At 45.7% G+C, this 70,269-nt stretch overlaps 3 protein-coding genes across 8 annotated transcripts in view; all 3 read right to left on the minus strand.

Annotated features, from left to right (window-relative positions):
- The window catches only part of LOC102014255 (3-ketoacyl-CoA thiolase B, peroxisomal-like), a 12,264-nt gene extending 10,958 nt beyond the window's left edge, over nt 1–1,306 (minus strand). The window contains exons 1-2 of the mRNA XM_005383729.2: nt 1,093–1,306; nt 822–915 (exon numbers count right to left, since the gene is read on the minus strand). Coding sequence (XP_005383786.1) covers nt 822–915; nt 1,093–1,263 — 265 coding nt within the window. The 5' untranslated portion in view covers nt 1,264–1,306. The remainder of the gene's footprint in view (nt 1–821; nt 916–1,092) is intronic.
- Nucleotides 1,307–12,746: 11,440 nt separating this feature from the next.
- Slc22a14 (solute carrier family 22, member 14) lies at nt 12,747–27,020 on the minus strand. Of its 5 annotated transcripts, none has more exons than XM_005383731.1 (9): nt 26,943–27,020; nt 22,911–23,408; nt 22,154–22,257; nt 21,822–21,976; nt 20,632–20,800; nt 17,510–17,630; nt 17,156–17,253; nt 14,723–14,917; nt 12,747–13,142 (listed from the first exon to the last, which is right to left on the minus strand). In XM_005383731.1, the coding sequence occupies exons 2-9, from the start codon at nt 23,304–23,306 to the stop codon at nt 12,956–12,958; spliced, it is 1,425 nt and encodes a 474-aa protein (XP_005383788.1). In that variant the 5' UTR covers nt 23,307–23,408; nt 26,943–27,020; the 3' UTR covers nt 12,747–12,955. The 5 variants fall into 5 exon arrangements, with proteins under 5 accessions (XP_005383788.1, XP_013369088.1, XP_005383791.1 ...); XM_013513634.1 differs by lacking the exon at nt 26,943–27,020 and adding an exon at nt 25,461–26,112; XM_005383734.1 differs by lacking the exon at nt 14,723–14,917.
- Nucleotides 27,021–30,754: 3,734 nt separating this feature from the next.
- Slc22a13 (solute carrier family 22 (organic anion/urate transporter), member 13) lies at nt 30,755–43,187 on the minus strand. Of its 2 annotated transcripts, none has more exons than XM_005383735.1 (10): nt 42,770–43,187; nt 34,251–34,354; nt 33,869–34,023; nt 33,484–33,652; nt 33,146–33,266; nt 32,964–33,058; nt 32,527–32,741; nt 32,240–32,348; nt 31,533–31,748; nt 30,755–31,289 (listed from the first exon to the last, which is right to left on the minus strand). In XM_005383735.1, exons 1-10 carry the CDS (start codon nt 43,145–43,147, stop codon nt 31,196–31,198), a joined length of 1,656 nt encoding a protein of 551 aa, XP_005383792.1. In that variant the 5' UTR covers nt 43,148–43,187; the 3' UTR covers nt 30,755–31,195. The 2 variants fall into 2 exon arrangements, with proteins under 2 accessions (XP_005383792.1, XP_013369089.1); XM_013513635.1 differs by having other exon boundaries at nt 30,755–31,292.
- Between the last annotated feature and the right edge of the window lie 27,082 nt (nt 43,188–70,269).

Here is a 70,269-nt window from a genome sequence, read left to right on the forward strand (position 1 = left end):
CCACAGACTCACTTGAGCCACTGGTATGTCAGTGTCTGGAACAAGGGAGCCTGCCACCTAACAGCTTGTTCTGTTACGCAGGAGCCCTAGTGCTGGAGGGTCCCAAGACAGTTTGCCCATGTGCCCTGCTCTTCAAATCAGTAGCTTGCCCTTCAAGGTAGGGCCTTAGACAATTTCAGGCAAAGAGGAATGTATGTGGAGCTCCAATGTAACAGAACTGGTTCTATGGAGGATGGAAATGAGATTCTGAAAATACATACTTTGCAAATGTTCTCTTCAAAGCCTGCCCTGACTCCAGAGAGAAGGGACTGTTATTTCCCACCCAGTAGTTGCATCCACTGGATGTAACCGTGCCTTATGTTATGTTGTTATATTTCAATAGTAGAGGTGTAGGGATGGGAACAGTGTTGGACTGAAAGTCAGGGCCTGGGTTCAAGTCCTAGCTGTTAGGGTACTTTCCCTGGGTCTCGATTTTTCAGTCTTTGAGGGTTGTTCTGATGGTGTTATGTTCCTATCGTGGCATAGGTAGGATGGTAGGGATCCTTGGTCTCCTGCCTCCTACAGTCTTGAAACCCTTGTAGGTATGGGCATTCCTGCTTTCCATCATATTTGACAAGCAGTATGTGCCTGTAGAGGGAACACAACGCGTCTGGTGTTGGGGTTAATTACACTGGTTCTCAGAAGATCACATTCAAAACGGTGGAGTCCATCACAGTAAAAACTGGGGGTCAGTTTCCCTCAGTGAAAACGGGAGTCAGGATGTGTGGAAGGAAGACCTGGACGGACGTGAAGATCGGGAAGGCCCAGCTCAGCGCGCTTACCCACGGAGATGTCTCCCAGCTGTTCCGGACTCAGCTTCACGTCCTGGAGAACAGCACTCAAGACGGCTGACAGAAGCTCATCGGGGGTGGTGTCCTGCAGGGGACCCGCAGCTGCGGTGAACCCCGCTCGCACATCTCCACCCCAAAGCGACAATGCGACTACAGAGCGGGTGCCGATCGCCTCAGATCCCGGGGGAACGAGCAAATGGCCGGAACCCAGCCCGCACAGGGACACCTTCTCATGCCCAGAGCTCTCCCCGAGGGGCCTCACCTTGAAGCCGCCGCGGCCAGCTCGGCCGATGGCCGTGCGTCGTCCGTGCACCACCACCACGTCCGCCGCTGCAGCCTGCGGGAAGCCGCCGAGGCACTGCGCAGCCTGCAGCGCGGGGCCGGACTCGGGCCGGCCGGTAAGGTGGCCCAGCACAACTTGCAGCCTCCACATGGTGCGGCTGTCTTTGTGGACCAATCTTGGGTCCGGGACCAGACCTGGGGAGGTTAAAAAGGGTCTCCAGCGGAAGCGCTGAATGGCCATACAAGGGTCCCGCCCCCCCGGCTGAAGCCAATCAGGAGGAGATATGTAAAGGACACGCCCCTTCAGCAGCTCCGCCCTCCAAATCCCCCTCATCACGTCTTTCCCCCAAGCCCCGCCCACCCAGGCGTTCCAGGCTCAGTCAGGGGTTGCCAGCCTGAAGCACCGCCCCGGAATGCTGTTTGGAGACTTTGCACCGTTCTCAGCCTTCGGAGCTAAGCTGGAGACAGGACTCTAAAAGTGGTGTTGATTTCTCTAAATGAACCCGGCACAACCGGGAACGGCTGCTCCAAAGTCCTGTCCACCGCAGCTGTCAAACTGAAGCCAGGGCCACCAGGATCCTTGCCCACCGATTCCTGCAGTGGACGGAGTAGGAGATCAGACTCCTGATTCCTGTTTCCCTTCCTAATGGGTTAGGCAGTGCCTGCCTTCCCAGCATCCACCCCGAGGATCTAAATACATTTTCATGATCCTCAATCCTTCTCCCATCTACTAGTGCTGTCCCAGGAATTCTTTTCACTTAAGCCATTTGGGATCCATGGATGCACAGAGAACAGATTTTACAAAGGTGCCACACTGAGACAAGCTCTCTAATTGGAGAAAGAACATCTCATCTTTCTTATACTAATTTTACACTCCTTTGGGAAGGATAGATTAGACCCCCGCATACACTTCCTACCCCGTGGGAGGGCTGTCCACCGAGGCAGGGGACCGTGAATGTCATTCACAGGTGAATAATAGATATCTGCTCAATGAATGAACGAACTAGGTCTGGCCTGTGTCCCCAAACCTAAAGAGCAAGGCCAAGTGTCCCCTGCCTGCCAATGACAGGGCCATGTGATTATCTGAGATCTGGGAGAGTAGTGTTAGGTTTATGGCAGACACCAAAGCACAGGGTGCCCTGCAAATCCCAATCCTATGGAGTAGGCAGGGCCACCATGTGCTCAGACTTCCGAACACAACGTGCCATTTGACATTGCCACCTCAGAGCGCATGGATGTCTCTCCCCTGTTCTCCTCCTGGCAGGATTGTGTACTCCATGGATAGCCAGGAGGGAAGATCTGCTGCCTTCTACCTTGTCCCCTCCCCATCTGGTGCCTTCTACCTTGTCTCCCCCTAAGGCAGGGCCATATGAACCCTGTAATCCCCAATGGAAGGAATGTGATTTCATCAAAAAGCAAGCTTGTGGTTTCCTACAACTCCTGAAGCAGGGTTGTAGGACACCCTGACCTCGACCCTCAAGTGTGTGTAGATTGGGTTTCAACATCCAACCAACTGGAGAGAGAACAAGGGTTGAAAAAAAAAAACAAATAAACCTAGGGCTGGGGATATAGCTCAGTGGCATAAGTGCCTGCCTGGCAAGCGCAAGGTCCTGAGTTTGATTACCGGTATTAAAAAAAAAAAAAAAGAGAACAGGGGCTGGACCCCCTACTATTATGAGATTATTGTATCTGCCTGGGCTAGTGATCTGCATTATGTCTTTGTTGTGTGTGGAGTCCTAGTTCTTAGATATTCTTCAAGAAGATTTGTGAGATCCCTGGAAAGAAATTCAGTTAAAAGTTGTGGGTTTAGCAAACCAGTTCATTGGTAAACAAGCAGAATATAACTTTCAGCAAGTACATCTTAAAGGACAGTACACTTCTAAGCAGGAAAAGCGGGCAATACTACTTTGGCACGGGGGCCTCGTTGCCATCTCACATCCCCTTCCTCCTCTTCAGAGGGCAGATAGGGAAGTGAAGTGAATGTTACCAGGATATTCAACCTTGAGTCTGATTCTCTAATGGGCCCCTGTGAAGTTAAGATTGGTTCTCAATTTAGCTAGTGGATTAGCAAAGCACACTTTGCTAATCAGGGGTACGCCTGTGTAGGGCATGGGCGAGTGACTTTGAGGTCGATATCTGTTTCCTGACCCCTCTCTTTCAGCTGTGTTCTATTTCCCTGCTGTCCTGAACTAAGCAGATTTGCTCCACCGTGTCTTTCCACCATGATGTTTCTGCCTTGGGGCCAGCCAATCATGGACTGAATCCTTTGAAATCGTGAGCCAAATTAACCCTCTTCTCCATTGGGCTGTAGATGTCAGGTATTATGTTCTAGCAATGAAAAGCTGATCAATACAGCCTCCCTCTCATTGCATCTTTGACTCCTCCCAGTCTTTGCCCTCACCTCCAGTAGTGACAAGTCCAAAAGAGCCAGCCTGAGCAGCCAGGGCTGCTTTCCATTTCTCCTTATGTGGGCACACCTCATGCTGTCAGGGCTGGGATGGCAGCCTGTTTTCTGGCATATCCATCAAAACTGGGCTCTGGGGCAAGGTCACCAGGGTGATGTCAGCAGGAAACTTCCTCTCAGGGCCACCCACACAGAACTAACTTGATTACCTTCTTTGCTGACCAACAGTGACCACAGAAGAACATCTTGCCTCAAAAGTTGTGGGGATGTGACCACATGCCATTTTGCTCACCCAGACATGTATAAACATACACACCACACACACACACACACACACACACACACACACACACACACATACAGAAGCACCTGAATATAGGTGTAGCTCTCAGGATCATGTGGGTGGGAAAGTCCCACCATCCAGGGACCCTGATAGTCTTTCCAGAAAATAAAGGAGCATCTTGATTCTTTTTTCTCTTTCCCCTAATCATTGAAATCAAACGCTGGAGAGTCTCCCATCTGTCAGCATTTATACCTTCAATGAAGTGCAGTTGGAGGAGGAGGAAGCCCACTTGGACTTGCACAGCAGGTTTTTCTCTCTCCTCAGGCAGTCTTCAGATTCCCCTAAGCTGTCCATCAGTGAGAAAATGTCATGGTCCTAGGTCTTCACCCCAGGTAGATTCCAGGACCTAAATCCAATAGAAAGTGGGTCCCTTTTCTGCTTTGCCTTTGGCCAGGATGGAACAAGGTGTTTTCCTTCCACGTCTTGGGAAGGAATGGAACCCATCCTCTGCACGATCGTGATGCAGTCCTTAAATACTATGCATCTGGTCCTCTTTGATATTGGCCATTTAAAGTAATTTGGAGAATGTTTTATGTACTTTGTGAGAATTTCAAAGACATCAGAAGAATGTCCATGTTTATGATTTGTCTTCATGCATCATAGGTTTATAATAAAGTCCATTCTATTTTGAGAGAGAGAGAGAGAGAGAGAGAGAGAGAGAGAGAGAGAGAGAGAGAGAGAGAGAGAGAGAGAGAGTGTAAGGGCTTTGGATGAGTAAGGTAGAATATGACTTTCCCAGGTAAGGGAGGCTGGCCAGTTGGGGGCTTGAGGTGGGCCTGGCAAGGGTTTCCAGAGAGCAGTTCTCCATCTTAGTGGTGCAGGCTTCAGCAGGGCACCAGGAAGAACCAGGAGCACTGTCCTCAGCTCCTCCTTCTTGCCCTTAGGCTGGGACTTCTCTGGATTGTGCTATGCCCTGGGTTCTGGCTTTTCCAGTGGCCATGGGGTGCTCTTCTAAATTCTGAGAGGTCTGGAGGACCCTGCTGCAGTCACACACCCCTTGAGGACTCAGCTATGTCCCTGATGTCTGTGCATATCTGTGCCAATCCAATGTTTCTGGTATATTTTAAGGAAATTGTTGATTTTTCCCTGTTTACTCTTGAAAATTTGAAAGCTACAAACAAAATCCCCCACCCATAATTCTAACCTTAGAAATAAATATCCAAGGACACTTAAGAGTGCTCGTTTATCAGTGACTGCTGGGTTTTGCACCATTGCTGCAGTTGGCACCCTGCCCTGGCTCCTGGGTCACTTGACTGCTGTGGGCTTCCATTCCTGGTTACTGGCTCTCAGTGATGTCTAGAGAGATTATATACTCAGGAAAGCCCTAAAGAAAGGTTTTTCTCTTCAGCATGCCCTGGGGGAGCACAGGCACAGTGTGATCCTGGAGGTACATTTGGTGCTGTCCATGGTTAGAGCACAGTGCTAGGTGTGCATCCATAGGGAAGATTCACTGCTGGCATTATCAAGGCAAAGGAGGAAACTTTGGAAGGGGAGCCATGTGTAAAACTGAGGCCAAATGAGGTGTGATTGCTGAAGAAATTAGTGCAATTAAAAAGAAACCAAATATTTTGAAATGGGCAAGGAAGTGTCTTGAAACGCACTTCTGGAGTCAACAAGACATTCCCTGTCCCCATGCAATCTCAAGGGTGCAAAAAAGGTAAGTCTTTCATTTGAGAAGAAAGTTCCTAGTCCCCAGGAAGTGTAGGGAATTGTTTCCCAAGGATTCATTCATCATGATCAGACGTCCAGTCTCTCAGAGACCATTGTAGCCACCATCTAAGGGGATCAAGCTACTGCCTGACCTGGTGGCAGACCTTAGCATTGCCCACATGGTACTGATTTTTCAGGCATGAAGAATGTAAGATTTGTAGAGTTATGGAGGCTTCTACTCAGATTTCAAAGGAAGTGCTGGGAGACCAGGCATTGTGTTACAAGATCATAGTCCTGTTGGGAGCCCCTGAAAGTGTAATGCTGTGGGAGTGGAGCAGAAGCTGTAGTGGACACCCTAGGAAGTTGGAGATACCAGAATGGGAAATATTTGTGGAGGAAAGCTTCAGACAGTGAGAAAGCCAACTTAAAAAAATGTCATTTGGGTTGCATCCAGCAAGGCCATGGGATGGGGCTGTCCCAGCCCTTTGGAGCTTCCATCTCACTACCATGTGACCTAGATGCTAGACATGGAACTACAAGGCTTAATGTTGGTTTTACTGGGATTGTTCTTGCTGTGGTGTGATTCCTTTCTATTCCCCTATCCTTTCCTGGGAATGTTTTTGTGTACCATTGTGCATGTACTTGCTTCTTGATTTTTATAGGGACTCACAAGTAAGAGTTTTCCTTGAGTCTCAGAGGAAGCTTTGGACTTGGATTTTTGAGCAATACTGAAACTATTGTCATTGAGGAAGAAGGGATTAGTGTAATTTTTGGTGTAGGCAGGATAGTCATATCATGTTAAGTGGAATTATGGCCTTGTTATGTATTTATTTTGGAAATTAAGCATGGTTTAAAGAGATGTTATTAATTGACAATCTTGATTGTCAACTTGACAAAGTTGAAAGACTCTTGGAGGGCTAGTTGGAATATGAGAGAATGAATCTTAATGGGTTAATCTGTTGAAAGCTAATAGCTGAATTATTTATAGGGAGGCAATGCCTAGTAGGAAGGATGGAGTCATACGGTTGTGACCTTGGGGGCTACAGATAGTTTCTGGGCCCTTCCTCTCAGGGTCTTTCCAACCTGTTCTGTTTCCCTTCCACCATGAGTTGAGCAACTTTACTCACTTTGCCCTTCTGCCATGATTTCTCTGCTTTGGAATGAAGCCTCTGAAACTGTGAACCAAAATAAACCTCTTCTCTTTTAAATTTTGGGTGTCAGATACTTTGTCTCAGCAATGGGACAATGCTGACCTCTGCACAATGTGATCTAGCAATTGAAAACAAGGATTGAAAAGATATATGTACATCCATGTTTACAGAAACCTTATTCGTAATAGTCAAAATGTGAAGACAGTTCAGTAAATATCCACTTATGAATAAATAAACAAACTGTCATGGATAAGGTGAGATTAAAAATATAGTGATTATTTAAATTAAAAATTATTACTTTTTAAAGTCACACTTCCGTTAATCCCTTTGCTTGGAACACACTTATCCCATTCCATTTTTTGAAGCAGTTCTGGAAGTTCTCTTTTGCAGGTATGGTTGGTTGCCCTGTCACGGCTTACTTGATGTCCTGAATCAATTCAAAATGTTTATTTTTGATGATCATTTTGACCTTGGAAGAGAGCCATAAGTCACATGGTGGCATGTCTGGTGAATAAGGTAGATGAAGATGCACTATAATGTTTTTCCAAGCCTGCCTCTCTTTGGAATGGCACACAGCAATAGTGTTCACCATGTTTTTCAATCGTATCCTGTAAGGACACTCATAAAAGGCAATTTATAAAGCTGCTTCAGAAAGTGGCAAGGATGATAGGATAAGAGTGTATCTTAGCACTAAGGAGGCTGAAGCAGGAGGATTGCTCTGAGTTCGAGGCTAGCCTGCACTACATAAGGAGTTCAAGGTTAGTCTGAATTACATAATGAGATCCTGTCTCAAAAAAAAGGAAGGACACTGAAACATCAATAAACCTTATGCTTAGTTAAATAAGTCATTCACAAATGGACGAATATTGTATGGTTCCATTTACATGAGGAATTTAGAGTAGTCAAATACAAAGAGACATAACATAGAATGGTGATTGGGAGCAGGGAGGGAGGAATGGGGAGTTACTGTTCAATGAATAAAGTTTCAGTTTTTCACAATGAAAAGAGTTCTGGAGATTAGTTGTATAACAGTGTGAATATACACAACATTCCTGAACCATACCCTTAAAAATTGTTGAAGCAGTACATTTTAGGTATATTTTCCATGATATATTTTCCACAAAGAAACATTCTTCGGACAACTGGAGAAATTTGGGAATTAGATGATAGCAATGAATTATCATTAATTTATCTAGATATGATAATGGCACAGTGGTTATATAGGAAACTTTCTGAAGCTGTCAGTGAACAATTCCACGTTATATTGATATAAAATGACTTATTCTGGGACTTCCTTTTAGGTGCTGTAGTGGATTAATGGTCAACTTGTAACACCCAGTTGAACTGAATCAGCATGGTGCTGGGTTTGGATGGCCCACCTGAGGATTGTTGCCAAGAGCATAAAAACAGAGCTGGAGGAGAAGATTGTGCGCTGCTGATTCTTCTGGAGGAGCTTGTTGCTGGTTTTCCTGATATGAGCTGATATGAAGCTGATTTTCCTGAAACGAAGCTGATTTTCCTGATATGAACTCGACTGTTCTCATTGTCAGAGGAGCTTGGGTCCTCGCTGCCACTGAGGATAGCTGTCGTTCTCTCAGGGGAGCTCTGATCCTTACTTTGAGTGTCACTTCCTGGATCCAGTGTAGATCCTTTATCATGCTGGCACACATCCTTCAACCCATTGGTGCAGACTTTCTAGCTCCCACCACTGATCTTTTGGCCTTCCCGGTGGAGATCCTTGATACAGACTTATATATATGACATTGTTGTAGGATCTAGGTCTCATGTTGGGCTTGTGGAGGACATTGCTATGGGCTCTAAGTCTTCAGCTGGACTCATGTAGAACATTGCCATGCGTGTCAGGCTCTCAGCTTGATTCTTTGGTTCTCTATTCTTTGGTGTGGAGAGATCTCCTGCACTCTTTTGCATTTGACTCTTTGGGTGAATGTTATAAAATAATCCTACAAATTGTGTCCTATATTAAATTGTTTCCCTTGCAAACCCTTACTACAACAGATCCCTAATCAAATTAGGAAAGAAAAATTTTCAGGGGTATGTGAAATAAATGTGATTATATTATTATCAGTTGTTAAACTGAAGGTTCTCTTAATTTTTATGTAAAACTTTTTTCATAGTGTATCAGTCACTTTCTTTTCACTGGGACAAAATATTTGTCCCATAATTTAAAAGAGGAGAGGTTTATTCTGTCTCGTGGTTCCAGAGTGTTCAGTCTGTAGTCAATTAGCTTCAAGGAGAAATAGACATGGTGGAAAGGCATGGGGGTGGGGGGACCAGCTCAACCCACAGCAGCCAGAAAGCAGAGAGAAAAGAGCCAGACTAAGAGATATACCCTCCAAAAGCAGGCCCATAGTGACCCACCTTCTCCAGCTTGGCCCAATCCCTAACAGCACGTTCAGCTATTAACTCATAAGCTGATAACAATAATGCTCCAGTGATCGAATCACCTCCCAAAAGCCACACTTCTGAACACATGAGACCGTTAGGGTAATTTTAGATCTAAACCATAACACATAATTAAAAGAAGTAATAATTTGAGAAGTAAAAGTACTGTTACTACTCCATTTGGATAAATGGTTCTCTTGCTGAATGTCCTAAGGCAAGTATTTTATTTTTTTATTTTGTATTTTTTCAGTGTTAGGGATGAAACCCAGGGCCTTTTGCATGCTAGCGAAATGATGCATCACTGAGATATATCTCCAACCCTGTTAAATCTTTTAAAATCATTAACTATAAAGGAATGAAACAGAAAAATAATCTTTTATTACCTAGGAGAGAGGTAAGTAGGGGAGAGGAAAGCACATTTAATAATATATTCTCAGACACCTGAAAATTTCACCTGTGACAACTGGCTGATTTTAAAAAATAATTGATTTTGAGGCTTGAAAAAAGTGCCCCATAAATATTTTCTTTCACTCCACTGTTTTCTCTAACTCACAGAGACCCTCAGAAATGTAGGGGTTGAGGTCAAGGACCAGACCAGCTGACTATGGGTAAAGGGAGAGCTACCACAGTGGATTTGCAATCATGTTTGGTGCCTCACATGAGGCCAGTGGGGAGGTTGGCTCCTCAGCCAACCAGGGAGGCAGGAATGAATATCCTTCCTCACAAAATCACATGCAGACTTTTTGGTGTACAGAGAAATCTGTGTGGGATTAGAAAGTGGTGAACAGCGAACAGCTGAAGGATCCCTGTTCAAACTGGGCTGGAGTGACTCCGAATTCCACAAGGTGGATTTAGGAGTCACAGAGCAGATCACAGATAAGGTCGTTGGGTTGGCAGGTGAGAGAAGAGGGAGCTCACATCACTTCAAGGGAACATTGTCCACTGGAGCTGCTGTTTGCTGAGTGATATGGGACAAATGTTCTAAAAGTTCTGACACTGTGGAGTAAACACACTTTTCACTATTCCTTCCCTCTGCTATACACAGTGAAACATCCTGGGCATTATTTACAACTTATTAGGGATTCTTGGGCCTGTGTGATGACATATTGCTCGCTGTTCTTCGGTTATCTTTTTTCTTCACAGACTTCAGAGTATAGAAGAGAAGGTAGCGGCCCAGAAACTAATAAATACGAAGGATAAAAGGGGTCTATGCCTCAAGATACTGACCTTCCAGGGTTATATCAGCAGGTTCCCCTGACCCTCTGATTTGCCATGGGGTTTGGAGCACATGTGGCACCAGTGGGAGATCAGAGAGCAGGAAGAGGATGAAGTTAGCGTATTTAGCTCTTCCCTTGTGGTTTGCTGAGCACTGACTAATCCTCTCTATCCAAGCAATGATAGAGACTCTCTTGGCCTTTGCCTATTTTAGTTTTGCTTTTTTCGTTTTTTTACTTCACTCACTGTACTGTTCATTTCTAGGTTTTATGGATACCATTTTTTTTTGTTTGTTTGTTTGTTTTTGGGTTTTGGTTTTTCTCCGGTACCGGGAACCGAACTCACGACCTTGCGCTTGCCAGGCAGGCGCTTTGCTGCTGAGCTAAATCCTCAGCCCCTGGATACCATTTTTGAATTTTGTGTTTTAGTTGTATTACTTCATCTCTGAACATTTTAAATATATAAAGAGTCATTTTCAGGGAATTCTATCACTGCTAATTCATTGATGGAAACCCCTTCACTTGTTGCTTCTGTTATGTCCTTTCCTTTCCTCATATGCTCAGTAATTTTTCCTTACAAGTTCATTTTCACCAAAGATCATGTTACTTAGGACATTCTGTGAGTTTAAGTCATGCATTGTTGTGGGAACCTTGCTAGGAACTGGTTTAGTACTTGTTACTGCCAAGACCTTAGCAGGGTTCTTGGGTTTTTAAATATTTGTTGCTGGACTTGGTGCTTGCTATTCTAGGGCTGAATTTTCTACCCACTTTTGGGATGCCTAGCCCAGTCCTGAGCTGCTTAACAATTATCAGTACAGTCCTTCATAAGAAGCTTATGCCCTTTGGTACACTGTGAGTAGCATCCTATGTAAGAGTATAACTTAGACAAGGAGCTGGGTCCCAAACTTAGGCTAAGGCCAAGGAAGTGGAAGAAATATAAGAGCAGCTCAAAGATGCTGATAAGATAAGCATATCACAGAGTGAGTGGGCAGGAACCAAGGAAACAAGAGCCCCAGAATTCACAGGCATCTGTGGGGACCATCACAAATCAATTACCCCTTTGCACATTGGAAGACTCTACTGTATCATAAAAATATCAATTTATGGGAGAAAGAATTAACAGTAATTCTTTCACATGCTTTTGGTATTTGTGATAGTTATATGATTGTCGACCTGAGTGAAAATACAACTAACTTGGATCAGGATAGCTCTGAATATGGAAGACCCACCCTAGGGAGGATTGTTACCAGAATGGTATAAAAGTGAAATGGTGAAAGAAGGGTTGTTTCTGTCTGTTTGGAGGAGCTCCAGTCTTCACCTTAACCTTGGGCACCGTCTCCTGGCTTCCAGAGCTGACTCTTCAGCCTCCAGCACAGATTCTTCAGGCTTCCATTACAGACCCTTTGGCCTCCTGATACAGATTCACATGGGACACTGTGATGGGCTCCAGGCCTTCAATTAGATCCTTTGGATCTCCAGTATGGAGATAGACCTTTTGTACCCGTCCACACCTGATCCTGTGGGTAGCCATTATAAGCCAATCTTGTAAATTAGTATGTTTGTATATCTTGCATTAAATCTGTTTCTCTAGTAAGCACTGACTGATCCAGTATAACATTTAGCATTACATTAATACACCTGTGTGATAAGAATGTGAGATCAGAGTACTGTTCTGGCTGTATGAAAACTGACAGAGTTTTCTGTCCTCTTCTCAGAAGCTCCTAGGATTTAGACAGAAACTTTTCCCTTCAAGCTCATGATATTTCAACACACTTGGAGAGAGTGGAGAGGATAAGGCAGGCTCTGACATCAGGAACTCCTCATCGATGGAGAGAGGAGCCTGACACTGGAGTTTTTCAATCTCGTTATGGATGGAGTCTTGGCTCTGTTTGGAGAAACCCGATCCTGGATGGGAAAAGACTTGTCTAGGGCAGCAGGGACTGTAAGCTGGAGTGTGGAGACTTATTCTCCAGGCAATGGAGGTCAGAGGCCAACAAGGCAGGAGCCATGAGGAAAGCATCTCCTAGGATGAGGACTGATAAGGTTAACCCTTGAGCTCATGCTTATTTAGAAGCATGAAAAGAAAACAGTGAACAAGTCTGTGCAGTGAGACAAATGAGAGAAGGTCTCCTGTTTCTTTACATCTCACTCTGCCCTGCCTGGTGCTTGAAGTGGGGCTTTGAAATCTGTCGTTGGCCTGTGCTTGAACTAAGACCCCATGTGGTGTCAGATGTCTGGGGTAGAGAGTGTGGTGGATGGCAAGGTACAGTCTGGCCCTTGCTTACTTCTGGCCTTCAGAGACACTGCCTACCCTATCCCTACCCATTCAGAGAGCTCCTCACTCTCTGTAAGAATTTAGCCAGAGACATTGAGGAATCTTGGGAGCCTCTCTGACTCCCTTCTTCCAGGCCAGGGCCTCTGGGTTCTCCTGACACTTCCAACATTGATCAAACCATCTTAAGAGCAACATGATACCTTTATTAGAATAAATCACAGCCTAGCATTGCAAGAGGAATCATTTTTGTATCTTGAGGATTTGCTTCAGAGCAAATTGACTGGACCCTGCCAAGACAGGGCCTGGAATTTATAAACGTATCCAGTCACTCAACTCTAACACACACTGGTCTGGGGGCCTGGTCCTCAAGGAGCCTGTCTGTGAACTTTCTTAGCTGTGGACTCTACAAGGCAGTGTTAGTGGAAATGTCTTCCTCCAATCTTGAAATTTGGGCATTGAGTATTGTGTTTTTTGCTGCTTCTTCAGACACATCATCATATGTTGAATCTTCAGCCATTGCCATGTCCATGACATCACTGTTTCTTTTTCTGGAGGTGTCTTCAGAATTCTGGGCCATCTCTCTCTGCAGGCTGAGAAAAGTCATCATTGGAGCTGCACTCCCAAGAGATGAGCTCTTTTGCTCCTATAGGTTCCCAGCCAAGCTTCACCATTGGCCTGAAAGGGACATTCATCTCTAGGAGCAGGCAGGCTTTATCTCCCAACTCCAACCAAATCCTTCTGTTTTCTTTAGAATACATTCCAACACCTTCATCACTGGCACTTACTCAGTACTTGCTGCAGCTGACCCTATGCCAACCACTTTATGTGGGTTTAACACTCTCAAAAATCCTATGGGGAAGAAGGCTGGATTACATGGCTTTATTTCTTTGTGCCTAATTTTCCTCATCTGTAAAATGGGAATAGTGAGAAGCCTTATTTTGCATTTACTTGGTTTGAGGACAAAGAAGAGGTATGTATAGAACAGGCTTGATATATGGTAAACTCAAAAAATGTTGCCTGTAGTTATTACTGCTATTGCATGTTGCAAATGAAGAAACTAGTCTTCAGAGGTATTAGGTCCTCACAGTGCATGCACTAAGAAATGGTAGCACAAAAATAGAAATCTACAAATCTAGCCTCTCTGACTCTAGCATGTGTGTTCTTCCCCACTATGTATTCAATCTGCACTGCCCCTGCACTGTACTTCCACTCTCATAATGGGACAAATTCCTATTCATCCTTCAAAGCCTTACTCAAATGTCACTTCCTCTATGACTTTTCCCAACTTCCCAAACCAAAGTTCTTCCATCCTTTGGCTGCTACAGCCACTGTACAACACATTGTCAGAGGCCGTAGTGATAACTGCATGTCTGTCTCCCCATAAACTATGGCTAGCTCAAAGGTGGGGACCTGTGGCCTCTCATAGCCTACTATAGGTGGTTTCACTGAGGTTGAAGAAGGGCAAGGAGGAAGAGAGCAGAAATGAGGCAGAGGAAAGCCAGAGGCAGCAATCCTTACAGCACAGAGCACAGAACACTGTAGAACCTTGGGCCACCATGGCCTAAATTGGTGCTCAGGTCCTCTCAAGTCCAGGGAGAAAATGACAGGGTTTCCTGGCCCAGTTCCCAGAAAGCATGGTTTTGCTAATCATGAAAAATCTTCTCCAGGGGACACTTAGGAGATCAGAGGCTACAAGTGCCAATGGAGGTGTTGGATGGAGCCCAGTTCCCAAATGGGGTCTTTGCCTGTAGGGACTAGAATGTCAAAGTCAATAATGAAGTCTGAGTCCTTTATAAAGAAATAGAAGTTGAGACAGGAAATGAGAGGTACTCAGAGAGGTACTCAGTTCCCTTTACCTAGGAGGGGAGAAGACAGAGGACTTCTGAAGTACCTCTGGAGGAAATCTCCAAGGGTAGCACTCCAACCCAGGAGATGGGGCAGGGAGGAGAAAGAACCTGGCCCAGGCTGGAGCAGGAGAGCCAGGAGGGTGGGAGTAGGCAAAGACTGGTTGGATCAGGGGAGTATCAGCATCCAGAAGAGCTGGGGCAACTGCTGTGGACACAGGGTGGCCCTCATGTCAGAAACCCTTATGGAAGAGAGGCAGGGATGGACAGTGCCTGACATATTGTCAACATCAAAAGATTGAGATCAGGGGGCATCACACACCCACCTAGCTTTTGAGAATTGCTCCAGACTGTCTGAGAGGGGCTGATCTTCTGGCAGCAGGAAGGAGAAGTATAAGGCCATACAGGATAAGATGCAGCAAAGAACCATGGGCCGGAGGGACACGACCTGGTGGATGATCATCTCAGATGACATGGCTCCACCTGATGAGGCCAGAATTGCCAGCCCCAGGCCTGTAGCCCTGAAAGTAGAGGTGAGAGCTGGTCTGGAAGGCTTCTCAGGCAGAGGCCTGGAAGGCCCTGGTGAGAAGCTACCTGAAACCCCAAGCCCTCTACTCGCTGCCTTGTCCTAGCTCATTGTGTGACCTGGAAGAATTTAGTTCTTCATTGATTCGAAGTAGGAGGTAGTAATTTTTCTGGACCTTCTTCCTGGGTGTCAGGAGTGGAAGAAGTAAGAACCATGCAGTACTGTGTGGGGAGATGACATAGCCATTGATGCGGGGTGAGTAGGAAGATGTGGCCATAGCTGCCATCAACAAGGACCCCCGTGGGGAAGGAACTGAGGCTCAGGGTGGCCCATGGATTCTCGGCAGCGAGGGAGGGAAGGAACTGGCTTCAGACTGCCCTGGTCCATTCCCAGCTTTACGTCTTGCTATGTGAAATCTTGAATAAGTGCCTTTACAACTTTGATTTCATTGCCTGAAATAGGATTAATGATCATATTTGAGAGATTTTTTTGGTGAGGCTTAAGGGAGGTAATCCAGGAAAACTGCTCAGCACAGTGCTTGTCACCAGGTGGAAGCTCAATCGTAGCCGCTGCATTAATCCTGTGATTGTTCCATCTCTCCCTACGGCCCCTGGACCCATGGCCTCCTCAACCACCAGACCCCATACCTGAGGACAGTGGGGAGGAGCTCAGCAGTGTAGATGAACAGGACAGTGGCAGTGGCAGCCATGCTGGACTCTCCAAGCTCGAGCATCAACATCGCGGCGGATTTCAACCCTTTATCTAGACAACAGAGGCCCCTGAGTCTGGGGCCATCCTGTCTTTGGGGCTCATCAGCCCTTTCTCAATCGCTTGCAGAAAGCATCCGGGCCACTTAGTCAGCTGGCCCACAGACTCAGGCATTCAGTAAGAGGAGGCCCAACCAGGCTGGCATTTTGTACCTTTGTAGTGGGAGCCTTGGCTGGGGAGGTGGGTTTGGCCCATTGGGTCTCCTGCTAAGTGGCCCAAAGGCCTCTCGGGCTACTGTCCACCATGCTGAGCTGAGTTCCCACATGCCTGATCTGTGCAAGATGAACTGGGTAAGGGGTGTTTAATCCCAGGGGTCTGCACTGCAGGGACTGGTCTAGACTCTTCAGGATACCTGCCTCTGGGCAGCTGGATGCACAACCTGAAGGATAAACACAGACTCAGGAGGGACTGGGACTGCAGCTCTTGCTTACTGTCTGCCAAGGTTGGCAACTCCTCTGTTATCAGTCCCCTGCCTCAGCCCATCACTGAAAGAACCAGTTCCATAACCTGATGTGTGTTCATTGCCTAGGGCTCTTGAATTGCTGGGGATATTTCCAGCACTTGCCTTCTTCCTTTCTGAGTGCTGAGCCTCAGGAGCTGGGTACTGAGGGCTCAGGAAGGAGAGGCCTCTGAGCAAGAACTAGTCCTGTGGTTGGGCTCAACGTTTCACTCACCCAGTTTTCAGTGAATATACTATATTCAAAGTCCCAGATAACAACAGAGACTCCAGCCGGGCTGCAGAGAGAGGGGCCAGGGCAGTAGCTAGAGGAATATTTCACCTGTGACTACCAGATCTACTTCTGATGTGGGTTGGAACCAGGGAAAGAAGCCTGCCTTCCTTCCTACACAAAGATGATTGCCCTGGACAGCACGATCTCTTCTCTCAGACCTCTCAGTGGGTGAGGGAGTATGTCCTGTGGGGCTCTTTCAGGGTGTACAAGGGGTCAACTTCAAGGTGCCTAATTCAGGGTCCAGCCCAGGGCACTGGGGAGGTTTCCAAGGAGGTAGGGAGGCTGGTAGCAAGGTGGACTGTACCTTGGAAGACCAAAAGGAGGCCACATATGATGGTGGTTTGGGTGAGAGTCAAAATCAGGCTCCACTTCCTCCCTTTGCACTCAAGGACTACGATGCAGCACAGCCGAATGGGTACCTTCATGATGCTAGAACTGGCCTCCCTGATGTGAAGGTTCATTCCAAAGTCTCTCATTTTAAAGATCAGTATAAAATAGATGTAATTGACAGTAAACCTGCAATGAAGTCAGGACACACACACACACACACACACACACACACACACATACACAGAGCCAGGAATAAGACAGAGACAAAGAAGAGAGGGGTGGGGACCAGGGAGAGAAGCGTAGGGACCTGTGTGATGTGTTCCTAGGTTTTGCTCCTCTTGTAGCCTGCCTACTCCCCCATTTCCTCTCAAATTCGTGGCCTGCCCACAGCCCTGGATACTCACCAGACACAGCCTGTCATCAAGAACAGCTTGCGGAGGTGCCTATTGTTATAAAAATCTAGGACAGATGCCTCAGTTGTCATATTTCCAGGCAGCTGCAACTAGAGCACAAGCAGGACTAGTGAGAGGAGAGGCTGAGTCCAGCTTGCTCCTTGCCCCACTGGACCTGTAAAACCAGCCCACTCCCAAAGGGCTAGGTCTCCCGCCTGGTCCTGGCAGGGCTTGATTTTGCTGTGATCACTGTCCTTGAGCAATGGGCCGAGCTACCCCATGGCTGAGGTCCAACCAGAAGGATAACGGAAGAGGCTTCCCCATGACCCATAGTCCTGGTCCCTTTCCTGGCCTGAAGCCTCTTACCTTATTCAGCACGTTGCAAGGAATGATCCTCTTGTTCACACTGGCTGCATAGCACAGCACCTGTTTGGCTTCTTCCACCTTCCTTTTCGTCATCAGCCACCGTGGGGACTCTGGGAGATTCCTGTGTGCCCCAACCCTCTCATTTCACTATTCTGGGATCCCCCAGAGAGCCATGTTTGTCCTGTCCCAACCTCAGTTGTGCCCATCCTGCTCTAGCATAAGGTGACTCATGGGCCTTGAGTCCAATTTTGAGATGCCTTCTGTCCCCGGCAAGCAACCCATTCCCTGTCCAAGCCACACACAGCCCCCATGGTTGCTTGGTAACACTGGCCACTTGCTGCCTCTGCCCTGCAGCCTCCTTTACCCTCACTCACCTCTAAGAGAACCCTGCTTTCCTACCTTAGGGGTTGGCCTCACCTGCCTGAACACACCCAGGGCACATACTCCGTGACCATATGCACTGTGAAGATCTCTTTCCTAGGGTTGGGGTTTCTCCTGAACAGTGTAGGTCAGAAGCCTGGGTCTTACCTAGGGCCCAGGACCCTGCCTGGGAGCTTGGAGAGGTGAGTAAAACGCTCATTCCCTCATTTCTTCCTCTAAGTATCATTGCCTTTGACCTCAAAATAAATTCCCCTCTCAGCTTTTCGAGTCTCCTCAGGTTATCAGAATTCATGCACGTATATAGCATCTTGTTTAACCTTTGCCTATCCCTAGACCTCATGTGATAATCCTGTATTATTCCAAGCCTCAGGGGTTAAGGACATGGCTAAGGTCATAGAGGGTGTGCTGGTATAATGTGGCCCCTGCTCAGGCACCCTACAAAACTGTGCCATGACTCCCTGCAGATTTCTTGCACCATTTTTCCTCCCCAGCCTGGACACTACAGCTGGTTTCTAAAAAACATACACTTTGGACACTAGGGTTGACTTTTTGCTGGCTGCCCTGTTCCTGCCCTTTTCCCCGAGTCTAGCAGTCAGTTATCTTTTTCCAAATGAAGGCTGCAGAACACTCTTAATTAGAGAAAGTCATCAAGCTGGAACTTCTTCAAAAAGATAGCTTGACCATGTGCCCACTAAAACACAGAGGAATAATTAATGAATTTTCAAGGACAAAGAAAGGAGGAAATGGATGCGGTGGGAGAGATGCAGCATTCATGCTGTGAAGCCTGAAAGTGTGTGGAACACTTCTGAGTTTGCAGGTGCTGTGGGATGAATGTTTTTATCCTCCAAATTCATGATGGTCACCTTTCCCCAGTAGCAGTAGTATTAAGAGGTGGGATTAGTGGCTTTGTAAGAAGGCCCAGGAGAGCTTGCTTTTCCCTTCTTCCATGTAAAACCTCATAGAAATTGTCCTATATGAGAAACAGGCCTTCACTGGACTCCACACCTGTGGGGGCCTTGATCTTGGGCTTCTTAGTTTCAAGAACTGTGAAGAAAGCGTTTTTGTTTATAAATTATGCCATCTAAGGTATTTTGATATAGTAGCCAGAGCAGACTGACAGTAGGCAAAGCCTGTGTCACACATTATACTTTGGGAGAGTGGGAGCTTGTCCTCTTGGCTCCAGAGGATACTGGACTCCAGTTCTCACAGATGGAACTGCTCCAGTCCCTCTGTAATCCGCACTTAGAAGGTAAAGCAGGCTGGTGAAGTGAACACAACAGCAGGAGCAGGGGTTGAGGATAGACACGAGGGAACAGAAAGGAAGTTCTTACAATGATGAGGAGAGTCCCCCCGACAACCTTACCCAGCAATACAACAGCCAGAGCTAGAGAACGACCTGGCTTTGGAATGTTTACGGAATAGGTGCTCGAGAGTAGTGGTTTTCAGTGTGGTCAGCTGGCCAGCAGAATCAGTGTCAGTGGGGAACTTGCTAGAAATACAGATTCTCAGGCGTACCCCACCCCCGCAGACAGAAACTCTTGGGAGAGGTCTAGCCACTAGCATTTAGCCAGCTCCAGAGTGATTCTGATGTTCACAAAATCTGAGATCCATTCCTGTGGTGATCTACAAGTTAGCTACTCCTTGGTGTTTCCCATTAGCTTTTTAGGGACTCTTCCTTAAATAGGAAGGGATAATCAGAGATCACTGGAAATTGAAAAAAAGCTCCCAATTTTTTTTTTTTTTTTTTTTTTTTTTTTTTTTGGTTTTTCTCCGGTACCGGGAACCGAACTCACGACCTTGCGTTTGCCAGGCAAGCGCTTTGCCGCTGAGCTAAATCCCCAGCCCCCAAAACTCCCAAATTTGAGAGGATCCAAAATAAGCAGAGTGATCCAGGAAGACACATATCTTGCGGGGAATCAGAAGGAAAAAAGCAAGAAATTCTAAGTTGTGTCCTGAAGAACAGTTGAAATGTTTTGCAATTTTATATTACTAAAGATACAAATGCTGTTGAGAAAAAATCAGAAAATAAGGAACTGTAGTGTACCAACTAAGTGAATCTTTCTGTCCCCAAATTTTATCTGAAACAATGAAGTCCCAAAGCTGGAAAGAATAGATAAAAACCTTGAATTTATAGAGAGATATGACCATATAGAGGGCAGGACTTATAAAGAAAAACATAGCAACACAGCCCAGTGGGGATTATGCACGTATCCAGTCTAGAAACTCCAGTTCATGGAAGGGAAAGACTTTTGAATGAATCTCTGGATGGAATCATGTTGCTCTCATCTGCGGTAGCCAGGATAATAGAGTCCTGATGAACTCTGTAGAAAGGCAGTCTGCCCTCTCCCTGTCTGGATGGTGTCTTGATTCAGAGGCTTGAGGGCTTTCCCTGGTACACCAGTCAGTAAGACAGCTTAGGGGAGGGCCGATCTGTTTCCTAAAGACAGAGATAAGCCTGCCCTTCCTCAGCCTCACCTCTCTTGCCTTCAACACTTACCATCCCCTGTTCTTGAACCCTTGCCTTTTAGTACCCTTTCTTTCGCCTGGTTTTCTGCCTACTTCTCTGGAATCAGAGCTTCTTCTGTGGGGAGAGCAATGCTGGGGTTTCAGAGGCTTTGCCCAAACTCCTCATCTGATCCACATGCACATTTTCTGGGAAAAAAAACCCCTACTCATTCCCACACCCTTCATCTCTACCCATCAGACCCTGGTCTGTGCACACCTGGAAACTGTTTGCTTACCAGATGTAAAAGATGAACAGGAACATAGGTGCCCCACCCACCAGGAACAGCAGCCGCCAGTGGGGAAGGCTGTAGCTGAGTCCCATTAGGGACAGGACGCCCACAGAGATAAAGCAGTGCTCCAGGAAGATGGCGTGGGCCCGGTGATTGTCCACTAGCCATTCAGTGGCTGTGCAGAGGCAAAGAGGACCAAACGATGGTCAGCTTTAGTCCAGGCTGCCCCTACATCCAGCCTTCTGAGATCCCCCTGTCCTGTGCTAGAGAGTTCAGACTGGGCAAAAAATTTTTCTCCCTGTTCATGTCCTTCACTAGGCCTGAGACACCCCTGAAAACCATAGAGTGCCTTTGTGTCCGCATAGTGTGCATCCCAGGTTTTACCTCACCTCCCATCCTTTCTTACCTGGCTCATCCCTCTATGTCTCCAGCCTGACCATGATATCTAACAGAGAAGACTTCTAGGCACTATGGCACACATGTGTCCAGATACACAAGGCGGCGATGAATCACTGTCCTTGTCTTTAGGTGCATTCGTGCTTTGGTTATTGAGGCCCAAGTGTCTGTGGAGGACCAATTCTTTCTGTCTGGGCCCTGGAAGGCTCCCAGTGAGAAAACGTTCCCTGCTCAGAAATCCCCAGCACAGTAGGGATCTCAGGTATGAGAGTCTAGTCACTGAACCTTCTGAAGTCAGTGGATGAGTGTATGTGCATTGGGGTTTTGGCATCACATAAGCCTGGGTTGAAACCTTGAGTCCTTACTTCTCTGTGATGCTGGGTACAAATACCCTTCTCAACTAAAGGAATAATAGAATAGTGCATACTGAATAGAGGGTTGTCCGGATGAAATGATCCAGTGCAAATGCAGGGTTCTTGAGTCCCTTGGGCTGGGGTCAGTGAATGTCAGCCACATGGGAGTCTACAAGGGGTGTGCAGGGAGAATACGAAAGGTACAATGGAAATAGAGTGGACGGTGAGAAAGATAGGCATTCTGAGTGCTGATGCTCTGGCATCTCTAAGCCCTCCCTCCACTTCTACCTTCCCTGCTCAGGCACTGACTGTGTCCTATTGGCTTCTGGTAGGTTCCTCCTAGCTCATCTTATCTTGTTTAGGCTGAACCCTCTCCCTGTTCCACTTCTACCTTCTTCCCTGCATCTCTGCTCCCATCCATCCCTCTCCCTTGAGGCCCAGTGTCACCTAAGCACACACTGCTGATTGTGTAACCCATCGCTGCTTGGGAGACAAGAAAGCGGAAGAAAAAATACTGGTGAAGGCTGCTCACAAAAGCTGTTCCGAAGTTGAAGACGGTCAGCTCCAGCAGTGACATCAGGATAGCAGGGTAACGGCCCAGCCTACGGTGTCAAGGTGAGGGTGCATCAAGTGCTGGGCTTTCCTGAGCCAAGCCTTCAGCTGTCCCTGGGGCTGACAGCTCTCCCTTAGCCTCCCCCTACCTTGAGGCTCATTAACTGAATGCTGTCGAGGAGGAGGTAGGGTGTCCCCAGGACTAGTGGGAACTGTAGGGGACTCACATGTCATTTATGAGCCCGAAGATGAGAGATCCTGTCAGGAAGCCAGCCATGGATATGGACTGCAGGCTTTCCTCATCTGGCTTCTTGCCACACACTAGGTCAAACTGGGGGTTTAGACACAGGGATTCACCATAGGTCTCCAGCCAGGCTCAGCCTTTCTAGATAGAGACAGAGCCTGGCCCAGGTGGGCCCTTGAGGCAGAGGGTATGTGGGGAACGGGCAGGTAACTGTGGGCAGGGTGCCTCAGCTCTGTTACCTTTGTACCTTCCCTGTACCTGAGAGACAGTTCAGTCTTGAGAGAAGGACCAGAGGCACAGGCCAGGAAGGGGAAACACAGGTGAGGGAACTGAACACAGATATGAATCACTGAGGGCCCAAGTGCTGGGCTCCAACCTGGAGCTTTAGATGGGGCAGGTCTATACCAGAAAGGACCCAGGTTGCAGCTCAGATTGTGAGGTCCTCTGAGAGACATTTGAGAGAAGCTGACTCCTTCCAGTCCCTATTTCTGTGAGTTCAGAAGACAGAGTCACAACTTCAGAACCAGGGTTGGGGCCAACCCTGCCACCTTATCCCCCACTGTTTACCCCCAAAGGCACTCTACCTTTAGGGCTAAGGCAGGCAGGGCCAGGAGTGGGCAACAGGAACCCTAATTTCTGTCAAGGCCCACTTTTGCAGGGTGACCTCAGGCCAACTGCTACCCACCTTTAGCATCTCTGGGCCTTGCTGCTAGCTACAGACAACCCAGGATGAAGCATACCTCATTGATCAATGATCGAGTTGTGGAGTTAGGATAGACCCACCCATCTTGGCATGTAGCAGTGTGGTTGAGGCCAAATTGGATGATCGACTCCAAATCCCAAGGCACAGGCAAATACATGAGGCATGTCAGGAAACTGCCGTTGTGTGCTCGGGGTAGGGTCAGATTGAGCTGCTCAGCCTCTGAGAGGTTGGGGCCAACTGCCAGAATCCAGCTGGTGTTGCAGTAGTGCTTCTGGTCTGCGAACACAAAGCACTCAGCATACATGAAGGCCAACAGGATGCCGGGGATGAAGATGAGAGCTACCAGCCTCTGCTGGAATTTGCCAAATTCCCCCAGTGCATGCAGGATGTTGGCAAATGCAACATCGTTGTTGTTTATCGCCTTCAATGGCATTTGTAGGGTCCAAGTATGAAAAGGCACTGGTGCTGTCCGTTACTTCAAGATCCTAGAACCATGGGACCTGAACTACGCCTTGGAGCCCTTTTCTCCTTCCACCTGTTGAAAGAAAAGATGCAATTCAGTTTTCTGGCACCACTTCCAAGACGTCAAATATCAACATGGGTGCCACTGGCAGAAAGTGACCTCTGGCTGGGAGCAACATGGATTTCATGGTTCCCAACTTTCCCTCTAAGGTTCCTTAGCTCGCTATAATTTGCTTCCCCACTTCTGGCTTAATCACCCTTGATTTTTAGTCCAATAAAGATTGTCAGTGTTTTAGAAAATGCTCTTCTGTTGTCCTGAATGATAAAGCTCTGAGAAATGGTCTTTGAGCTTCCCCCACAACTGAAATTGTTTGTACACACACCGAGCCATCAGTGGAACTGCAAAAGGTAGGAGAGATCTCCAGGGGCCTTTCTTTTCAAAACAAACAAACAAACAACTGCATCAGGAGGGACCAAAAGCTGGAGCCAAGCAGCTGGAAGCCTCGGTTATAGAGCTCGGCCCACGAGGCTGAGCTCGGCACACAAAGCTGGAATGTAGGGCTTGAAAACCACAGATGGCAGACAGTGCCCTAGAGCCAAAGTGGAGAAGCAGCAAAGCGGGAGGAGGGAGGCAAGCAATACTGATAAACATGGTACTCTGGGGCAGCAGGAAAGAATAGAAACTGAATTTAACGCTCTCATTTGAGGCCAAACCCTCAGTATACTTAAACAAAAGAAAAAGAGTTCTGGTCCATGGCATCTCTTGGCCACCAGCAGAAATAGAAGCAAGTTCTCCCTGAGGAAAATTTCTCCCAGTTGAGCCTGTGAGACAGTCACAGATCAAGATCAGGCATAGAGGCTGTGGTCTCAGAAGGCAAGCCACTCTGACAGCCACCAGAACCCAGAGACCATAGACTGGCTACAGTGACCAGAGATGTCAGATGTAGAGTAGAAGACAGTATAAGAACTTTTAAAGGTTGCCATTACAAAAATGAAAGTATGACAAGAGTCAGGGAAAAAGAGATAGTTCTGGAAGGAAGACAGTGAACTTATAAACAAGAAAATGGGTAACAGGCTGTTGTTGAAATAAAAACCCTAACTTTCCTAAGAGGAAGGTTAAACAGAGTCAACATACAGAGTTAGTGAACAGGAATATACAGCTGAAAGGAGAAAGGTAAAGAAGGTTTCACATAGGTCTGATTGAAAACCCACAAGGAGAGGAAAAGCAGTATTTGAAAAGATAGGAACAATACATTCTCTAAAACTTGAAAGGCATGAGTCATCAAGATTTGGAAAAAAGACATTTCTTTAGATTCCTGGTACCAAAAAAAAAAAAAAAAAGACTTATTTCAAGCAGGATGAATGAAAAGGAAAACCAGGGCTAACAGTCAGTGACAAAGACCTTGAAGCTCCACTGGAGAGCGCACAGATCACTCCAAAGGCAGCGCCAGGAGTCTCAACCAATGAGTGTGAAGAACGTCTTCCAACCGTAGGTAGCAGACTGCAGTACAGCCAGTCTAGGGTTGTATACTCAGCAAAATTTCACCAACAGAAGTACAGGAAAGGACAGTTATCAGCAGAAACTGATAGAGCACACAAGCAAGAGACCTGATCTAATGGAATTTATAAAAGATAAGGAAAACGGTCCTAGGAGGACACCCAGAGATGCAATAATGATCAGCCCAAACGGGAAACATGTAAACAAATTCAAATACTGGTTGACTGTATTAAATAATAATACTTTCAAAATATGCAGTTAAAAAGAAGACAAAACCGTGGGCCCTTTAAGTCAGGAGGGGGAAGAGCAGAACCAAACTGTCCTATAATCTTCCCGTTTTGTTTCCACTGTTCGGGTGGGGAATCAACACTGAAATTACACCCGCGTGACAGAATTTCAGGAATAACCACTCCCGTCCGGCCCACAAATCCAGGCGGCCGGCTTTGCTCGGTTCTTCTCCGAGGCCGCCTCCAGTCCGGTTTGCCCCTTGGCAGCGGTGGCGACCGGCGGGGGGCAGGTGGCGCGGGGCCCGGGACCCACACTGGTACTCGGCAGGGCGTTCCTGGCCCGGCGAGGTAGCGAGGCGGGGGCCGAGGGATGCAAAACAGAGGGCGCCGAACGACTCACGCTCAGGGCCTCCGGGCTGCACCCTCAGGGAAGCGCTGTCCTTTCCCCGCTCGGTGCAGGGTGCCCCAGCCCGCTGCAAAGTTCTCTCAGACGCTGGAGGACAGCGGGCCGCCCCGGCGAGGCCGGAGTGGGTCTAGAGGTCCCGGCTTAGAAGAGGCCAGGACGGTTCCGCTCGCCGCGGGATCACCCTGCTCCCAGGTCCCGCCCGGCCCGACCAGGGTGGAGTGGCACAGTCAGCAGCCTGGGGGACCGGGACACAGGCTCCGCCGCCGCCGCCGCCGCTCCAGCAGCCGCCAGCGCCTCCCGCCGGTTTCGCGAAGGCTCGGTTTCACCTTCCGAGCTGACCAGTGCCGCCCCGCCCGGCCCAGCGCGCTCCGCATAGGTCCCACCGCTTCTGATTTATTCCAATAGAAGGCCCAGCAGGGTCCAGCAGCATCTGCGCTTTCACTGTCTATGCCTCCTGCCTGGCCCCAGAGTCTGGGATCCTGTTATTAAGAGGATCGGGGGCATGAGAGAGGCAGTGACCGCGAGAGGAGGGGCAGGCTTGGCTGCGGGGAGGGGAGGAGGGGGGGCTGAGTAACAAGCTCCCCAAAGGTGACCACATTTTAGTCCCCAGATCCTGTGAATATGTCCCCTTACACGGCAATGGGGATTAAAGCTTTAGAGAAAATTAAGTTTCTCATCAGATTTCTTTAAAATAAGGCGACACTGGCTATGTGACAGGACACAACGTAATCTCGGGTTCTTAAATACGGAAGAGCAGGCGGGAGAGGCAGAACCAGAGAAAGGGATTTTAAGAGAGAAAGATTTGCTCCGCCATTGTTGGTTTTGGAAGGACTTCATGACCCAAAGATCACCGCAGCCTCTAGAAGCTGTGAAAGGAAATGGAGTCTCCTCAGAGCCTCCGGAAAGGAATGCCTAGCCAGACCAGAATTAAGGTAATAAAGGTAATAAGTCACTAAGTGTGTCTGTGTGTAACAGCGGCCCTGGGAAGCCGACATGGTTGTGCACGCATAGGGGCAGAGGTGTGTAGAGGAGACTTCTGTGGAGGGAGAAAATCTGCTGTCCTCAAAGAGATTTGGTTTCTGGGCCAGAGCTGGCTGATCTGCCTCCCCTGCCGGGTGCCCTTCAGTGCCGCTAGCATCTCCTGAATACCAGGTAGTCTGAGGGGCCCTGGCATGCTCCTTCCATCTGCTGACCCCAAAGGTCTTCTGCCAGGTGGATAGGCCCCAGGCAATGGTGTCTCAAGATACAGAAGAGGAAGCTGAGGGCTGGAAGAGCTATGGACACGAGCGGCACTCTCTCTGAGGGCAGGAAATGGCCAGAAGCCACACCTGAAGACTCTTATTTTCTGTGAGGCAGTCTGCTCTTTCTATAGACTTCCCAGCACCAGGCAGGCCCAGGGAGGCTCCAGTCTGCATCTGTACTGGGAACACTGACCCACAACTGCTTGGGTGTCATCACAGTTGCCATCCTCCCTACCTGAAGACAGGACCACAGGCCAAAACCAGGGCCCTCCTGGCCACTGTCCAGGCCCAGCCAGACACTTGGAAACAGAAAGAACCGCGGAGTTCTATTGTTGGCTGGGGAGTTGGTGTCACAGTGGGATAGGGAGGGCGGGCTGGGATTGGTCAGAGAGGTGTTCTGCTGCATGGGCTCAGCTGACCTCAGTCCTAGGGACGGAATGGGGCAAGGTGGGTCGTGCAGATTGCCACATGAGGCAGGCCAGTGGCTTTGTGACAACTGTTTTCTGTCCCTAGAGCACCCACCCTTCTCAGGAGAATCCTGCCCTTGTTGAGGGAAATTCTCCTATCCTTCCAGATACTACTTCATTGTCTGCTGTGCTTCAAACTTTCCTGATTGTACAGCTGAAATGGACTGTCCCTGCCCCATACACTTCTGCTGTGGTTCTGGGACATTCCCCTGCTAAACAGCTTTGGTCAGACTGTCTGTTTCTGACCCATTTCCCCATGAAGCTCCTCTACTACTTTGTGGGAACAAGGCTCCAGTCTTCTAGTTTGGGTGTGGGGTGGGGATCAGCACAGGGTTGCTACCAGGCAGACCCCAAAGGGGAACTGAGGGATGCTTGCTGGTGAAGAGGAAGCTCTGCAGCTCTGAGCAGTCTGAGCCCAGCGTTGCTAAGGCCCCTCATCCCCCTGTTCAGCAGCAGCACCTGCTTTCTGAGCCTACAGTAGGAGAGTTTCCTCCTCCACCTTGCCACCCAGGACATGGCCTGGGGAAGCTGGAATAGCAGTCCAAAAGACTGGGACTTTAGCCTATCTGAATCTCTGATTGGCAGATCTAGCATGTATCCAGGATTCTGGCAAAAAGTATTCAAATACCAACATACACAGAAAAAAAGTTCGAAGTATTTGTTATATTTTTAAAAAGCCACCAATGAATGAATCAATGGGAAATCTCCACATTGCGACTCTGCAGCTTACTATGGCTTCAGTCACTTTTTAGAGCTCACTTCTCTTGATGTCTGGGTGGCAGGTTTTCCCTCCCTTGGTAGGCCGCCCAGTGTCTGCACATCACAACCGGTCCCAGGTCCCTTAGGCTCCCTTGAGTTTCACAGACTTAGCAGCACTGCTGGGGACACAGGGACTGAGCAGGTGGCACAATTAGGACCCAGCACTCATCACTGAGGCTGATTATAAGGGCAGGGAGCACCCCTTTGCTCTGGTTACAGGGCATACATGTCCCTGGTCTGATCACTGGGTACAAGAGAGCCCAGTGATGGCTGAGACTAAATTCCTAGTAGCTCAGAGAGGTATAGGTGCAGGGCATACATGTCCCTGGTCTGATCACTGGGTACAAGAGAGCCCAGTGATGGCTGAGACTAAATTCCTAGTAGCTCAGAGAGGTATAGGTGCAGAGTTTAAGCAAACAGAGTTTCTTACACACATGAGTTTACTGGGCTCATGTGCCTACTGGTTACAAATGTTACTTTTCTTTCTAAAATATTAAGAGGTCACTACTGTTTCCCTTGATTAGAAATTGAGAAAACTAGTAAATATCAGTGTCTTTCTAATCACTTGGGGAGAATACTCAAGACACATGGTTATCATTGCCCTTATCTCTAAGGAGAAGAACCCAGGAGGTTGGCAAGCAGGCCCCAGAAGGGCTACCACATCCACCCTCCAAGGACAAGGTTCAGCCCCAAGGAGGTCTTGTGCCTGTCCTGGGGACCTGGAAGCTGGACTTTTTCTGGCCCCAATATGGATGGTAGTAAGGTTCTGTCCAGGTCCCTCTGTAGGCAAGTGGTCTGGACGGTCTGTGGCTGGCACCAACCCTAGCTTGGTAGAGAGCTCTTGGCTGGCACATTGACAATCTCTGTACACAGGAGAAACTGCAGAAGGAGATGAATTCTCTCACGTTCAAAGAAACTCAGAGGCAAAAGCTAATACAATTCACTGATGAATTGCACTTGCCTGACGCCCAGGCTCTTTGCCCAAGGAGGGGGAAATGGGGAGGATAGGGAAGAAAAAATACTCCCTCTTCAGCTGCTCCCAAACCTGAGAGCAGAGGCAGGAGCAAGGGGAAGAGTCTCACCTACAGTGGCACCACTGCCACTGTAGGCAGGACAGCTCTGTCATGAAGCAGAAGGACAGGTTGAGGGGTCAGTGAAAGATTTTGTGGTGGGCAGTTTGGAGAGCTGCTACATCATAGCTCCTATTTCTGAAGGAAAAGGCATGCAGAGTGGAGGGTAGAAATGGTCCCAGGTGGGGATGAAAAACAAACAGGCTAGGAAAGGTGACTAGGAACACAGGCACTTTAAAGATCCAGTTGAGGCTGGTGACAACAAATTTATAGAGAAACAGACCTACCTAGCATGTGACTCTAGCAATGACCAGTAATCTGGGATGCAGAGAAGGAGCAGGCAGATAATTGGGCTCACTTACTGTTGTGGTTTTGGTAGATGGGAGCAACCAAAGGGTAAAAGGATTAATGTGTACAGCATTAGCAACCAAGAGAAATGATCTGTCTCTCAATAGATGTTAAAATGGTTTCTCTATCCTCTGAGTAGAAAGGAGGGAGGTAGGGAGACCACGAAAATGTCAACAGACCAGAGGACCCAGTGAGGCTAAGGATGGTTCTATAGAGAGAGTGTTTGCTTTCCCTCTAGATTTCTATATTATATCCCTACCCCCAGTGTGATGGCATTTATATACTGGGCCATGGAAGTAATTAGATAAGATCATGAGAGTAGAGCCCTCTGGATAGAATTAGTGGTCTTATAAGAAGAAGAGGCAGAAATTTGCCCCCGTGTGCAGTGTTATGGTTTGTGTCTGGATGTTCCCTCAAAGCCTCATATGGTCATGGGGGGTGGGCCTTTTGAAGGCAGTTGAATCTAGAGTATGGGATTGGTTCATTATCTAATGCTGAGATTGGAGGTGTGAGTGTTGCACATATCCAAGGGTGGGTAGCCTGCTTACAATGTAAGGGAGGGAAAGAGACTTGCTCCTCCCTTCTTGCCCCTTTTGCTCTTGCTGGTTTTGCTGTTTTCTGCTGTATGAACCATTGCCCTCTGCCATGCCATCTTGCCTTGAAGCCAGCTGATTATGGACTGAAACCTCCATAAACTGTGAGCTAAATAAGCCTTTCCTATCTTAATTTTGGGCATCAGGTATTTTGTCTCAACAAGGAGACAAAGGTAATTAAGACTTGCAGGTACTGAGGAGGGCTATGTCAGAGCAAAGAGAGAAGGCACACCATCTGCAAGTCAGGAAGAGGGCCCTCCCAAGAACCTGGCCAGGCTGGCACTCTTGATTTCAGATTTCCAACTTCCAGACCTAAAATAAGCTTTTGATTTTAAGCTACTTGTCTTGATATTATATCATGGAAACCTAAGCTATGTGTGATGGGAACAATGGAGCAAACAGGCCAGAAGGACAGGATGCCATGGTCAGAGAGAGACATATCTGAATGAGAAATTCATTCATCTATTCATTTATCTGCCAGAGATATTTTGAGATGTTGGAAGTGGAGAAGGATTATTCTAAGGGGATGGGAGGAGCTAGGTGGCAGGGACAACCAAGAGCCAGGTAGTAGGTGTTCAGTTGAATGGTGTGCAATCTGTAAGTCAAAACAGACAGGTCTCTGCAATGAGTGTTTGTAAGTGGGGAGGGTGAAGTGGTAGGGAAGGAACAGTGAGGCCCTTTCCCAGCTCTGAAGCTGTGAGAGAATGTCCAGTTAGAGGAAGAGGCAGAGGACAGGGTGTTCTTCCAAGAAGGGCTAACGTGGTTGTCTGTTGGTTTTGGAGTTTCAGAGCCAGAGACGGGCTTGTACAGTCCATGTCTTCACAGTTTATTTCCTCTGCTTGCTTCTGCAACTGGAGAAGATCCTACCCTGTGCTCTATCCTGGGCTTGACTATTTTGAGGGCAGAGGTACTCCAGGCTGAGAGCATCTTGGAAACTGTAGCACTCCCCTTTCTTTCAAGACTATCAGAGTACAGGAAAAGCCCAGCAAACACCCACAATCCTTAATTCAGACATGGTATTGGGATGGGGCTCTGGGGACGAGAGGTAGAGTGTGGAAGTATGGAGGTCCTATCACAGATGCGTCTTGGATTGAACTCAAAAGTGGGTGGCTGGGGTTAAGACCAGGTCATGGTGTGTTGTCTTTGTAAGCAAGGCTGATCTTAGGCCTGCCTCCTCATGGGTCCTGGCTATATCCAGGGAATGTGTGGAGTATTCTCCACTACAGATGGTCCAGCTCTTAGGAACTACATTCAGAAGTACGAGCTGCTCACAATGGCCACCTTTGGGCTGGAAGATTTTTCTGTGGTCTTCGTCTCTTTTTCCAGGGGTGCTGCCTTTGGAGACCTGCTGGAAGCAGAAGGCTGTCATTGGCTGTCCAGGAATTGGTCTTTGGGCAGTGTCCTTCACTGTCCTCCTTGGTCAGAATAGGGGGAATCTGACCCAAACCAGTTTCTGGTTCTACGGGGATTCTTATCAGGCATTAAGCCACAATGGACTAACAGTTTAGATGAAAGCCTGGGCCTCTGGGAGAGGAGCTGCTGATGTGAGGCTCAGGTTCTGAACTTCATAGCAAAGAAAGGTACTCACCGTGGACAAGACCTCTGCTCCAGGTCCTCCATGGTGTCCTTCAGGCTCTGGCCACGTGTCTCTGGCAGCAGGGCACAGAGCAAACCAGCCCCGATGGGGAGGCTGCCGAAGATGAGCATGGGGAAGGCCACATGGTACTCGCCCAGCAGAGTTACAAGTGGGGTGATGATGCCTCCGATCCTTGACAAGATGCTCATCAGGCCAATGCCAGTTTGCCTGGGGTAAGGCCCATACAAGTGGAGCAGAGCTGGCTTCACTGCCAGGCTATAACTCTGCCCTAGACCCCATACTGCTACCCCTAAAGGCCTTCAGGGTTGCCTCCCTCATCCACACCATCCAGTGCTCCTGCTCCCTGCTCCTGTGTGCCCTTCTCACTTCTGACTTCTCTGTTAGCCTGCTGCATTCCTCCTCACCTCTCATATCAAAGGTTAAAGGCTGAGCCTCCATCCCACCAGCTTCCCCACCTAAGTGTTTCTTCTCCTGAATCATTTATTCTTAGACATCCCATATGCCTGTCCTGAAAGGCCAGGACATGGCCAACTTCTGTATCTGTCCTCCACTTACCAGGGGACAACTTGGGAGCTAGATTTAGGATTGGTCTGGCCCAGAGCCAACCTATTTGTGGACTGATGGTGAAGGTAATAGAGGGATGGCAAAGCTCAAGGTTCTGGGAGCAAAGGAGTTGGAATTATATCAGCAGTTCTTACCGGATAATGGTGGGGAAGAGCTCAGCAGCATACACATAGGAGATGGTAAATGCAGCAGCCATAGCAAGCTTCCCTACCATGGCCAGCACAGTGACCACCTCAGGCAGACCTGGTAGAAGATGCTGGTCAGCACACAGATGGTAGAGCACCCAACACCTAGCACCTGTCTACTACCACATGAACCCAAACTCCTCAGTTTTTGCACCTCAAACCTAGGAAGCCCTTACCCTTGCCATTGGCCTAGCTTCTGGTGGATGGCAAGGATTCATGGGAAACAGGCTTTGTACCTGATGGGATGAAGGTAATGATAATACACATGAGGCCACCCAGAATCAGGGACCCAGACTGGCTCCACTTTCGGCCACACTTGTCCATTAAGAAGATGCTGGAAATTCGGGAAGGCAGTTCAGCTGCTCCAAATATTAGCTGTGTTAGGTAGATGTCCATGCCAAAGTCCCCTACTTGGAAGCTGAGTCCATAGTATACCAGACTGTTCACAAACCTGTAGAGTATCCAAGGGTTGCTGTCACTGGTGGACATAGAATACCAACACACCAAAAGAAAGAGGTTGCCTTGGTCAGGGTCATGGCAGCAGACATTGCTGCAACTGGGGAGAGACCATCCCAGCCAGAGAGCCACCATCCCACCAGTGTACTGACATACACCAGAAAATGGCAGCCCTCTGGCTGTGTTTTTGGGGAAGGGTTGGGCTCTGGTTACTCACCAGACACAGCTAAGAATCAAGGTCACCTTCCGGAGATGAGGGTGTCTGAAAAGATCAAAGGCATTCCCCGAGGGGTCTTTCTCTTCTGGGGCCATCTGGAAGGAGATGCAGATGGAGGGGCCCAGGGAAGGTCTGAGTGGAGCAGCTCTGAGGCAAGGATGGTCAGGGCCTGCTACAAGTACCTGGTTTAAGAGCTCTGTGGTGAGTTTCTTCTTGTTGACTAATGCCGCTTTCTGGACCAATTGCGTGGCTTCCTCCACCCTCCCCTGAATAAGGAGCCACCGCGCAGATTCTGGGACAGCCCTGTGGGCCAGGAATGGCTATGACCTTGGGGTCCAGAGTCCTGTGGAGCCTTCCCAGCCATTCCAGTTCCCAGTGAATCCCACAGCCAACTGGCACAGGCTACCTCTCCTGGACCAGTCTCTGATGGCCTTAGAGGTGAAAGTAAAGGGGAGAGTTGCACCCAACCCCACAGCACAGCTAAACAAGGGAGGTCTACTTCTAGCAAGTATCTCCTCACCAGAAGTAGAAGAAAAGCAGCAAGATGGGTACAGTGCTGAAGATCTGAAGGAGCCTCCATTTTCGGACACCATAGGCAAGTCCTGCCAACACCATCTGCCCAAGGGCAAAGGTGGCCATGCATAGGACCACAGCAGGAGTTCTCCATGAGGGCCCCACCCACTCTGAAACTGTAGGAACAAACAGGTGAGACTGGGCCACACCAGCCCACTAACTCCCTGTTGTTCCCAAGGTACCACATGGCAGGGATGAGGCCTCAGTCCCAGCACAGGAAGCTGTGATTACTTCATGTGCAGGGTGACTAATAGTTCCACACAGGTAGTTAGGGGACATGGCCAGCCCAGGCCCCAGAACCACATCTTGTGGCCATAGACCCAGATACTTACGTAGGGTGGTAATATTTAAGGTATATCCACCAATAGCTGTAGCTAGAGCAAAGCGCAGGGCCATGTAGAGCTCAAAGCTGGGCACAAAGGCCATGGCCAGGCCAGTGATGGCAAATAGGAGCAGCTGCACCAAGAAGGAGCCTCTTCGGCCAGTTCTGAGGTAACAAAAGGGCAGGTCTGTGTGAGGACAGGACCTTGGGGGAAGAAGTGAGGGAGAACCAAGTGGGCCTGCCCTGGGTTCTCTGTTCAGGAGGAGACATGGCCCTTCTCTGGGAGCCCAGTTTCAGGAAAGGGGAAGAGGGCTTTATCCCAGAGACTAATGTGAGGGGCCTATACCAGGAGGTTAGAGTGCTAGGTTGAGGTAAGCTGGCAGGGTACATACCGGTCACTGATGGGCCCGAAGAGGAGGGCACCAATGAGGAGTCCAGCCATGAACAGGGATTGCGAGATTTCCTTCAGGTGCTTTCGATCACAAACTAGGTTGAACTGAGGCAGACAGAGGCAGATGTGAGTCTAGGGGCAACCTAAAGGGCAAGTTCTTCACCACATAGGCCACTACTAGTGTTTTAATACAGATGCCCATGGTTCCCACACTGTGTGCCAAAGCATGCCAGTGCACCATAGTGAACTCAATGAACGTAGCAGTGTATTTAAAAACTTAAAGAGAAATTTGTACAATATTTGACAGCTCCCTGACATCCCACATATTGCTAGCCTAGGGTAGTTTGCAGTTGAACATGAGATCATGCTGCTTTCCTTCCAGTGACATCATATCTGTGTGAAGTCTTGTTTTGGGGGGTTGCTATGAGAAAAAGCAAACACCATGTGCAGTCAATGAGGGACCAAAAATATGGGTGGCATCATTCCAGGACTGAGGACTTGTGTGTGCTCTGGAGAGACACACATCGTACTGGTAAGTCATTGCATTTAAGAATTAAGTAACTTCAATTAATTTTTATCAGTCTTTAAAATAACTAGTAAGTTGTTAGGACATACACTTCTTGTTTGAGTTTAATTACTTAAATAATAAGTTAGGCATTTCTTTTGGCCAAGCAAAGCCTTGTGATAGGACTGACATACTCAGGCTGAAAATGTGACCCCTTTAACAGACATCTACCGACTGCTTCGTGACACACTGGGCCTCTCCTTACAGTCCCTGCACCCTGTGGCCACTTGGGCCTCTCCAAGTTTCCCATCTGGCTGCAAAATCCCCCTGGTGCTCATCACTTACAGGCAATCAGAACATTAAGGAACATTCACACAAGCCTTCTGATTAGAATGGAGGAACAGACACATAAGGGGGAGAAAGACAGACAGACAGACAGACAGAAGCATAGAAAGACAGTGTGCATCTGGCCAAGTTGTGCCAACCCCTCTGGAGACCTGCAGTCGGCCTGACCGATAGACTGGGAACCAAGTGAAGACAATATGCGGGTCCCCGTAGCTCTGCACACTTCTGTGCCGTGCACATGGTTGACCCTCCTTGCTGGGCTGTGGGCCCCCCAGGGAAGTGTGCCCCTTGCACACATCTCTGCCCCATCCCTGAGTAATGTGGGGAGGTTGCTATGTGAGCCCTCATCTAGCTTCGCCACCACACAGATGCCTGCGAACACTCACCGTGCAGGACTCTGCACTACATGCTTTCTATGCCTTGCCTCTTACGATTCTCACGAGCACCCTTGACCTATTGCTATGTTTCCCAGAGGGAGGAGAAGTGAAGCGGTCAATGCTTGTCCCACTGCTGGGTGGCAGCTGTTGTTGCTGAGACATCTCTGCCTCGCACAGATTGAAACTGAGTGAAGGGTGAGAGAATGTTTGCTGAAGATGGGTAAATGGATAAATGAACTAAAGCCTACACAAGCTAAATCACTGATCAGCATCAGTACAATAACCTTCAGCAAGAAATGAACCAATCCAGGAGTCACCACTGTGGTCATACTTCTATTCTCAAGAACAACTTGATTTCTAAGGCCTTTCAATGTGTGTCTGACGGTTAACCACCTCCGGGAATGGAGGAGGGCAGGACAGGGGACTTAGCTGGTGTTCTGTCCAGTTCCATCTACTTTCGTTCCTGTCTAGAAAATATACACTGCTTGTGTAGTAAAATAGCATTCAAAGTAAATAAAAATAAATACGGGCCAGCTGCTGCCAACCCCAGAAGTCAGAATTAGCCTGTTAGCCAATCTGTGTCTTGGTTTCCCACATGTACAAAACAAGGATAAAATGTCCTATCTAGTGTGACCTGACAGAACTAAAGGAATTTCCACCTGCAACTTGTTTAGCTCAGCTGCTGTTGCACTGGGAGGTTTCAGTGAGCCCTCTAACAAGCATCAAGCCCTGCCATCACAGTCTACAGAATTTCACCCTCAATTCTTGGAACACTTTGTACCATATCCCCTTCCTCCTATATTCCAAAACCATCAATGGCTCCCTTATTCTCTTGGGCAAAGTCCAAATTCCTCAGAACTGAATCTAAGACCCCTGAAGAGTTGACTCTTGCTTGTTTCCCAACTTCTGATATGTCAGCATTCCTCAGATATGCTGGGTGTTTTTGTGCTTACAGATGCTAAGGTTGCCTGTTCCCTCTGCTTATCCTTCCCCTCACTCTGACCTTTTGTCCCAGGACAGATCACACTGTTGCTGCTATACATTGATGGTATTTTTGCCTGGCTCTTCTGTGGTCCATTTGACAGGACCAAGAGTCAGGTTTTTGTCTTTCCAAGGGTGGGCATGCAGAAAATATTACATAGGTAGGTTGAGAAGAAGAAAAACGCTCTGAATCTCAAGGGCACCCAGTTTATGAGAAAATGTGGTCTTTTCAAAATTGTAGGGCTTATAATTCAGTTTGAGTGTGAAGCTGCTGGTTATAAGGCAACTTGGGGTGTCTTCTCAGATAAGACCTTTTGGGTTTGTGTACAGAGCCCCTGCTCATAGCTGGGGAGAAAGGATAGATCTCACTCCAGGGGAGCTCTGCTCTGGAACAGAGTTTGGGATTATTCTGTGGTATGGGATACACAGAATACAAAACATATGTATTTTCTGGGGTGTCACGGTCCCTACAGGGTAGAGGAGGGAGGAATGTGGTAGGGTAGGTAAGAGATCTGAGGTCAAACCCAGTCGGTACACACTTGGTTGCTGATTGAGGATAAAGAGAGAGGTCTTAGAGAGCTGCTAACAGTTTGTCAGAGAAGTTGAGGTCAACACTAGCTTATAAATCTTTAAGTAGATCCATAATAATTCAGGCAATATAATCAAGTAAGTTGGTCTGAGCAATGGTGTCATCTGTAAATCTTGTTTCCTGATATCTACCACAACGAACAAATCTAAATCTCCATCTGAGTATGTGCTGACAGTTTTTGACACCTGTGTAGTGACTGGATTAGTGGAGTCATAGACTTGAGGAGTTTCTGAGAAGGCAAGGAAAGAGGATTATGAACTACAAGGCTGAGTAAACACAAACAGATGTGTTTCTAGTCAGGCTTTCATGGGTATCTTTATCCTCATTTACAAATGGGAAAGAGAAGTAGGTGCCTGCAGTGACCCACTGCTTACTGTCTACCACTTCCTTGCTTGCTGACATCTAGGATGATCTCAGAGATGTGACCCCTCTACTATTGAGAAATCTACCAAGAACAAACAGAAGCCTGTTACTCCAGAGGCCACTGAAAGTCTGTGAGTCTGTGAAGTGTAGGGTTCTGAAATCACATAGAGAAGCCAAAAGAGGGCATTCGACAAGGCAATACTGGATGCCCTGGAAGGTCCAGAATCCAAAAACAGCAGTGGGTGTGTGCTGGCATTTAGTAATGTACGCCTTAGTTGGGAGCTGTTGATACACGCCTACAATCCCAACAGGCTGGGGGGCTCAGGCAGAAAGATAGCAGTTTTGAACTCATTGTAGTAACTTAGCAAGACCTTGTCTAAAAAAAAAAAGACTGAGGATATGCTCAGTGGAATACTCTAGGTTTATTCTTCAGTACTGAAACAAAACCAAAAACACATCTTTCAGACAGTGCCTTTTCTCTCTGACATTGAGCAGATCCAGTAGTTTATGAAGGTCATGAAAGTGGATAGAATCTATCTTGCCCCCTCTCTTTTAAAAAATGTACTATATATATGACTGTAGCTTTCAAGGATATTTGTTTACCATTTTCTGATTTTTGGGGAAATTAATTTCTAACTTGTTTAACTGATAAATGAATTAACATATTGTGCTTTTTGAAAAATACCAAATAAAGTCAGGCATGGTGGTGCACACCTGTAATCCCAGCACTGGAGAGGCCGAGGCAGGAGGACTGCTGCAAGTCTGAGGCCAACCTGGGCTACAAAGTGAGTTCAAGGCCAGTCTAAACTACATAGTGAGACCTTGTTTCAAAAAAGACAAAAAAAAAAAAAAAAAAGAAAAAAAAAAAAAAAAAAAAAAAGGAAGGGTACCAAATAGATTGAGTTCATAATTTTAAATCATTGTTCCTAGTTTGTTATTTGTCATATATGCTTAGTGTAGATTTGTGCTTAATAGTACAAGATGGTGTCATTAGAAGACCCTTCATAACTTTCATTAGGGATTTTATCAGTTTACTCTGGTTGCACTTTCCAGTTTTTAAAAATATTGAGATAATCTTTTCACCTTCCCCAGATCCTAATTTTTACAGATTTAGTGGCACTGAATGAGTGCTCTCTCTGTCAACTTTTAGTGCATATATTATGATGGTTAATCTTGATTGTCAATTTTACTGGTTTGAGAGATGGCCATGAGATTAGCAAAGCACCCTTCTGGGTATATCTCAGTGGGTCATAGAGATGTGACCTATGGGAACGTATTTGGTCCCTGGCCCCTTTCTCTCTAGCTCTTCCTTACTTTCTGATTCCTGGCTGCCGTGAGATGAAGAGTTTTCTTCTGCCATGCACTTCTGCCATGATGTTTGTGCTTTGGAGACCGCTGACCATGGACTGAAACTACAAGCCAGACTAAACCTTTTCCCTTTTACATTGTGCATGTTTGGTATTTTGTTCCAGCAGCTGAAAGATGACTAATACAGAACACTGGTGCTGCAGAAATAGGATAGTTGCTGTGACTATACCTGACCATATGGTTCAGAAGCCTTTGAAATTGGTTTGTGGGAAGAATTTGCAAAAGTGTTGAGATGCAGTCTAGAAAAGCTCTAGAACCCTATAAGCAGAACTTGAACAATTTTGGTGGAATGTTGATAGGAATGTGGATAGTAAAGATGCTGTGAAGTTTCTGATGGGAAGGTGGACTGTACTGAGAACTGAGCTAGAGGCTATGAATGTTGCACCTTAGCAAAGAATTTGTCTATATTTTGTCTATGCTCTAAAACTTTGTGTGAGGCTGAGTTTAAAAGCACTGGATTAGTTGATCTGGCAGAGGAAATTTCAAGGCAGCCCATTACTCAAGCTGCAGCATGTATATTACTGACTGCTTTTAACAATTTACAGTGAAAATGGGAAATAGGTAAAAATGATCAAGATGTAATATATATGTACCAAATCTCCAAGATGAATGTAATTATCATGTATCGTATATATATGTTAATAACAAAAAGTAAAACATTGAAAATATTAAAAAAAGATATGAAAAACTTGCTTTGTAGTCAGAAAAGAAATGATTGTGCCAGGGGTGGGGCATTCCCCTAATTCCAGCACTTGGAAAGCTGAGGTAGGAGGATCACTGAGAGTTTGAGGCCAGCCTAGAATACAAACTGAGTTCAAGGCCAACCTGAACTGCATAGTGAAACCCTCAAAAAAAAAAAAAAAAAAAAGTATTGTAAAGCTGGGGCCAAAGAAGATGTGGCTGCTGAGACTAGTGTCATTAAAAAGAAGCCAAGTACTTTTCAGTGAACAATAAGAGCGATATCTTGAGGGAATCTCAGGAATTGGCCAGACTCCAATCATAACAGGTTCTAGGTTGAATGAGTGTAAAGTTACTTAGGACTTTGTTTGAGGAAGCTAGCCTCAGGGTGTTCTGTTCACTCTGGGATGCCAGGGGAGTTTTTCCTATATTCAGCCATCCAGCCACCCAAAAACCACTGGAGGCATGGCCCAAGGAGGGCTGGCTACTGTTGGAGTTGGCAGCAGACACTGCATTTTCCATGTGATGCTATTTTTGCAGGTAGGAAGAATACAAGCGTTTTAATATCATGAAGGAATCTAACAAGACTTCAAAAGAAGGCCTCGGAGGCCAGCTAATGTATGATAGAGTCGCAATCTCTTCTGGGAGCCCCTGAAAGAGTGATCCATGAAGCTCTGAGAGTGACGCTAAAGCTGCAATGGAGACTCCAGGAAATGGAGATGCTAGGAATACTAGACTGTCTGCTGAGGACAGTGGTAGGCAATGAACAGAGCCTTCTGAGTAGCCTACAGTTGGCAAAGCCAAAGAGGTAGTGTTGCCCAAGCCCTTTGGAACTCATATCTTTCCACCACTGGCTGTAGATTACAGACATGGAGCTGTAGAACTTAGTGTTTGCCCTACTGAATTTTGGTTTGCTTTCTCCTTATTCCTTCCTATCCTTCTATTCTTTTCCCTTAGAATGGAAAATTTACTCTGTGCTAGATTGTATTTTGGGATTATGTAACTTAAAATTTATCTGGACAGGGGCTTATAGCTAAAAGTTCCCTTGAGTTTCAGGAGAGACTTTGAATTTGGACTTTTGAGCATTGCTGAGACTTTTGAGACTTAGTGTTTTCAGTTGTATGTAGGACATTGAAGTCTTTTGAGGTGGAATTATGTCTTTTTATTGTCTAATTAGAGATTACATATGGTTTAGGGAGATGTGTTTGGATGTTAAATTGGCAAGAGGTAGACTTGTGATGTTTAATTTTGATGTCAAATAAAATACATCTGGTGGATCATGAGGGTATAACTTTGGGGACTACGTCTGGTCACTGGCTTTTTCTTCCTTAGGTCTTTCATGCGCTCTGTTTTATGCCTCCATAATGTGAGCAGGTTTCCTCTGCCGTGTCCTCCTGTCATGACGTTTGTACTTCTGAGCCAGGAGACCATGCGCCAAAACCCCTGACCAAAATACTCTCCCACTGTGTGTGTATCTGGTATTTTGTTCCAGCAATAGAAATTTGACCAGTACATGCATTCTTTTCTGGTATACTAAGCAAACAAACACACAAACACAAGAACAGGTCTCAAATCCCTGAAAACTTCCTGTCCAGTTTTTCTACTCTGTACTTCCCTATTCCAGGCACATCAAGTTGCCTAGTACTGTTATAGGTACCATCTACTTCCTACTGCCAGAACTTTCTTTTACCTGCAAAGGATTTCTTTCTTCTCTATCCACATTTTTTTGGTGTCTTGGCACCCAGCTGAAGTACAACCTCCTTCAGGAAGTTACCTACTCCTTCCTTTCACAGAAGGCAGCATATGTGAGGGCTCATAGCCCACTCAGCCTGTATTCCTCCACAAGGGACCAAGATCTTACCAACCACTGGGCTCCTTGGAGAAGGGGAACAAGGTGCTTCTTTTCTCCGACTATCCCCTGTGCAGTTACCCAGTTACTCGGTGTATTACTGGGCTTTGATGAAATGACTTTGCATAAACAATTCAGCACAGGCTGTAAACAAAGACTAGAGAAGGTCCAGAGTAATCTGGAACACTTTCTTGGCTTTAAGGGTGATGATATTTGGATAGGTGAGCAGAGACTTTATGAGCATATACAGGCATGCCAACAATATTTGAAAGCTAATGAAGGCCAGAACATATTATGAGGGTTATGTTGAAGGGATCATTGAGAGGCCAAAAAAGTTCCACCTAGGTCAGGGTGGGCTTTAGCTGTAGACTAGGAGACTCCCTAGCCTGCCTAGCTCTCCTGTGGGGTGAGAAGGGGTGGAAAATCAGGAGGACATTGGCAAGGTATACTCTTATGCTGCTGGTATTCTGAAAGTTTATGGTCACAAATTAAAAAGTGAATATTTCACTTTAGTTAAAACATTATCTTTGAATTAATTTTCAAACATGTGGGGGGGGGGAAAGTGAATGTTTAATCTCTAGGCTCCAGATTTGAAGCCATAAAAATGGTGAAAGGTACACAGATTCTCTTAACAGCCCATGCCCCTCAGTTTTCTGAACTACTTATGCTGTTTCCTACAGCTACAGGTAACTAGACAGCAGCAGCCCTGCATGGGAATCCCAGCTTCATGATCATTCCACTATGATGTCCTGGCCATGTCATCTTCCCCTTCCAGCCTCAATCTATCACCTCGGAAGCAATAACAGCATGGAACCAGATGCTTTCAGAAGGCCCCTTGCCCTGGGATGGCTAGAACGGGAATCTTTCTGTTTATCTACCTGAGTCTCTCCTACAGAATGAAGTTGGTAAGCGCCAATACTTAGTTATCCATAGGCTAGGTGCTAGAGTAATGAGTGTTATCCAACACCCCAGACATAGGCAGGCAAGTGGAGACCTAGAGAGGAACTGGAAAGTACGAAGTCAAACAAGCAGGAAATCAAATGAAGGGACAGGGAAAGAAACAGCATGGAAGGAAAACTCAGAAAGATAAGTAACCAGGCAGACATGCAGGAATGGACAAATGGGAACTTTGGAAGGCAAAAGAAGGCAAAAGAGAGGAAAACAGGAGGACAGGGGAAAAGGACAGGCAACTGTACAGACAGCAGAGACAAGCAAAGAGAGAGACAAAAGGGAGACAAAAATGAACAGACAGACAGACAGATGAGACACAGAAAATGATCAAAAAGTAGATGGGTCAATGGACAGAGGACAAAGAAAGCAGGCCAGCTGGCAGAAGGAGAAAGAGGCATATCAACGATAAACCCTACAGGCACGGGGACAGAGATGGTGACAGAAGGTACAGGATCAGGGCGAGGAACTACCAGGCCCAAAACAAGTGGGCAGACAGACTGAAGGCCAGCCTTACCTCATTCACTAGGGATTGGGGTTTATGCTCAGGATAGTCCCAGCCAGTTTCACAAGACTGTGTCTCATTGAAGCGGTGACTGAGGATGTCCTCCAGGCTGGCATTGCCAGGGGGTGGCCGAAACATGAGGCAGGACTTGGGCCTACCTGCAGCATCCAGAGGCACACTCAGGGCAAGCTGCTCAGCAGCACTCCAGTTGAAAGTATGATTCTTGACCCAGGCCACCGAACAATGGTGGGCCTCATCCCGGACCATGAAAATGTTGCCAAAAACCTGGAAGGCAGAGAGAAAGTTGGGGACAGACAACAGGATCATCATCTGTACCTGGAAACGACCAAAGTCACCTATTTCATCCAGAATCTGAGCAAAGTGAGCCATGACTGCTGGTCACCGTTCCTCAGCCTGGGAGCACCAGACAACTCTGGAGCTTAGCTCTAGAGCATTTGCTTTTTGGGTGATGGTGACAGCTGAATTAATGTTTAATCAAGCCTTTCCTAGCTCTGTCTCCCTACCTGTGACCTGAGAAGGGTGGGACATGATAAAAAATAGTCTCTTCTGTCTTATAGCATCTGAAGAGTTCTTATGATTCTGATGGATTTAGCTATCATATGAGGACCTTATGACAGTCTTTTAGCTTTTGAGCACCAAAGATGAGCCAAGAATACTTTTTTAAGGCTGTGAGATTCAGCCATTTTTATGCAGTTTGCAACAGCCACTCCCACTAGCCTCCAGTTGTAACATCCTAAACAATGCACACCTAGTTCTAATGCCTCCCTTTACCACATAACCCAAATTCTGAAAGTAGTCGTGACACTTCAAGGAACATACATGTTTCCTTAGGGACTAAGTTATACTAGACATCAGGGGATAGGTCAGGAGAACAGCAAGAAACCAGTCTACACATTATCTCAGCCAGCAGCTCTGTCCAGCCTCTTGACTGCAATGATCATGTTTTCTGCTGTGAGTTTCTGGTATGTGGTGGTGATATGCAACTTCAGCCAAACCTAGGAGGGAGCATTCAGGCCAGGAGATTCAGCAAAGGCATAGGGTCTTTCTTTTGAGCACCAAAGACAAGGCAAAAATCAGAGAACTACAAAACAGCAATGAGTTGCACGCTTTTTATTTTGATTTTTGCAGTTCTGGGTACTGAATCCAGGGTTGTACACATGCTAGGCAAGTGCTCTGTCACTGAGCTACATCTCCATCCTCAGGAGTTACAGTGTGAGATCTACTCTAATTAAGAAAAAAAATATCAATATTCCCAAGATAAGAACAAACATAAGCTTTTCTCTAGGGTAGACCAGCCACCCCAAACATTTCAGAGATCACAGAGGAACACAGGAGAAAATATCTTTCACCATAGCCCATGCATGTGCCAACACATAAGCTGCAGTGTACACACACACACACACACACACACACACCCCTATCTGCTTGTGCAGACCAGAGAGCCTATTTTTGTGTTCTGCATTTTAAAACATGTTCGGATTTTAAGAGATGGGCCGAGGAACACGAGTGGAGGGAATACAAGTGTATTATTCAGATTTTCATTGCTAGCACAATCTATCTGATGCACACAATTTAAAGGAGCAAGTGTTTATTTTGTCTCGTGGTTTCATCAGTTTCAGTCCATGCTTGGCTGGCTCCAAGGCAGTAGCACTGCGGCAGAGGGACACGGGAGGAGAAACTGCTTATTTCATGGCAGCAGGCAGTACCGAGGATAGGAAGAGAGGCACAGCGAGACATACACCTCCCAAAGGCACGCTCCCGTGGCCCTTCTCCTCTAACAGGGCCCCACCCACTAATAGCTCATTCAGCTATTAATTCAACAAGAGTGCTCTGCCGATGAGGTGAACACGCTCATGACAACATCGCCTTCCGAAATGTTCTACTCTGATCACATGAAATTTGGGGGATATTTTAGGTCTGGGTTAGGCACCTTTCCATTAATGGGACAAAGTACCTGACATGTACAACTCAAAGGAGGAGGGCTTTATTTATGCTTATGGTTTCAGAGTTTTCAGTTCAATGTTAATTGGCTGAAAAGCAGAGAAGGAATGGTAGAGGAGCAAGGTAGAGGAAAGCTGCTCACTTCCTGGCAGCCAGGAAACACACAGAGGAGTGAGGAGCCAGAGACAATGGAGTACTCTTCTAGATAATGCTCCTGGTGACCTACCTTCTTCAATCAGGCCCTAGCTCCTAGTAGCACATTCAGCTATGAACTCGGTAGGTTAATCTGATGGGTTTAATGGCCTCATAATCTGATCAACTTCCTTAGGCCCCATCTCTGGAGACTTGTGAAGGACATTTTAGATTTAAACAGTAACATTTGGCACCTGGCCCCCAAAAGGCTCATGCCCATCTCATTATGCAAAATGCATTTAGTTCAGAGCCAAGAGATGTCAAAGTCTCGACAATTCCAGCATTACTCCAAGGTTCATGTCCAAAGTCTCTCCTGAGATGCAATGCAAATTTTTAGTTATGAAAACCTGTAATGATGAAAAATAAAGTTAAATACTTCCAAAATTCAATGGCTCAGGGTAAATATTCCCATTCTAAAAGGGAGGAATATAGTAATAGAAAGGAGTCAAAATGAAGCAAGAACAAAACCCAGCAGGGTAAATACTGAGTCCTATAGTTACATGTACAGTAAGTAGGGCACATGGGGTGAGACGTGAGTTCCAAAGGGCAGCTCCACCCCTATGGTTTTGCCACAGGGCCCCTGTTGTAGCCCATGTGGCCCTCTCTTTGGCTGTTTTTTTCTTGCTTCCTTCAGCTTTCCTTGGCATGTTCCTAAAATTTCCAGCTTTCTGGGATCTCTAATACAGATTTGGCTTCATTCTCATAGCTGCGTGCATTGTCCTATTGAGCTAGGACTTTAGGGTGGTGCAATCCAGTTAAACAACTCTGAAGAGTCCTTCAAGGAGATCCACGGCACATGCAGAGCACACAGAATCTAGAATGACTGTGCAGACCACCAGCCCTGTATGTGGGACCACTCAGAATGTACCATTGTAAGTTCTTCACTTATATCTGATGCAATAGGACAGCTTAAATCTGACATTGTCAAGTGAGTTTCTAGTAGGACGACTGTCCCAAATGCCTTGTTTGCATGAGGGAGAAGCAATCTAGGAATTTTTATACAAAAGAGACCTGCTATTATCCTTGTGGCTACTCTGAGACTGTTCACCAGCTTGCTTTCACTCTGGACAGCTTATTTCTTTTTTACCCTTAACCAGTGTAAATCCTTGCTACCTTTCCCATATGTCTTGTGCAATGCCTTATTCAGGACACCAAGAACATGGAAAGAACTCCTTTGGGACTCAAAAGCCAATAATTGCAGGCAGGAGGTAAGGCCTTTGGGGAAAGCTAACCCCGTCTCTCCCAAAACTGGAGGTCATAAGGTCTGTCCACCTGATGCCATGGGCCCCCCTTTTGGGGTGGCTGGGAACATGTTCTAAAGCCATGAAGATTCAAGTAGTCATTCAGCCAATAAATGATGTTACTCTAGGGATCTGGTGAAGTCCATGGATTCAGACCAAGAAAAAGCCCATTGGTTACTTTTTTTCCTCCTCTGTCCTCTAGGAGTGCTCTAGTTCCCTTCACTTCCCTTCTTTCCCACATAGGCTTTCATCTGGCAGAAAACTCAAATCCTGTAACTTTTTTTCTGATATTAGTTATTAGGGAGAGGGTAGATGGGAATAAGAGAGCTGGAAAACTTAGAACATCTTCTCACAGGTCCATGGACAGTTCCCAGTGGGTCCCAACCTGTGGGAGAGGGGAGGGGAAATGTATCACCTCTGTGTTTTCCCAACAAGTAGGAGAGACTCACAGGCTTGTGGAAAGAGCCACTTCAGCTCTTCTCAGCTGTCTGCGATGGCCTTCCTGAGATAAACTTACCTGCTGAGTCCTGCCTATAGGTATTTTTCCCCCTCTGGAGCCTCTTGGGGTTCCTCTTCTCATGCTAGGTTGCTTCCTCCATCTTATTTAATTCTGGTATTCTAATGATAATTTTGGCTTCAAGTTTATCTCCCTTTTTCTTTCTTTCTTCTATTTCCTGTTTTTGGTTACTCATTGTGAGTACAAGTCAGTTAAAAGCTGCCAGGAAATCAAGTATTAACCCAGTCACATAACAAGCCATTTAAAACTCCACCAGGCCCAAGAAAACTTTTTAAATTCTGTTTGTGTGACCTAAAGTTTAATATGTCTCTTTTGCTTCCATATTTGTGTTCTTCCCAATACTTTATTCAACTCTCTTATTTTTTTTTTAGGGAGGAGAACAGCTGTTGCTAACTAGGGAAAGATTTGTTAGTAAAGTTTGGAGCAGTTCTCTAGTTCCAGCAGAGGTCAAAGTGGATTTTTACCTGTTGGGACTATACCAGCCTGGCCCCCCTGACCTGATTAGCCAACAGTATAGTGGAATACCTGGGAGAGCAAATTTAGCAATGCCTGTCATTATAAAACTAAAAGATTCCAGCTAATTTCCCAACCAAACACAATATCCAGTCAAAGAAGAGACCCTTGAAAGCTTCCAGCCTCTCAGAGACAGGTTTCTCAAACATGGCCTTCTGCGGCCTTGTTAGTCCCCTTCAATACTCCCATTCTTCCCGTGGTAAAAACCTCCAGGAGCACATCAGATAGTAGAAGGCCTCCACCTCATTAATGAAGCTGTAATCAGTCACAATCCATACTCTAGTGGCAGATCCATGTACAAACCTCTCCCACATTCTAAGAGATACAAGTTGATTTTTAGTTTTGGACCTGAAAGATGTTTTCTTTTCTGTTTCCTCCAATCTAGATTCCTAGATCCTGTTTCTTTCTGAATGAGAAAATCTCACTTCAAAGGAAAAACAACAAGATAGTTGGATAATTCTCCTACACAGCTTTAGAGATAGCCCTCACCTTTTTGCTTGGCCACTGGGAAAGAACTTCAGGAACAGGGGACAGTATACTGATGATATTGTAATCTGCAGTTCACCTTGGGAGCTATTCAACCATAATACTATCCAAACCCTCAATTTTTTTTAAGTAAGAAGGGACAGTAAGACTCAAAGGAAAAGCTTCAGAGATCCCTTCGGAGAATTCAATCTTGTCATACATTCTTACACCTGGGGCATGACGGGAACTAGGAAAGGATCCAGGTGTTCTGTGCTCTCAGGCCCCATGCCGTAAAACAGCTTTTTCCTATCTAGGAATGGATGGCTTCTGCCAAATCTTGATGCATAATTTTAGACAAAGGGCAAAGTCTTTACATGAGGCTATCAAAGGTCCTGGATCTGAGCCCTGAGAATGAACAAAAGTGACTGGCAAAACATTTTAAGAAATAAGACATGAAGACTCAGGCTTTAGCACTAGGAATATCTGACTTAAGAAAATTCTTTTTTCCTCTCTACATATCAGAAAAGGGAAGAATTGCTTTGAGTGGCTTAACGCAACAGCAGGGACAGGACTGTTCACCAGCTTGCTTTCACTCTGGACAGCGTATTTCTTTTTTACCCTCAACAAATGTAAATCCTTGCTACCTTTCCCATATGTCTTGTGCAATGCCTTATTCAGGACACCAAGAACATGGAAAGAACTCCTTTGGGACTCAAAAGCCAATAATTGCAGGCAGGAGGTAAGGCCTTTGGGGAAAGCTAACCCCGTCTCTCCCAAAACTGGAGGTCATAAGGTCTTGAGTAGACCTTGAGTAGAAAACAACCTCTCAGATCCTCAGTGTTCTTACTTGCAAAATGGAGATAGAAGAGATACTGCCACTTAAGGACATCTTGAGGAATATCTTGACCCCTGCCTAGTGGCATATTTTCAAAAAAGATGGAGTGGCTGCTGGATGGCCACCCTGCCTGAGGACAGTGGCAGCTACATCTATGCTAACAGGAGAAGCTACAAAACTTTTGTGGGACAAAATCGAGAAGTCCTGACTCCCTGTCAGGTCAAGGCTATTCCTGAGAGAAAGTGTTACTTGCATTTGACAAGGGAACAGCTTACCAAATACTTAGAGATTCCTGACATTACCATAAAGACTTGCACTTCTCTTAATTCTGCCTCACTGATGCTTATAGGCATCAGGGATATTGTCCCATAGCCTTTTTTTTTTTTTTTTTTAAATTATAGTATTTTTTCACTGGCTTTGGTTTCAGATTGATGCTGGCCTTATTAAGTTTAAATGTGTTCCTTCTTTTATTTTTTGGAGGGTATTAAGGATTGTTAACTCATCTTCAATGTTTGATAAAATTTACCCATGAACCCATTTTGTCCAGGGCTTTTCTTTGTTGTGTAACATTTGGTTACTAATCCTACCTCTTTAGCAGTTATTGGTCTGTCAGGCTATTCTCCCTTGAGGGCCTGTTGGTAGATCGTGTGTTTTTAAGAATAGCTCCATATCTTTTAGGTTGTCTAATATATTGGGTAATCATTTATAGTAGTCTCTCATGATCAGTAGCAATATCTTTTCTTTCATTTCTGGTTTCATTCATTTATGTAGAGTTTTGCTCTTTCTTCCCCTTAGGCTAGCTACAAGTATGTTAATATTGCTTATTTTTTCAAAACTCTAACTTCCTGTCAGTGATTTTTTTGTTATTATTTTTCTATTCTCTATGTATCTTGTAATCTGTATTATTTCCTTCCTTCCACTAATTTTCAGTTTAGTTTGTTCTTTCCAGTCCTTTTAGATGTAAATGGGGTCGTTTACTTTAGAGCAGTTCTTCCGTTTTACTGGAGGCTATAAATTGCCAGTTTATAACAAAAGAAAAGAAAAGAAAACCACTCTGCTGCTCTTGTAAAATCAGAGAGCAGTAATGACTAGAATAAGAGAGTTTAATGAATTAAGGAATCGCTCAGGTTTGTCAGACTTACAGTAATGGTGGCAGCAGATATGAGACATGCATTTAGCAGAACAAGACATGCATTCTGGTAAGAATGGAAGGGCAGAGGTGCAAATCTCATTCAGCTTCTTTCTAGCTCCACGGCCTTGAGTAGAAAACAACCTCTCAGATCCTCAGTGGTCTTACTTGTAAAATGGAGATAGAAGAGATACTACCACTTAAGGATATCTTGAGGAATATCTTGAGATATTCTGTGCCTGACATACAGGCATATAGAATTGTGGCCTTTCCTATCATGACAGTTATAAAATCCAATCCTGCTATACCTAGAGTTGTCTGCTTGTAACATTCCTTAACTTTAAGTCTTTTCTGGGATTGAGTCCAGGAATTCTTCAGGGTCAAGGGTCCCTGCGTTCGTTTCTCAGAGATTCCAGCGGGTTTTTGTGTTTGGTGACATCTAGTGGTTGGATGAGGTAGTTGTTAAAGCTGAACGCAGTCTCAGCTGTGACGTCCCCTTCCCTCTCCACCTACTCTGATGCCGGGATTTGTCCTTCTCTTTTACATTCCAGGTGCTGACAACACCTGACATCCAGTGTAGTTTAGATGATTATTTTAACATCAGTTTTTAGTATTAAACACACACGAGTCAAAGGAGTGGCAGCCTCTTTTACCCTTAAGAGAGTAATATTTTTGGCTCTTTGGAAGCGGCCTAGAACCGTCATTATAACCTGGGTGATTGTGTGCACTCGGCCAATCATAATGGATGCAAATCTGTGGTTAGTGCAACTTAGAGTAGCAAAATACATAACCACACAACTGAAGGAAAAATCGAGGGGCTCTTTTTTAGGGCCATGGTAAGCTCAGGAGAACAGAAGGGTATAGTGTGGATATTAAGCATTTCATCTCCCTCTGTTTAAAACAGTTAGGTTCCCACTTGCCAAATGCAGTGATTTCCATGTTTTTGCCACCGTTTCTCAATTGTAAAAGCAATTAATAATCGTGAGTATTAGTTACAGCTGCATATGTGTCCCACTTTATTCATTAGTTATTTTCTTTGCAGATCATTCACAAAGAGAAATTTTGAAATAATGAACAAAAGCAAACATAAATACAACTAATGTTTTCCTCCCGTATCTCAGGAGTTCATTGCAGTCCTGCTTGGACTGTTGTTCCCCTTTGAAGAGTACTGGTTTGTCCTGCTATCCGGAGTCTTCTGGGCTAACCCTGTACCTCTGGAACACAATCTCTGCCCAAGACAATGTGGTTTACCCCCACCTCTTGTACATACTTCAGGTTGTGCCTTCTCCCTGCCTCGGCTCATGCTGTTTCATCCTCTTTCCTTTTTCCTCCTAAACAACTCCGGACGCTTTAGTTTCAGGAAGTCCTGGAGATACTGAGGCTCACGGGAGAGGATTTCCGTGCAGTTTAGAGGGTGGAGGAAGGACCAAGATCCAGGTCCCAGAACTGATTGTTTGTTCATTCGATGGCTATTTAGTGAAGATGTGCACAGTGCTAACACTGAACATGGTCCATCCTGCTCTGGCAAATGCTTAGAGGTTGGTGAGCCTGGATGTACCACCACTGCTATGCCTGGAGGGTGGGCTGACACCTGAACAAACAGATTATTTCTTGTCATGGTTTGGTTGGATAAGCTTGGACTCTGGAATCAGACATATCCTGACTGTATGACTTCATACAAGACTTTCTCTTTCTGAGCCTTTGTTTTTTGCTAAGTTCTACCCCATAAAAGTGTTGTGTAGAGCAAAGGGAATGATATAGGCAGGACCACCGACTCATTCTGCTTTGCCCAGGACATTCTTGATTTCAACCCCTAGCAACCTAGTAAGTTTCAGGTAGGCTGGAATGCTTGGTCACCCCAAATGTCGGGAAGCTCCCTGGAAAGTCCTGTCACGTAGTGGATGCTCCATTAATGCTTCTGCCTCCTGCTTACTTCCCACATGTTCTCTTTTCTTCCCTCCTTTCTTTTGCCCCTCGTCTCCTTCTTTGTTATTTTAAAAAGTCTGACTTTCTTCTTAGTTGAGAGAATAACTTCATAGTGCTGAGATTTTTTTTTTTCCTCCTTAGAGGTATGCATTTTGCTAAGAGATTTTCTATTTATAACGAAAGGAATAATTTATAATAATAAAATTATAAACATAGCAAAGGTGCTGTTTCATTAATTCTTCAAGGTTTATTGAGTGCTTGTTCTGTGTCGGGCTGTGGGCCATGTGCCAAGGATACCTCAGTGAACAGAGGGACCCATGCCTACCTGCCTGTTGGTAGCCTGTTCGCTGGGAACCATGCGTTCTGTCATGAACTCTCATGCAAAAACTCAGGCTCTCATTTGTCCTTACACTTTCCCCGGCCCTCACCAAGTGGAGTATATCTGGGGAGTGCTGTAAAGCACTGTTTTTTTGATTATTTTTAGAACTAAAAGGACATAGCAAATGTGATGAGGGGGTAAAAGGTTCACTCAGAATTTAGTAGAATTGCCAGAGCTTGATACCAGAGTCTCCTAGGCCATCCCAGAGACTTTAAAAATACCCCAGAAGTGTATCAAGGGGTAGCCTAAAGTATTTCTGTGACTCCACGCAGGGTGTAAACCACCAGCCAAAAAGTCTGGCTCGGGCCATGGTTTTGTCCTTGGAGGTTAGAATGGGAATATTTTTTTCTCTTCTTTTTTTTTTTTTTTTTTTTTTGTACTGGGAATAAAACTCAGGACCTTGCACTTGCCAGGCAGGTCTTGTGCCACTGAGCTATGTCCCCAGCCCTAGGATGGGAATAGAGCGTAAAGATTTTCTTAGGGCAAATGACCATCCCTTCTTGGGAATGGAACTTTATTGGTCATCCTGAATAGTCAGTTATTTAAAGAGCCCTCTCTTTCTCCATGCAAGTGTGTGTGTGTGTGTGTGTGTGTGTGTGTATGCGGGCGCGCGCGGGGGCGCGCGCGCGTTGTGTGCCTATGTAGGGTGTGGTTAAGGCAGGCAGTGCAGGGCACTGTTTAAGAACCAGAATAACCTTCAGCCCTAGCTACACTAATGCATAATGTGAAGCTTAGGTAACATGTTTAGCGCTTCAATTTCTCAATCTGTAGAATGAGAACAACTTTGTGAAGCTTTCATATAGATTAGTTAAGACCGAATAATGTCATGTTATGACTTGTATCTAGCTGGCCTCCCCCAAAGCCTCATGTGATCATAAGCGGGGAGTTTTGAAAGTGATTGGATTAGGGTGTGTGAATGTTGATTAAGGGTGTGATACTATGATTAAGGAAGTGGATAACAGAAACCTCACCCTGTGTGTGGGTGGCATCAGTCAATAGGCTTACAGCCCACATGCAATGCCTCCTCTGCCATACCACCCTGCATTAGAGCTAGCCAATTATGGACTAAATTGTGAGCCAAAATAAACCTTTCCACCCAAAGTTAACTTGGGTATTTTGTCCCAGCAACTAGAAAAGTAAGTAAGACAAGCGATGTTACAGTAGTTTACTGTGGCTGCTGTAAAGAAGTTCCACAAAATGTCCAGCTCAAATCACAAAAAAATAGATTGTCCTCTGGATGTGGATTCTAGAAGTCTGAGATTGAGGAACAGGCAGTCTGTAGTCCCTCTGAAGGTGCTAGGGGAAGCTCTTTTCCAGCCTTGCTCCTGCGCCTGGACTTCACTGGCTGGTAGCAGCATCTTTCTGGTCATCACCTGACACCTGTGTGCACGTGTCTTCACTCAGAGTTCATGTGATGTGGACACCAGTCACACTGAAGCAGGAGTTCACTCTACAGAAGAATGTCTCATTTTAACAGTAATTTCACCCAACTTACCTAGGATTAGGAGGATTAGAATTTCAACACATGAATTTTGGAGACACAATTCCACTCATAACAAGTACCTTACACTGATATTTGGTAACAATGAAAATTAACGCTGGGGTGCAGCTCAGTAGTACAGTGCATGCTTAGCATACACAAGACTCTGGGTTCAGTTCCCAGCACCACACACACAAAGTACTAATGCTTATTAGTGGAGGCACCTTAGAGTCAGTGCCATACAATGGGTGAACACCTATGAAGGATTTAGCGCAGCACCTGTCATATTGTGACCAGTCGGTGATGGCGATTGTTATGACTATTAAAGTGAACACATTCTCTGTACTTCAGTTTTATTTTCCATAGAACTGGAGTAGGATACCTGCTTGGCACAATTCTTGCTGCCTTTGAAGGAGGCACCACCTACGTATGCGCCCAGAACTTGCTGTTGTATTCAGCGGGCCCTTAGCAGTCCCATTCCTATCTTCTTTCACACTGCCTAGGTCAGTGCCCTAAGTCTTCAGTGCTTGGCATAATTTTAGTGCTCAATAAGTATCTGCAGATGAATAAATGAACAAATGAAAGGAAAGGTGGTTACAGTTATGAATCATTGATGACAGGGACATGTTCTGAGAAATGCACATTAGGCAATTTTGTCATCTTGCAAGCAAAGAGTGTATTTACGCAAACCTCCACCTAAATGGTATGGTCTACTATACACTTAGGCCAACTGGTGTAGCTTATGGCCCATAGGCCAGTGATGGTGAGCCTTTTAGAGGTTTCAAGTGATAGCAAACGGGCTGCTAGGGCATGCATGCTATAGGTTCACCACCACTGCCCATGGCTATGACGATACAGCACCTTACTATTCTGAACACTGCAGGCCATTGCAGCACAAGGATAGATACAGAGTCACTAGGTGACAAGAAGTTTCAGCTCTATTATATATACTCTTATAGGACCATTGTCATATGTATGGTCCATCAGTGACTAAAAAATTCATGCAGTCTAGTTGAGTTTCTTTGGAAAATATTGGGAGTTCAGCATAAAGTGGCTGGGTCAGAGGGTCCTCCTTTCCCCTTCCTTTTCTTCTCTTTTCCTACTCTCTTTTTTTCTCTTTTTAAGAGCAGATTTCTTCTGTATACTGAGGAGGTAAAGGCCAGTAGACCCTACATCTTCACCCCAAGAGTTTTCCAGGCAGAGAGTAGAGTAGAGTAGACTAGAGTAGGGTAGGGCAGGGTAGGTTACTGTAGGGTAGGGTAGAGCAGAGTAGAGCAGAGTAGAGTAGATAGAATAGAGTAGAGTAGAGAGCTTGTCACCAAGGAAGGACTTTGATTATTCTGTGGAAACTAGGTAGAAACCCCCCATTCTACCACTGCAAACCATGTAGATTGAGAGATTACAATCAATTCCCCCAAGGGAGTAGCACTTATTATGGTCACTGTGGAAAGTTGTCCTGCGCAGCTGCTCCAACCAGCACCACCTCCAGCAATGAGGATTGGACACAGTAAACGTGCAAGACACATCACAAAATGGTGTCTTAGTTACTTTTCTTGTTGCTGAGACAAAATACCTCACACCCAAAGTTAAAGGAGGGAAGGTTTACTTTGTCTCACAGTTTGTAGATATCTCATTCCACAGTCAGCTGGCTCCAAGGCAGGCCAGCATAGCAAAGAGGCATTGCAGAGGAGAAACAGCATATGCAAAGCAGGGCAGGCAAAGCAGCAAACAGTAAGTGGTTACTTTCTGTCCCTTATAATTTTCTCCAGGCTATCCACCCTTAGGGTGGGCCTTCCCATTATCCACACCCAGAACTGTGCCAGACCAGTCAGTGGGCTATTTAATAATCATACACTTTTAATCTCAGCATCACACACTCTAGATCCTACCACCTCTGAAAAGCCCCACCTATGACAGAATAAGGCTTTGAAAGCACATCTAGACAAACCCATAACAAGTGATATTAGTAGTGCATAACCATCCTGCACTTATTTAATTACTGGATGACTATTTATTAAGTGCCTACCACATCCCACGCTGTTAACCAAGCTTGTTTGGCACTTTATTTTTGTGAAGTTTCACAGTCGTACCAGGTATGTGCAGGAATATCCGATTAATGAAGACAACCAGGTGTAGGGAGTTGAGGTACCTTGTCCTGAGTGACCTCAATAGCAAGTGACAGAGTTACAGTCTGAGTTAGCTAAGTCTGTGGAGAGTTAGAATTATGGGTTCACTACCATAATAGCCACCATAATGGGTTCCTCTCCGATTCCCTTTCGCTTTTCTCTTTTCCTTCTCTCACTTTCCCTTCCATCTTCGTGACCTTAGGAAAATGCTTGACTTCTTGGTATTTCAGTTTCCTTTTTCCATCCTCTGTAAAATGAAACTGTCATAGGACCTACGTCACAGGTGGCAATAGTTGATGACAGTATGTGTACAGGGCCTGTCACAGAGCATCACTTGAAATAAGTGCTTAATAATACAGATCACTCATTATTAATTTCCTGTTTTTATAAGCATTTTGTTATCATATTTTCTCCAAAATTTTATACCTTTGTCATGCCTAAAAGTATTACATGTATAGCAAAGGAGGCAAATAGGTAATGTTTGTGGAAGAAACTATTACCTGGGAAGAGATCATCAGGCAAAGCATCCCAACTGCTATGGCCTGAATATGTTCCCTTCAAATCTGTGTGTTGAAATCCTCTCCCCTGAGTGGTAATATTAGGAGGTAGGGGCTTTGAAAGGTGATTATGTCATTGGTGCCCTCATGAATGGAATTAATGCTCCAGTGAAAGAGATCCAGTAGAGACGCCTGCCTCTTTTGCCATTGAAGACACAGCCAGAGGTGGCATCTAAGAACCAGGAAGCAGACCTTCATCAGAAACTGAATTTTAACTTCCACAAACTGTGACAAATGAATGTCTGTTGTTTATAACCCACCTGTCTATGTTGTTTTGTATAGCAGCCATCACAGACTAGCACAGTGGTAGAGGAGAGAGTCCATGTGGTATGTCCTGAAAAGCTAGAAGGTAGCTGGTGTGTTTGTGAGTAGGATTCCTGGTTCCCAGGTGCCTGGGTGGGTGGGGACTGGTTGATCTAACGCTGCTTGGAAAAAGCCTAGTACTGCAGCACCTGATCTAGGACTTCTTTGTGTTGCTGCTGGGTGTGTGTGTCCACTTTCCTCCTACTCACAGCCATTGACTATTTATTAAGTGCCTATTTATTAAGGAGCCTTCTCTTTTGCCCTGCTCATCTAGGTTTCTGTTATTACTGAACATTTAGCACATCTGGCTATATTTATTTAACCATTGATCTGAGGTTTCCTCTTGCAGCCAGTATTGTGCAGAAAGTGGTTAATTCATGGCATTAGCAACGACTATGGGAACAGCCAAAGCCACTCAGCAAATAAGATATATTCTCATGTGCTGGCCAAGAATTTAGGCCATTCTGTGGCCTCACAGACCCTCAGATGCCTGTGGACTCAGCACTGTGGATCCTCAGCTGCCTTTTGCAGCCCACTCCTCATCGTCTTCTCATTGCCAGTCCAGACTCATCTTCTGCTTGCCCTCCCTCCTCCTTCCTTGTTTCCTCACCCTTCTTCCGTTCTTTTTCCTCATTCTGCTCTGTTCCTCTCCCATTACCTTTCTCTTGTCTCTTCCTTCTCTCTCTTTCTCTTCCATCTCTCTCACAGTAGTGGCAAATGGCTGGTTTGCTCCTTCATTAATTGAGATCCTGGCAAATAGAAGCATCTTTTTAATAGAGATGGATGAAAGATAAAGGTTGGCTTCTCACCATCTCACCACTAGGTGGCATAGTACCTACTCTGAGCACTTTAGATGTAACCAGCCAGATAGATCGTCACTAAGCAAGCAGACAGGAAAAACAGCCCTTTTCTGTTCTGGGAGCCTGTGAAGTCACAGCCTTCTGTGCTTCAGCAAAAGCCTTGTATGAGAGGCTTTATAATCAGATCAGACAGAAGACAAAAATTAGAAGACAAAGGTGGGTGTTTTGGTTACTTTTCTCTTGTTGCTGGGACAAAATACCCAACACCCAAAATTAAAGAGGGAAAGGTTTATTTAGTTCACAGTTAGTGGAGGTTTCAGTCCATAATCAGCTGGCTCCAAGGCAGGGTGGCATGGCACAGGGGCAGCAGAAGACCACAAAAGCAACAAGAGCAAAGAGGGGAGAACAAGCCTCATTTCCTCCCTTATTTTGTAACCAGGCTATTCACCCTTGGGTGGGTGTAGTACTCACACCATCTCTGTGCTCTTCTTTTGCACAGGCTCAGGATGTTTACAAAGTGAGGACCCTGGCTCCCTGCTAAGTCACTTAAACTTCTCAACTTCTCAACTTCTAAACTTCTCAGGTTGACACAATGAACAACATCCTAGAATGCTAAGGGTGTGTCCTCTACACCCTAGGATGTAGAACTGCTGAGTTACTTAGTTAAGCTTCTAGACTTTTCAGGTTTTGACCCAATGCATCAACCATTACAGTGGGAGGGAGTCAGGATTTAGTGGGATTCCAGACCCATGACATTGTTAGGCTTGTGAGCACACTGGGTCCTTATACCACATTTATTGCGATGGAAGGTCTGCTTTGTTGTTCTTATAGCTTATCAGTGTACAACTATTTCTAACATCTCATTACTAATTAATGACCCTCTACAGCAGATTCATATAGAGATGTTTGAAATCCTTGAGGAGGCAAAGTCTGGAGTTCAAGCCTCTGGTTAGAGTGCACCAGATGCTGAGCCTGCCCAGGGTGTTGATTGTTGAAGAATAAAGATTATTTAAGTTTCATGGTGGTTTTTGCCAGGAAGATGCTCAAGTGTCCCCCTGCTTGAATGAGTATTGGTAAAACTACCCTCAAAGAACGGGATGTTTATTTTCCAGGGTTTAGTCATCTCTCATGAGCAGTAGGGTAGGGACACCAACCAACATGTTGATAATTTCAAGATAGTAGAATGAAGGTAATGCCATTGTGCTCCACAAGGCCCCAACATTTCTCTGTTATCCTTCTCAGGGTTTATCGTTTTCAGGGAGGATGTCTTTCCTTGTTTTTTTTTTTTTTTTTTTTCTCGAAGTAGACCTGAAGGGAGAACCAGAGTAAATGTTTTTATTTGGGAACTAGAAGGAAGTATAGTAGGGATGTGGGGAGTGTTGTAGGATATAGGAAGGGAACGTGGCTAATAAGATCAAAGGGATGAGGGATCTGAGTACAGAAGTACCCCAAGGCTCAGAGAGGTGAATAGTACTGGTTAAGAAGGGGGACGCTAGGCAGTGGGCTCAAAGAAGCCTTGTAGTATGCGTGGGTGGATGCAGTGAGATGGGTTTCTTGTTCAGGCACAGTGCAAAGAAGGCAGTGTGAGCCCTCCTTAGTCCTGCAGCTTTTATACCTGAAACTTGTGGCCCCTAAATCAGAGGCCAAGAAGGATAAGACTGGCTTTGTAGAGGAGCACATGGATAGCTAAGCATTATAACATTTGCTCCTCTCAGTCGCTGGACCACAGCAGAACTGGGAAGAGGCGATGGTGGCGATGGACGAAACTAGACTCAGACATGACAGACTCCAGAGAAAAGATTGCAGGGTCCTCTCTATCAAGATCACCATGGTAGAAAGCCAGCTGTCTTGGTTCCACCTCAGATTGATTGCGTCATTAAGATAAACTGTGTGAAGCTGTCACTTATGAATGTAAACATGGGCAAAAGTGGCCCTTGTCATTTGGTGCAATCTAAGTAGCCTCTCTTGCCAGTGGGAATCTTTATAGCCGGTTCCCCAGGTAATTCTCACGCTCACTGAAGTGGGAGGTGGCTCCCTGCCCCTAAAGCCGAGTTCTTAGGTGCTAGGTGTTGCCATCTCTCCTGGAAGGGACACTGATGAACCCAAGGGAACCCAGGTACAGACTCCTTTTGTCAGAGAATTTTCTCCATCATTTTTGGTGTGTTATAGAATGTGTTGACATTTCTTATACATCTCTTTGGAGGAGAAACACACTGGGAGAAGAAACCCAGGTGAGGAAACTTAGGTACTTTTGCCTTCCCTAGCCCATTCCAAATATTCGTGTCAAACGTATATATGGGTGGAGAAATTACCAAGCTCTCTGGTGGGAAAAGATGCCTTCTCTTTTGTAGCGAAGGCCCTGACAGAGTTAAGCCTCTTTATGGAGTGATTGTTTTACTAGACACTGAGGAATTACAAACCTTCAAAGACCTTGTTTGCAGGCTGTGGTACCATTCCTCCTCAAGGCATCTTTGAAATGCAAACTTTTCCTCTCAGCAAACTCCAGGCATCTCAGCCTTTCAGATAAATGCTTCAAGGAGGCAAGCCCGCTTGAGTTCCATGGGGCTTTTTGACAGGTTAATTATATCGATTACTGACTGTTTGTTTGCCTGCTTGGCCACCTTTTCCTTGTTAGTTGCTATTTGCTTTCTCCAATCATCACAGCAGGGCTGTTCCTTGAAAAAAAACAAATGCTGATTCAACACACCAGTGCATAAGTTGACTGGAAATCTGTCGGCTTTTGTAAGGAGTGGGCCAGTGATGGGCTTGCAGGGCCTGGCTGGAATTCTAAATTTCTTTTTCTTTCCAGTGGGTATTCGGAGTGCCTTTGGGACCATGAGCTCTGATGTACCCTGGATAGGAGCAGATACTTAATTTAGCTGTATGCGGCAATATGAATCCACACCTGCTCTAGTAGAATCTGCTGTTTAGAAGGCCCTTCCCATCCTCATCACAGTCTGGAGGAGTCAACATTTGTAATCCCAGGGAAAAGTTATTGGAATTCCACTAAGTAATTCCAATCTAGCACTTCCAGAGCAATGTACTGGGAGAAGAAAGACACAGTAACATATCTACAATGGTGGGGAGCCAAGGGGGTCCTAATGATACAGGAAAATAAAAACTCCCAACCTGAATGATATCTGGGATGAGTTCATGTTCTCTAAAATTGAAGAATGAATTTTAGGAACGATGGAGGTTAAGAGCAAAATATATTTATTGAAGGAAAGAAAGCTTCTGTCCAAGCGAGGGACAGAAGGGGGGCCCAAGTGGCCCAAGACTCTGTCTTTTCTAGGGACTTTTATAGAGCAAAACCATGAAGTGAGGTAGGTCCAAGGTAGGGGAAGATGGACAAAACTGTGGTCAGCCAATAAGAATTGTTCAGGTAAAACTGGTTAAATTGACATCAAATGGGGAAGTGAGCCGCATAGCAAGTGGGCATGAATACAGAACAGGGGCTTTTCCTATAAGGGGTTGGATCAAGGACTCTTCAAGGTGATCATTACCCATTTAGAATATTAATCCCTGATGTCCATCCCTAGGGAGGTTTGTGGGTGCATTTGTTTAGCCCTTTGTCCTGAGGTCAGGCCCACAGCAAATACGTATCTTTCACGTTGGCTCCTTCGAGGGCCCGGACCTGTCTGACTGCCTATAATATTTCTATCTAACTCCGCTGCCTATAACACTAAGTCCAGTCGGAACAATGGCTGACCAGAACAAAGGCCTCGATCCAGGGCCGAACCAGGTTTTATTAATTTGTGAAGAGGACAGTGGCTCGGGGATGAGTGACTATGAAAATGTCAGAAAGTATGTGATTGCTGTGAGCTGGGCTAAGTAGGAGGCGAGACAGCACCTCTGCAATATAGAGAGATAGAGATGCGGGGGAGCTATGCAGGGAGAGTAATTTGTATAAAACAGCTTGAGGAAGTATTTTGTGTTTTAGGGTCAGTGCTTCAGTTTTGGTGTGTAGTATTTAATCCCTGAGACAGGACAGCCTCTTTCTTGAGGCTCAATCCCAGCCAACAGAGTGGCATCACTTGGCTAACTCATGCATACTATTTGGAAACTATAGGTGGGGCATCACTGACCTGTCACAGTGCTTTAAAGACTCCACATCAGCACCTCAGCTAGACCCATTTGCATTGCTTAAAGCCAACTGAGGGGATAAAGAAATACTCCAGCCAGCTCTGCACATATCAATACACAAAATCAGGACCAGGTTTATCCAAAATGGAGACAAATGCTCTACTTTCAAGGCGAACCTTCCTGGTGGTTCTCCATGCTGCTAGGGGCAACCAAGATGCCCAGTCTTGAGCCTGCATTCATGGGCTTATTATGTGCCATGTGTGTAGCTTTGCTTTGAGGGAGGCCTTAGCTTCTCCTCATCTCAGTGTTCCCATTTGTAAAAAGATAATAACAGTGACAGGTATTTACCGAACCCTTAAGGCACCAGAATGATTGTAAATAGGTTATCAAAAGGATCATTTCTTTTAATACCCTTGGTGGTGGAGGCTTAGAAAGGGGAAGTGAGTCTAAGGCCATACCACCATGACCGTACCCGATCTTGTCTGATCTCAGAAGCTAAGCAGGGTCGGGCCTGGTTAGTACTTGGATGGGAGAAAGGGGAAGTGATTCAGCTAAGATCAAGAACTGGGGAGAGCTCTCCAAAGTCAGGGTTACATCTGGCTTGGAGTTTGTGCTGTCTCAGAGGGGTCAGTAGGAGTCACACGAACTTGACTTTTTCAGATTGTGGAATCCTCTACAGGTCCTGGAGACAGCAAAGCCTTGCTTTCCCAGATGTGGTGGAGAGTTCTAATCACAATATTTGCATCACAGTGACTGTGCACAGGCACTGGCCGGCCGCCCTGTGTGAAATCCTGGCTTGCTGATTTGCTGTGACTTCTGGCAAGTAACTTGACTTCCGGTGCTTTTCTTTCTGCACTTGCAAAGTGTGGCTAACAAAAATAATACAGCATTTTACAATAACATCCATACTTGGAAAACTGGAAGTCTAAAATGTTCCAAAGTACAAAATGTTTTGAGCATCAATATAATTCCACAAGTGGAAAATTCCACACCATGAAATCTTCCGTTATTCATAAAATTATTATAAATATTGATAAAATTGCTTTTAGGTTGTATGTATAATACATAAATGACACACAAGTGAATTTCGTGTTTGGACTTGGATCTTGCCCCAAAATGGCTCCTTACGTATACGCACATGTTCTAAAATCTGAAAAAAGGTGGAATTCAAATTTCTTCCAGTTCTAAGACTTTTGGATAAGGGATACTCAACCTGTATCTACCTCATAGGATTATTATAAGGATTGCAATAATTTTTGCTTGTAAAGTGTTGAAAATAGTGCCTTGCACACTGCAAGCATGGTGTGTTTGTGAAAATATTTGGTTGCCCTTCATAAATAAACATGCAATTTCAGATTTCAGTGTCTGATTTAATCTAGCCTAGATTTTTGTGGTCTTCCAATCTTAAGTGTAGAAGCGATGGTTTTAATAGCAAATATAATAATGAGACTAGACTGGGGTGGGGGGGGATTCTGGATCTTGTGATCTAGTGCCCCTCGTTTTACTTAGCTCTTAACAAGAACAAAGCCTCGATAAATAGTGAAAATTAGAATACAGGGTGTGGTTTTGTCCATAAGAATATTCTTATTTTAGAAAAAATAGAAATTAATTTAATTTCTTATGAAAAGCTCCCCCCTACTGAGCAGAGAGCCCTTGATTGGCTTATATATGGATCCTTCAGGGTGAGCTGCCACTGAGTGAGTTTTGATTCCAGTTACTTAGGGGAGTGGGAAGTTCAAGTTGCTTCTTGGCACAGCCCTGGAAGGAAGCATTTTCTCATACTCAAGGCTGGAAAACAAAAGTCAGTACTAGAGTGAAGAAACACCTGCACTGGAGAGCTTGAAAAAAATTGGACAAAATAAGTCTTATTAGGAACCAAAATTAGAGGTGTGCTTAGACTTACTGTGCCTTTAAGGGCTGGGAAAATGGGCCCCAGCCAGAAAGATGCTTCTGGCAAAATTAGATATGATCAGATCAGCCTGAGACTTTTTCAGAGCAAGCTTCTTCCCCAGTTAGTGCACCCGCTCTCTCACCATTGTGTATGTTTCTTCTCTGGATGAGTCCCAGCCCAGCTCAAGATCCTCCAGTGATTTCTGGACTGCCCCTGAAACCTGACCAGCCCTGTGAACCCCAGTACTTCCCTTTCTGTAACAGTCTTGCCCACAGCTGGCCCGGGTACCTCCAGACTTGCAACAGATTAGATGTGACACTTGAGTGGAAACTAAGGAGAATGCTACCCAGTGGATCAGAGTATTAAGAAGGATTTTAAGAATGATGAGGATGTCTTAAGGGTTATGATGGGCACTCTCTATATTTCATGCGTAATCCTTCCAACAACATAGTACTTCAATTTTGCACATGAGGAAATGTGAAAAGGTACACAAGACTTGACTGTCATGCACCAAAGATGCATCTATGCATACTGAACACTAGGATACAAGTTTAATAATGTTTGCAAAAGGGAGAGGGGAGGAGGTGGAGAAAGGGAAGAGATGGAGGAAGTAATGAAATTTCGATAATGATACTAAGGCTAACTCCCCTTTACTGGGAATTTTTGAATTTCGATGGATGGTGCCAAAGTCACTGTGGTTGTCTATGCGCCATATCTTTTGACCACCACATCAACCATGTGGGGTTGGTGAGGAAAATAAACACTTCCTTTCTCTTTGTGGGGCCATCCACATTAAATCAGGAAGTGGCAAAGCTTCCATTCCTTTCTTTCCTCACCAGTTACTGAGCAACTAGTACAGTCACAGTGCATGAGTGTTTTCCCATAGTCTCTTCCCTGATGAGCTTGTTCAGTTAAAAATGGTCCAGAAAGAATAGGGCAAAGGTTCTGATTGGGGTGACTCTTTTTCCTGAAGTGGGAGCAGAGGACAGAGAGTTCTGCTGAGGCCAGCACTGAGATGCCAGGTCTGAAAGCAATCCTGCAAACTAATGATGAGACTGACAGTATGTATCGCAAGTCCATATGTACCAAGTTTTTTTCTGCTCAGCATCTTGCTTAGATTTCACGATGACCTGGTAGGGTAGAACAGAAGAGGAGACTGAGACAGAGAGCATGCTGATGTTAGTCAGTGGAAGTACTAAGGTCTGGACTGCTTGAGCGCCAAGCCCAAATCATCGGTAGGGCCCCTTGACAGCCTGCCTGCCTGCCTCCCTTTCCCTGTCCGACCTGAGAAGCCTACCCCAGATGTGGACCTTTCAGAGTATGAGCCCTGGCTGTCTCCTCTTCTGTGGGATGTGGTGTGGCCATGGCCCCAGGTAGAGCATGCCCAGAGATCCTGTGGGCGACGCTGCAGCCCCGAGCTGGTGCTTGGCTCTTGGAGTAGGAAACATTGTCAGCCTCCACAGTGGGAATTTATTAGCTGTGAGTGTGCTCTGTGGTCCAGTGCTGTGAGCTCAAGGGCTGCTATCAAAACAAAAGGTAAGTACACAAAACGGCATACTGCTATTTGTTTCTCTAAATAAAATAAATCTGGCATGACCCATGACCCTTCCTTTACTTGTCAGGAAGGGTAAGAAATTCAGCCTGATTTATTTTTTCAGGCTTTCCCCCCAACCTTGGGTTGTTTGAGAAGAATAAAGGGTTCACAGGGTTTAGGAAACATGGGACGCTCACCAATAATCTTCCTCTGTCTTTCCTGCGGTCCCTCCTCTGCTTCCCCATAGGCCTCATGGGGTTGGTTTCTCCTGAGGCCTTTTCTGAGATCTGGGTGCTATGGACCCAGTATCTTCTGGAGTGGCCCTGCCATCTCCACAGGGAGAGAGGCCCAGCAGCGCCTTTTCCTTCAGTGCTTGTACTGGGATTTCTGTCTCTCTCCTGGGCCAGGCCCCCCTCCTTTCCACTGCTCCCTGCGGTCTCTCACCTGTATGGACAAGACAGCTACCAAGGCAATGCATTCTGCCTGCTGGAAGGATACCAGGCCTCAAGGGCAAAACTCCAAGGGTGTCTCTCATTTTTTATTATAATCATAAATAAGACAATAACCCCTGATGTTTGTTCCCTTCCCCTACATGGGATGTGCATCCAGCATGTCACTCAGCTTCACTGCCCTCTGGATGGCATAGATGCTGACAGGTCATCTTTTGCAAACAGGGAGAGTGGAGTGTGACCGGGGCAAAGAACGTGTGTGAGGTGAGTGGTAGTTTTCAGTTTCAAATGCTGGCAACTGGGCTCCAGAACCTGTGCTCTTCACTTCCTGGCTGGCCTGTGACCATTCAGAGTGACTCTGTGTGGCCAACATATACCACTGTGCTGTTGAGCCTCTGTGTTATAAACATTAGATCTTTGTAAAAGTTGGCCTGAGCCTGTACCTAATAAAGATTCAGATGAATGTTCTACTAGAATTTGTTGAGAGTCCTGAGAATAGGATGTGCTAGACCTTAGGGCGGCAAGGTGGTGGCCTCACCATCTTCTTTATTGATGTGATAGTTGGCAAAAATTCTCGTAAGTCCTTTCCTGCTCTGTTTGCATGCTTTTGCAAGGTGACTTTGTAGCTTTTCCTTCAAAAGGTAGAGTCTACATCTTTGTCTTAGGCTGGCCTTGAGGTTTGCTATATCAATGACATGTTATGGAATGCATAGTGTGTGCATTCTCTCCCCTGACATGCTGCACCTTTTCAAGTACAAGCTCCCCTAGTTTTCCCTAAGGGGATACAACCAAGGCTCAGTCTCTCCCATTACCTTAACTGAAACTACCAGGCAACTCCTAGAAGCAGAGCCATGCTCACCAGTAGCTGACGGCTGATGCATGAGTCACCTGAGCCCCCACACCCCAAATCTTCCAACCCAAATTTCCAACCCTTAGAACCAAAAGGCAAATAAATGATCATTATTTTTGGTCACTAAACTTTGGGGCAGTTTATCATGCAACACAGTCTACCTGATCTGCTTGGCTTTAAGTCATACTGCTTGATCCCAGGAAGACATGATGAGACTCAAGGCGGAACAAAGGACAGCTGTGGGACAGCCACTCTTCTCCTTCCTCAGAGTTCCCGGAGAATGCATTGCACAGGTTTGTGTCACAGACATACGGTGCTGTGATTCTATACCTGAACACCTTGATGACAGCCAGAGTCTTGCTCCACCGGTGAGAGCTGAAGTCTGGTCCCTGCCGTGGCCGCCTTGCCATGTGGTACTCAGGCCAATCACTTATTGCCTCAAGCGATCGGGCTGCAGTTCTTTTCATACTGAAGTATGTGGGACAGAAAGACAAGCTTTCTAAGCTTTCTCCCAGTTCTCATAGTTTGCGACTGTGAGCCATCACTACCATGGTGGTCATTCTGTTCATTCCGGATTTGGATCGCTTATTCTTGACCACTGGAGTGGCGCAAAATGATGAGATAGACTTTTTCCTTTCTTTTTTTTTAACCATCAGCATAAAAAAGACTATAAACTGGCAAGTGCAACTGTTAGAAAACCCTTCCACTGAAGATGAAGCAGTGATGTCTTAACTATAAAAATATATGTTTGAGAAGGGAATACTCAAGTTTTCTGACAAATCCATTTGTATTCTCAAACTAGAGGATTTCATGAGCTTTGCACTGAAATTTGCAAAACCACATTGTTTTTGGCTTTTTAAAGAAGACAGCAAAAAGGTTTGGCTGGGCTGATTTCATAAACTCTATAACATGTATTCATTTGCTCGTACTCTTATTCAGTGAGTGTTTACTGAGCCAGAGTCTGTTCTCATTCTGGGAGTATGAATTGAACAAGACAGACAACTCCCAAGCCTCAAAGAGCTGACAGTTTGAGGCAGAGACAAATCTGCAGCTAAGCATTACTGTCATCTAGTGATTAGTGCTATGTGAAACAGGACTTATTTGTTAACAGAGAGATTAGCACAGGATACATTTTCTATGAAAAGATAAACACATGCTGCCCTGATTCTTCCCACCTCTTCGTCCAGTGCTGTGTTCATTCACACATGCCGTCTCTGGAACTGAGCGAGCCTCAGCACTAATGGGAGCTCATCTCAGAGGGATCAGGAATTCAGAAGAAAATCCTGGGGTGTGAGAATGGGGAAGGAATTACACTTGACAGTCCAAAACTGAGTGACAGGATGGATGTGTGGCTGTGCTCCGGGGATATCAAATGTGGCTTTCTCCAGGCAGTTCTGTATAGAAAGCCAGTTTGCAAAAGGATTGAAAACTCTACTGATTCTCTCTTGGGTGTGTGGCTGAGTGTACATATGATGTTGGAGGTATCTCAGACTTTCTGTTTCTCCATTCGTATAATAGGAATTATAATCAAACTTTCTACCTTCCTATGTTGTTGGAAGTTCAGAAGAAATGATATAAACTAAAGCATCTTGTTAAAGTTATTTTGCATTGGGTCTGTATATTCACTGAAGGCAAGGGATCATGTCTTATTTACTTTTCCAGAGCTTGGCATATCTAACTACTCATTAAGTGATGGCCCAATGAATGAATTTATGAATATACCAAAGAATAATTTAGCAAAAGCGTGCAATTCAGTTGTCCAGGCCTCAATTTGTCCGTTTTGCTAACAGGACTTGCTCATATAGTTATGCCAACTGTGTGCTGTATAACTGAACTTGGCTGAAACGGCCATAAAACCCGAGTCTACCTGCCAAGTTGTGATGCCTGGTGCGAAGGGAGGGGCGACTTTTCTCATTTTCATGTGTACTTTAGTGTCTCGCATTGGCCCTCTCTGAAAATAAAGGAGTTGAGCTCTATTGCTGCTCAGGAACTTAGGTTTACTCATTATGTGCTGGGGTTGCAGGCGTTGTATGTTTTTAGAAGTCTCCAGGGGCTCGGGTTTAGCACCTTGTCACCCTTTCATCAATGGTTTCTCAGGGCCCATCCCATTCTAATAACAGGTGATTGCAGTTATATTTATATTTCTTGCATTTATTTCATGTGCAAACTCTCTTTGCTAATGAACACATGCGTTGCCATCTCTTGGGATTTCCCCACCCTTCCATTCATTTTCCTTTGGCAGAGAACAGCAGTGGGAGAATGTGGAAAATGTTTCAGTTCATCAGTCAAGAAAATCCATGTCAAACGAAGCACACAAACAAAACTCCTCAAAATTCCTCCAAAAAAGCTATCTGGATTCTTTCCTCTCAACCTCCAGCACTGGTGTTTTTCCAGACTCAAACAGCAAAGTCAGGTCAAATCAAAGACAGCAAGGTTTTCAGACCTCACAAAGTTTGGGAGACAGTAGCCTCAAGGTGGAGCTCACATTTACCATGTCTGCCTTCATGGCTTTCTCTCCTTTCTGCAACAGTCAGGAGCAGAGCAGGAGGAGAAACTTCACCACTTGCATGAGGTGAAGTTTACCACGGAGCAGCGTTTCTCATCCCCAGCGCTCATGGCATCTAGGGTTGGAGAGCTGTGTAATGTGGTGTGGTGTCCTTTGCATTTCAAGATGTTCAACAGCACCCCTGTCCTTTGTCCAACAGATCCCTGTAGCACCCAACCCCTGCCCTAGCTGTAACAACCACAAATGCCTCAGACACTTCCAGTGCCCCTGCTCTGCAGAATGACCCCTAGACAAGAAGTGTTGTTAAAAGCACCATCTCTAATTCTATAAGGACCCACTCTAAAGTAAGAACAAGAATGCTGAAGAATTCCACAGGGTTGAAGGACAGTATTAAAGACCCTCCCCCTAAGCCAGGATTTAGACTTTACTGGAGAAGCAATGGCTGAAGTCCACTGAACAGGGGAGTTCTGAGGCTCTCTGGGTTCTCTGGACTGGAGCTGGTCCATAGTTACAAATAGGAGACACTTTCTAAGCAGAAAATGGGGGAGAGACCCCTCACCCCTCATGTGCAGGTGGCAAGGTTGTGGGCTGACTGCTGGGGTGTTTCCTGTGTGAAAACAACAGGAAATTCATCTTCGGAGTGTCCATGGGAATTCCCCATGGGAATGAGTGTCCATGAGCTTCCCCAGTGTGCTTCTGTCAGCAGCATTCATGAGCCCGGAAGTGCCCAGTCGACAAACCTCTAGACCTGGAATGTCTCTCTACTGCCCTCTGCTGACAATTGTAGCGTCATGCCATTTTCAGAGACGTATTTTCACAGGGCAGGCAATGAATGATGCACTGGGAGCTAGCAGAAAGGCAATAAATTGGTAGCTGGCATACCCTGGTAATGTGTGATCCTCGGAATAATTTCTTAGTGTTCAACTTGGTACAGTTTTGAAAATTTAGTAGATACGACATTACTGTTAACTGGAGGACTGAAGGAATCCATGAAGGCATTGTACAAATGGGTGAAAGATGGGGCTGTTTTGGAAAATGCATTCTACCTCGGTTTAAATTTGAGTGACAGCGCAGCAAATGGCAGTTTTCACTCTCCACCCTTGCTTTCATCTTCCTACTAAATTGAGTGAATAAAACAATCCAGTTATATCTTTCCAATTCATATCACTGATCAATGTGATGAAACTCTACTAAATAGCGGGAGCACTTGGTGGAAAATTGATTAAAATAGTTCAGATTGATCATTTGTTGATTAGATTCCCCAGTTTAGAGTTGATCTGATGGCCAGAAAAGCCCAGGACTGGTATTTGTTTTTAAGACTGAAATATGAACCAAAGTACTGCTAGATGCCGAATCAGCAAAGCTGAACAGTTGCATAGAAGATAAGAACATGAATCGTATGAAATTCAGAATTAATTGTGATCTAGGTGTCAAATGGCTCAATGCAGTAAGTTACTAGTAGTAGCCAAGGACTGAGTGACACTGTGAGGACTGTTAGATCACTGGATTATGATTAAAGGATGAAACAAGTTTATTATTTTATTGACTGGAACTTTTGTGAATTATGCATTTTATTTCTTCTCTAAAAGTTCTATTTGGAACTCTCCACATTTTCTTTTTTTAAAGAGAAAAAAATAACAAAACAACAACAAAGACAAAAACAAAACAACAAAAACAATAAAAATTATTCAGAATTTCAAAACAAGAATGATAGGAACTAATAATGCTTGTTATATTACACATTGTTATCTTCAGCGAAGTTGCTCAGATTACC

This window comes from Chinchilla lanigera, unplaced genomic scaffold (genome assembly GCF_000276665.1).
Source record: "Chinchilla lanigera isolate Chin_1 unplaced genomic scaffold, ChiLan1.0 scaffold00020, whole genome shotgun sequence".
In the NCBI taxonomy this organism is placed as follows: Eukaryota; Metazoa; Chordata; class Mammalia; order Rodentia; family Chinchillidae; genus Chinchilla; species Chinchilla lanigera.

Excerpts from the sequence above, each read along its gene's own strand:
- Slc22a13 (XM_013513635.1), bottom strand. The coding sequence starts at position 43,147 with ATGGCTCACTTTGCTCAGATTCTGGATGAAATAGGTGACTTTGGTCGT. Across the intron at positions 34,024-34,250 it reads TTCGGGCCCATCAGTGACCG|AACTGGCCGAAGAGGCTCCT; the intron begins GTATGTACCCTG and ends TTGTTACCTCAG. Across the intron at positions 33,653-33,868 it reads CTTAAATATTACCACCCTAC|TTTCAGAGTGGGTGGGGCCC; the intron begins GTAAGTATCTGG and ends TTGTTCCTACAG.
- Slc22a14 (XM_005383731.1), bottom strand. The coding sequence starts at position 23,306 with ATGCCATTGAAGGCGATAAACAACAACGATGTTGCATTTGCCAACATC. Across the intron at positions 20,801-21,821 it reads AATCAGCAGTGTGTGCTTAG|CCACTGAATGGCTAGTGGAC; the intron begins GTGACACTGGGC and ends GCCTCTGCACAG. Across the intron at positions 13,143-14,722 it reads GAGCAATTCTCAAAAGCTAG|CCTGCAGAGAGAGATGGCCC; the intron begins GTGGGTGTGTGA and ends GACTTTTCTCAG.